General features: G+C 36.8%; 4 long non-coding RNA genes across 4 annotated transcripts in view; 3 read left to right on the forward strand and 1 right to left on the reverse strand.

The window, feature by feature from the left end:
* LOC113080385 (uncharacterized) overlaps nucleotides 1-3,734 on the forward strand; it is a 5,755-nt gene extending 2,021 nt beyond the window's left edge. Inside the window, exons 2-5 of the long non-coding RNA XR_003281850.1 lie at nucleotides 1,399-1,578; nucleotides 2,112-2,202; nucleotides 2,438-2,501; nucleotides 2,757-3,734. This is a non-coding gene — a long non-coding RNA (uncharacterized LOC113080385). The remainder of the gene's footprint in view (nucleotides 1-1,398; nucleotides 1,579-2,111; nucleotides 2,203-2,437; nucleotides 2,502-2,756) is intronic.
* Nucleotides 3,735-8,500: 4,766 nt separating this feature from the next.
* Nucleotides 8,501-9,667, forward strand: LOC113080382 (uncharacterized). The gene is made up of 3 exons (XR_003281847.1): nucleotides 8,501-8,696; nucleotides 8,892-8,958; nucleotides 9,590-9,667. It is a non-coding gene; the product is annotated as an uncharacterized LOC113080382 (long non-coding RNA).
* Nucleotides 9,668-16,668: 7,001 nt separating this feature from the next.
* LOC113080384 (uncharacterized) lies at nucleotides 16,669-29,528 on the forward strand. The gene is made up of 5 exons (XR_003281849.1): nucleotides 16,669-16,733; nucleotides 16,811-16,932; nucleotides 27,488-27,614; nucleotides 28,130-28,184; nucleotides 28,414-29,528. It is a non-coding gene; the product is annotated as an uncharacterized LOC113080384 (long non-coding RNA).
* A 5,819-nt stretch (nucleotides 29,529-35,347) lies between these two features.
* Nucleotides 35,348-39,102, reverse strand: LOC113080383 (uncharacterized). The gene is made up of 3 exons (XR_003281848.1): nucleotides 38,510-39,102; nucleotides 36,735-36,798; nucleotides 35,348-36,457 (listed from the first exon to the last, which is right to left on the reverse strand). It is a non-coding gene; the product is annotated as an uncharacterized LOC113080383 (long non-coding RNA).
* Nucleotides 39,103-72,089: the final 32,987 nt, after the last annotated feature.

The raw sequence follows: 72,089 nt of genomic DNA on the forward strand, positions 1-72,089 counted from the left end.
ATTATAAGATTTTTAAAATATATAACACACTTAATGCATGGCATTCATATCAAGAAAATGTGGAAAAATCTCTAAAAGACAGACATTAACCCATAACTTACCGTCAACACAACATCAGATGAGCATCTAACTTGAGCATTTGTGATAAAGCAATGCAAAAATATGCACAGGTATTTATCGTATGCAGGTTACATGTCCTTTACCCATTTGTAAACTCTGGTAACGTTATAATTTACTATTTTTGAAAGATAGTAAAGATAGCGATTTTTTCTTATCTCATTTTGCCAGTATGTTTGCAGGACCTCGCAGATCACATCTGACCCTTCTTGTGTTCACATTACAGTTTTTGTTCTCCGTTGACATGTCACGACTCAAATTTGATCAAAAAAATTAAGCAAATTAAGCAAATATAAGCAAGCAAATATAAAATAATTCGGGACTGACCGATCCGCTATAATGAGCAGAAACAGCTCACAGTCAGCTGCCTCACTCACAGAAAGACAATAATAATAACCATCATATTTTCAAATTTAGAAAGGCGTGAACCATTTCATTGTCCAGTTTCCTGGATGACAACCAGATTAACCAATCAGGATCAAAGCAATAAAGTAAAACAACCAATAGGAATTGTTTCAGTGTGATAATGCAGCAAAATGTATTTAGTTTTATTGTTGTTAATGATGATAATATTTAACAGATACCTTTAGATTTTAGAATAGGTTTCATGATCAAAATATTGCAAAATGCTATTAAAATAATAAAAATTATATTAAATAATTTGATATAAATAATTTAAAAGGCAGAAATGTATTTTATTTTGTAAGTTGATTCAATTAATAATAATGTTAGGTGATAATAAGGTGTGCTGCTAGCTAATTGTAATGTCCAAAGCTTGTTGATTATTTCAGCCAAAAAAAAAAAAAAAACGGACACCAGAAACACTTAACAGATTGAATAGTAACAAATTCTAAAAACAAATAATACAATAATAGAAATATTCAAATTCTAAATATCCCTCATCCAGTTTGTTTAGTATTTTATGTTAATGAAGGGATACATCAAAATATCCAAAAACCACTTGCAGAGTGTTATAACCTATATTTCATGCAGATGTGCACTTAGGCTATCCCTACATTTCTCAAGGATTTGTGAATACAGAGAAATTCCCATTTTAAATAATGACTCATCCCGGTTAATTTTCACTTATCAATTATGTAAACATTGTATCTGCATGTGTTTCCATTTGTAGAAACTATGGCAATACGTGGACAAAAATGCTGGTGTACAATTAAACTAAATCCATGACGGCTGCCGTGAATCAAATGAAAATGAAATGAAAAGCATTAAATTTAGATCTGCTGAATGTTGTACCATGATTGTTTTTCTGTGTTTTTACAGTGTTGCCCGTTATAACCAATCACACAAGCTTCTGTTGGGTTTATGAATGACGCAGCCAATCAGAGGCGTTCAGATGAGTCCTCGCTGAAGCACCAGAGTTTTGTTGTTCAAAGAGCACGCTCCCTGACTGAATTCTGCTCACTCAGCGAATTCTCTCATCATAAACAACAAAGTGCTGATGTGTGTATGATGTATAGACAGCTCTATTAATTATAACGGGAGGTTTTTAGAGGGTGCAAACTTGCTCAAGACAGAAGTCAGGCATATTGCTCCTTGGCAATGTAAATGTTCTAGCTTTCCCTGTATAATTTATTCCCTCTTTGAATAACTTTGAAGGGTACAAGTAATAATAAATAAATAAATAAATAAATAAATAAATAAATAAATACATAATAATAATAATTACGTCCATGAAGATGATTCAGACATCTCTAGATGGTAAAAATGACATCTCCCATCATTCCACTCTTCTTCATAATTGTGTTATAAAAGCTTCAACTTGGTTATTGTTTAGAAAAGTGGACCTCTAGCGGCGAACAGTTACGTACTGTGCCTTTAACGAGTAAATAGACCCTTTAAACACCCTTTGTTCAGATATTAGATAAGTAGGATTTCTGTTCATTGTTGAATTTTTTTCTAAGACAGAAACACTGATAGTATAGGCATATTTATATCTGTTTAATATCAAATTCCTGTTCTGAATTTTTTGACAGGTTATAAGAAGATAAAAGAAGACTAATGCCAAATCTGAGCTACACTAAGACTCCACTGATGAGTTCAGGTCAACTACTACACACTATCCAGGTAAGTTCTTAACATAATCAGTATTACATCTCTTGGGTGATGTATTCTAGCGCCTTTTTGACCTTCCTAGTATATTACACATATTTGAATGGAATTAATGTGTACAATAATGATATATGCAGCAGAAGACTGGCTTGACTTTTTGCATGATGATCTTTCTAGTTACAAAAATGTTTGTAGTGTTGTCCTAACTGGCGCTGACATGATAAACAGCACTTGTGTTATTTAATCACAGCAACAATGGCTTCACCCAGACCCCGGCATCGACGCGGAAGCATGGAGCTGCCAACTAACATGCTGTAAGAGATTGGTTTTATTAATAGATATTCTTTTAAGCATCCTCCAAATACATTCAAAAATTGTTCAGAAAGATACATCAATCAGTTTTATATGGGTCCCAGCACACATAGGAATAAGGGGAAATGAAGAAGTGGATAAATTAGCTAAGCAAGCTCTACAGAGAGAAATGATAGAGATACAATATATATATTTATGAGACATACAGAATATACTGTATAAAAATTCCTGATGTTTCTGTTTTTGTTTTTTTCCAGATCTGATGTTATTCATCTCACAGATGAATTGAATAGACTTAATGAGGACGTTTCCCTAGAATGTAACAAGCATAAAGAGAAATTTCATGATGTCATCAATGAGTTTAAAAATGGTATCAGATTTACTTCTTATGCCATCAGAGGAGCAGAAATAACTGCAGCAATTGCAATGGTGTTGTCAGCATTATCATTTTTTATAACTGAAGAAGAGATTTCTTTATTTTATTCTGGAGTAGGGTTAGGTTTGGCTTTAGTTGTTATATCATATGCTATTTTTGGACAAAACAGGATAACGCAGCAGAAGAAGAACTTAAAACGATCTGTTGAAAATAATCTTAAGGGATTTCAGGATAAAATGAACCCGACTATTGACATGATGGAAAAAATCTGTCAACGCACTGGGGAAATATTGAGAGACCCTTCACTATCTTACCACAAAACCCAGTCATTAAGTGAACACTTTGCCCACTGCTTTGAAAAAAGTTATCTCTTCCAGGAACATGACAAGGATAAAGTGGCTTCTAAAATTGGGCATTTGTCTGGAAACATTTCAGAAATGATCGCCAAGATTAGTTCTGTGCCTGATATCCTCAAAGAGATTATCGAAGACAACGAGAGGCAACGTGCCAAACCTGCGAAACCCAGACAGGAACAAATAAATAAAAGAGAGTTTAAGAAGATAGCAGACAAATTCACTAACGACATGCAGAAAGCAATATGTGATTTAAGAAATGGAGTGAAAGCAATCAGCCAAACAACAGACAGTTTATCAGATATTTTTAGTTGAACCTGACATAATGAAAAAAGTATGAGCTGCTGATACAGTCCTACAACAATTAATGATAGTTTTTACTTGATTGATACTTTATTAAATGCAGAAATCTAGGATTATTGTTTTTGTTTTGCATTATTGGTCAAAAAAAGATGTTTTTATTTTGTGCGTGTTATGTGCTTTCTATTAATCACTTTATATAACAAAACATGTTATAAAATGTACAGAAATCAATGGATTGGAATTTCTTTAACCCTTTAACATCCTTACCAAAAGGGATAAAAACAATGGAAAAATAATTATTTTTTATTTAGTTGGGGCAGTAATAAGATCTAAAACACTTTATTTGTAAAAGTCTGAAATATTACTGGTGTCCATTCAAACTGCATTTTACTATCAGTCAGTGGCTTTTTTTTTACCTTTACTATAAATTGCAAAAGAGATTAAACAATTAAAAAGCAATAATTAAGTATGCAGGCATATATAATGGACTAACATTACATGTATCATATTAACCATAATAAAACTAAATAAAAAAAAAAAAACTGCAAAGGCCAACCACCAATCATCAGACCCTCAATTAAACCTCCTGACCATCGGCTTGGTGTGTCAGGGAAATAGAGAGGTTGTGAGACCACCTTAAACTATCTGATGGCCTGCTGTCAAAGAGAATGAATACTCCAAACATGCCTAAGCAGCTATATTTCCTGTAAGCATGTTTCCTGCATGCCATGTCATCCAAGATTTTAGCTAATCATGTTTGTAATTTATCAGATTGAGTTTCGGACCACTTCCACATTCATAAATAGAACACAATGGATATTTCTGCAGGGAGTGTCATGCGCTGGTGAAACGAGGAAGCAAATTCCTCTCTTCTGGTTTCCTTCCGTCAAAGCAAATTCCTGTTTCCATTTCATTGTGATGTTTACACATCTTTGAATCTGTTCATTTTATTCAGGTTCCAAAGTTAAAACTCACCAAGAGTCAGATGTTAACAAAAGGGAGTCCTCCCGTCTTTCAGTGTGCTCTTCAACCCGCAGACCGCAGCAGAGCAGCGCAAGTGAAGAATCAGTTCAGTTCAGACGCTCTGTGTGTCAATCTGCTTCACACTGAATCACATTAAAAAAGTTAACAGCTTAAGTCATTTGTGGATTAATGCGAATTGGAGACGCGAACCGTTTAAAACAATTCAGTTTGATTTGAACTGGTTCAAAAAGATCCGGTTACATCGAATGATTCGTTCATGAACCGGATATCACAAACTGCTTTGTTTTGAACTCTCTCTTACAACAGACACGGAAGAGAAGACAATGCTGAATAAAGTCATAGTTTTTGCTATTTTTGGAACAAAATGTATTTTCGATGCTTCAAAATATTCTAACTGACCCTCTGATGTCACATGAACTACTTTGATGATGTTTTTCTTACCTTTCTGGACATGGACAGTATACCCTACACACAGCTTCAATGGAGGGACTGAGAGCACTCGGACTAAATCTAAAATATCTTAAACTGTGTTCCGAAGATAAACGGAGGTCTTATGGGTTTTAAACAACATGAAGTTATTAATGACATAATTTAGATTTTTTGGTGAACTATCCCTTTAACACATATGAAGGAACACATACTTTAATTACACTTAATTAAATATACTTAATTTAATCATACATACTTTATACATACACTACTGTGCAAAAGTCTTATGCACGTTAGTATTTTCACCCAAAAGAATATAGTAGATACAGTAGAAACATTATGTGTGGTTTTGTCTTAAATAATGACCCAGATTGTGAAATACATTTATTAGCCTTAGAGTAAGGGAAGCACAACTTGGGAAATGAGAGCATCCAAGGTGAAAGCTATGGATTTATTTTAAATATTTTTAAATATTTGTTTTGTCTTTATTTTATTATTAAAGTCATTTTATTGTCCGCCGGTTCCCACCTCCTTCCTCCTTCCGAGGTGGGAACCGGCGGACAATAAAATGACTTTAATAATAAAATAAAGACAAAACAGCGCTGCAGCCCCTCGCGGACAAACAAAAACAAAACACAACTAAAATCAAGGCTTGGTCCTCTCTCGTCCTTCACTGTCGTCGCTCCTCTTTTGTATCCTTCCGATCTCCTCCATGGGACATGAGACCGGTGGGTCGAGCACTTAATGATATATAAGTGCTATAACAAAGTCTCAGATAGGTTAACACAGTACACGTAGCATGGGATTTTAAATAATATAATAAATAAAAAAAGAAAACAGATAGAATAAAAAAAGAATAGAGCAAGCTAGTGTTAGAGATCTTTACACTTACACACACACACACACACATAAAATTGCATAATAAATGAAAAGAAAATAGAATACAAAAAGATTAGAAAGGTAGTTAGATTTTTTAAAGAATAGAATTAGAATAGTGAGTGTTAAAGTTAGAGGGTCAAATAAAGATGGAAGAGATGTGTTTTAAGCCGATTCTTGAAGATGGCTAAGGACTCAGCTGCTCGGATTGAGTTGGGGAGGTCATTCCACCAGGAGGGAACATTTAATTTAAAAGTCCGTAAAAGTGACTTTGTGCTTCTTTGGGATGGCACAATCAAGGGACGTTCACTTACAGAACGCAAGCTTCTAGAGGGCACATAAGTCGGAAGTAACAAATTTAGGTAAATGGGTGCAGAGCCAGTGGTAGTTTTGAAGGCAAACATCAATGCCTTGAATTTTATGCGAGCAGCTATTGGAAGCCAGTGCAAATTGATAAACAGAGGTGTGACGTGTATTCTTTTTGGCTCATTAAAAATTAATCTTGCTGCCGCGTTCTGAATTAATTGTAAAGGTTTGATATAATTGGCTGGAAGACCTGCCAAGAGGGCATTGCAATAGTCCAGCCTGGACAGAACAAGAGCTTGAACAAGGAATTGTGCAGCATTTTCCGAAAGAAAGGGCTTGATATTCTTGATGTTGAATAAAGCAAATCTGCAGGATCTGACAGTTTTAGCAATGTGGTCTGAGAAAGTCAGCTGATCATCAATCATAACTCCAAGGCTTCTAGCTGTTTTTGAAGGAGTTATGGTTGATGTGCCTGACTTGATGGTGAAATTGTGATGAAACAATGGGTTTGCTGGAATCACAAGCAGTTATGTCTTGGCAAGGTTGAGTTGAAGGTGATGGTCCATCATCCAGGAAGAAACTTCCGTTAGACAAGCTGAGATGCGAATAGCTACCGTCGGATCATCAGGATGGAATGAGAAGTAGAGTTGAGTGTCATCACCATAGCAGTTGTATGAAAAGCCATGTTTCTGAATGACAGAACCTAATGATGCCATGTAGACAGAGAAGAGAAGTGGTCCAAGAACTGAGCCCTGAGGCACCCCAGTAGTTAAATGTTGTGACTTGGACACCTCACTTCTCCAAGATACTTTGAAGGACCTATCTGATAGGTAAGACTCAAACCATTGAAGTGTGGTTCCTTAGATGCCTTTTGCCAGTAGGGTTGATAGGAGGATCTGGTGGTTAACCGTGTCAAAAGCAGCGGACAGATCAAGCAGGATAAGTACTGAAGATTTGGATTCTGCTCTTGCCAGTCTTAGAGCTTCAACAAATGAGAGCAAGGTCGTCTCAGTTGAATGTCACTGCAGTCACCCGGATCCAGTACGTATCCAGATCAGATGGTGGATCAGCACCTAGAAAGGACCTCTACATCCCTGAAAGACAGCAGAGACCAGGACAACTAGAGCCCCAGATACAGATCCCCTGTAAAGACCTTGTCTCAGAGGAGCACCAGGACAAGACCACAGGAAACAGATGATTCTTCTGCACAATCTGACTTTGCTGCAGCCTGGAATTGAACTACTGGTTTCGTCTGGTCAGAGGAGAACTGGCCCCCCAACTGAGCCTGGTTTCTCCCAAGGTTTTTTTCTCGATTCTGTCACCGATGGAGTTTCGGTTCCTTGCCTCTGTCGCCTCTGGCTTGCTTAGTTGGGGTCAATTCATCTACAGCGATATCGTTGACTTGATTGCAAATAAATGCATAGACACTATTTAACTGAACAGAGATGACATCACTGAATTCAATGATGAACTGCCTTTAACTATCATTTTGCATTATTGACACACTGTTTCCCTAATGAATGTTGTTCAGTTGCTTTGACGCAATGTATTTTGTTTAAAGCGCTATATAAATAAAAGTGACTTGACTTGACTTAAATGTCCACTTCTGAAGCCAGATTGGTTGCTGTCAAGGAGGTTGTTGTTTGTGAGAAATGTAGAGACTTGTTTGAACACAGCTCGTTCAAATTTTTTTGCAATGAAAGGAAGAAGGGAAACTGGTCTGTAGTTCTCTAAAATAGATGGGTTGAGGTTGGGTTTCTTAAGTAGTGGAGTTATATGTGCCTGTCTAAATGATGAGGGAAAAACATCCGTGTCGAGGGATGTGTTGATGATGTGAGTGAGTGCAGGTAAAACTGCAGGAGAAATGGCTTGAAGGAGATGAGATGGAATAGGATCAAGCGGGCAAGTAGTAGAATAATTAGAAAGGATGAGTTTGGAGACTTCTGCCTCAGAGAGTGAAGAGAAGGATGTAAATGAGTGTATATCTGCTGGTGATATGCGCTTGATTGATTGTTGTTTGGAAAATTGTTCACTAATGTGTTTAATTTTATTAATGAAAAACGTTGCGAAGTCGTCAGCTATTAGAGATGAAGCAGGAGGTGGAGGAGGAGGACAAAGAAGTGAGGAAAATGTAAAAAAAAAAAAAAAATATATATATATATATATATATATATATATCATTAATAACAGGGCTAATCGATAGGGCATGCACGCAGGGTTCTGAACTGAGGAATTCAGCTGAGGGGAATAGCGCATGTGTAACCAGCAGAGTAACTGCCATAGCAAGTTTGTCCCCTTGTTCTCACCGTATCCCTCTTCCTCTCAGCCACGCCCCCTAGTTAGCTTGCAGGTGGCTAGTCACTCATTAGCGTTAATGGCATTTCATATAAAACCGGCACATCGGGTGGAAGACGAAGTAATCCCTTGGCTTGTATGTCCTCCTGATACTGTGTTTGCTGTGTTGTCGCCTATGAAAGACACTTCCGGGTAGCAAATTGTTGATCTACCGAAGGTCTTGGCTGGAATACGCTGTGTGCGCGTTGTCATCGCCTCTTGGAATACGAGTTGAGGTAACATTGGCTGTATGGCTCAAAGCAATAGAGTGGTGTTCGCCATGTAACATGTTTGTATGTGTATGTTTATAGGAAGTTGATTTAATATATGATTGTTTCACTGTAAAACCTTGGGATGTGACTAACCAATGACCTTGATGTATGATGGGCTATTTTGTATGTGAACTACGCTTGTGTGTGATTTTCATGTAGGTTCGTATGTGGGGGAAGTAACCAGGGAGTCCCATTTCCATTTATGTTGAGTGTTGCATTCCTAGAGGTAAAAGGAAATCTTGGTTATTGTACCTGTATTCCCTATCATTGATTGATAATGGATAGGTTATATTTGCTGTACATAATGGATTTTAATAGTGTTTGTTTCTCCTTTTAGAATGATTGTCACTGCTGCTTTGCCTCCTGTAGTTTTAATGTAACAGTAGTTTTTGCCTTATTTTGTTTTCGTTATTTTTGTTATTTTGTTTGTCTATTTGAGCTGGCCTAAACATAAGCATGGTTGGTTCTCTTGTTTGTTTTTGTGGGCCGTAACTGGAGTGATATTGGCTGCCCCAGTAGGTTTAATAGTAATATCAATTTTCCTTCTCCTCTTTGGGGAAGTAGAGTGTTGAAGCTAGTTTGTGGAGCAGGCTGCCGAATTTGAGTCCTCTTTATATCGTGTGGCACACCGTATTTGCAGTGGTAACGTGCACCTCACTATTTGCAGTGATTGCTCTTGTAGTGTCTGTGCCTATGAGTGTGTGTGTGTGTGTGTGTGTGAATATGTCTGTGTGAAAAGGCAACCGAATCAGCAGCACGGGTGGTGTGTTGGTCTCATTCCTCTTCTAGGACAGGCAACCTCTCCTCAAACAGCCGATCCATCGAAACATTAATTGTTTGTATTTTTGATATTTCAGGTGGCAGCCACTATCTCTCTCTCTGGCTGGTCTAGGGTGTCTAATCTGTATCGTCCCATATTATTCTGAGAACCAAGCCCCAGACTATTGTTGTATTAAATTACTTGTTAATAAATAGTTGTATCTTTATTGAAATGACGTCTCTGTCATTACTTTAGTATCTGTGTGTGAGAGCCCTCTTGTCTAAATCTAGGTGTTGGAGGCTTACATAAGGTAAATCTTGGTGTGAAAGGCCCCAGGTGGCGTAGTCGAGCACCCTACAGACAATACCTTTTGTCACTTAGCTCCTATAGGTCACAAATGCATCCAGTCCGCGGAGTGGAATGGTGCTGCAAGTGGATTGACACTGAGCAGGTCCTTACTGGCCCAAAGAGGCGAGTACCCGGGAGGACACGGGCTCTACCCAGAGATTATACAATTTCGCAAATGTGTTAGGTGTCACCCAGATTAAAACAGGGGATTAAACAGTTACAAAACAGTTAACACAAAAGTTTATGAAATGTCAGATTAAAATAAACTGAGAAGACCAACTTAATTAAAACAAAATAAAAAGATAGAAAGCCATTTTAAATATTCTAGCAGATGTAAGAGGTAATTTACGTTAGCCTACTGTTTAAAAATTTTTTAATATAATATTAAAAGGCTAATAATAAAGTTATCATTGCAAAAGCTTTGTTATTAAAGTCAGCGTTATAGTGAACAAATCATGTATCCAAATAACAACAAAAAGATGCACTTCAGGTGAATAAAAAAAAAGTTCCCAGGCTAAACAATGTTGCTTAAAAATAGTTTTAAACTAAGACTTTACAGTCTAAGTAAAAATATTAATATGTTTCTTTGTGTTGTATGTTACTCCTCTCAGCTGTATTATAACGTGTTCATTATTCAACGGTGACATTATGAAATATGAATTTCGCCATCTAATGATAAAAATGAATAAGCAAATAAATAAACTGACATAATCTGCTAAAACAAGTCTCAAAAAATTAATTATTGTGGAATGAGATGAAATGAAGGATGTATCATAACCACTCTGAAAACAGAGCACATTTTAATTAATCAAGACAATTTATATCTAGGTTCATACGATCCTGTCTTTGATATTTTTAAACAGTTCAGATTGATAAATCCCTGAAAACTGCTAGACTTAATTAGTTTTGACTTTGCAGAGTTCTGTATTATGTTCTGCATTATGAACTTAACAAGAGGCTTCCTCTAGTTCTCTCTAAAATTATAGAGACACAAAGGTAAGAGCATTGATGTTGTTATATATATATATTTATATATATTGTGACGAGTCAGCTGCCTCCTCCCTGATTGTCACCGGCACCCCGTCCTAAATCGCCGCCCTTCACCAGGCTCCCGACTGGAGTGGGTGTGTGAGAGGAGGGGCGCTGTACGAGTCAGGGCTGGCGGCGTGTGATGGGGCACACCTGAAGGAAGTGGAGCCTCATTACCGCCGCTGTTTAAAAGCCCAACGCGCCTCTCCTCAGGAGACCGGTCTCTTCCCCGTGCATGCACACTGGTGTCCTCGTGGGTCCAGGAAGGGTGCGTTGAGGGACTCCCGCGCCACCAAGACGTGAGCTGCCGGACCCGCGATCCGGATGGGAACCGCACCCGTATACACGGCCGACGGGCCAGGATGCCGGGCCGTCCATCCCCTACCAGCGCCGCGGCCAACGAGAGAGACGCGGCCGCTAGGAGAAGCCGCCGCCCCTCGCGCCCCGGACCAAGGAGGGGAGCGCGTGCGGCCGCCGGACTCCGCCCCTTGCCTGGACCCTTCCTTGGTGAACACTGCCCGACCCACACAAACCCCGCAGCACAACGAGGACACCAGATCCCCTGTTATTTTGGACACTTTCCCCCTTTGGCCACTTTTATTCCCTTTGTTTTATGATTTCTGTTAATAAAAGCCTCTCCGAGGCCTGACGCCACGCCCACTGTGTCTGTCTTGTGCTCCTCCCGTGACACTGGTGGAGAATGCGGGCAAGGCGGAGCCTAGACAGCGCAGTTGGGAAACATCTGGTGACGTCACTCCCTCTCGCTTGCAAACGTTCATGAGAACCCGGGCTGGGACGGAGGAAAACTGGGGACAGCCTCCCAGCCACAAAAAGGGTAAGTGACTTCTGTTATTGTCATTTTACCCTGTGGTTGGTTGAGGCTGTCACTAAAACCGGGTTTCTCTGTCCCTGTTCCGGTGCGCTGCGAGAGGGAGGACCGCCCGGAGAGGAATCCCCACCCACGCCGACCGTTTGGAGCCTGGTTGAGGATGGTAGCACTCCCGTGTGGGCGGCGCCCTGATGACGGGGATGTCGCTTGGGAGGGGGAATGTGACGAGTCAGCTGCCTCCTCCCTGATTGTCACCGGCACCCCGTCCTAAATCGCCGCCCTTCACCAGGCTCCCGACTGGAGTGGGTGTGTGAGAGGAGGGGCGCTGTACGAGTCAGGGCTGGCGGCGTGTGATGGGGCACACCTGAAGGAAATGGAGCCTCATCACTGCCGCTGGTTAAAAACCCAACGCGCCTCTCCTCAGGAGACCGGTCTCTTCCCCGTGCATGCACGCTGGTGTCCTCGTGGGTCCAGGAAGGGAGCGCTGAGGGACTCCCGCGCCACCAAGACGTGAGCTGCCGGACCCGCGATCCGGAGGAGAACCGCACCCGTTTACACGGCCGACGGGCCAGGATGCCGGGCCGTCCATCCCCTACCAGTGCCGCGGCCAATGAGAGAGACGCGGCCGCTAGGAGAAGCCGCCGCCCCTCGCGCCCCGGACCTAGGAGGGGAGCGCGTGCGGCCGCCGGACTCCGCCCCTTGCCTGGACCCTTCCTCGGTGAACACTGCCCGACCCACACAAACCCCGCAGCACAACGAGGACACCAGATCCCCTGTTATTTTGGACACTTTCCCCCTTTGGCCACTTTTATTCCCTTTGTTTTATGATTTCTGTTAATAAAAGCCTCTCCGAGGCCTGACGCCACGCCCACTGTGTCTGTCTTGTGCTCCTCCCGTGACAATATATATTTATATATATATATATATATATATATATATATTTTTTTTTTTTTTCTGATTATAATTCAGTATGTATCAATGAATGACACAGTTTTGCCTGTCATGATGGTGTTTGCATGTACGAGTGCAAAATATCTGCTAATTGCGTTGTTTTTTCCTATCACTTACGGTATATGTGGCAGGATGGACTGAATTCAGTCCCTCCTTCCCTCTCCAAGAGGGTCTGGCTGCAGACTTGCACCACTTGCATTCTCAGACTTGCACTCTCAGACACTTGCACTTCCGCTAGTGACATCACTTGCAGTCTTTATTTTTTATTTTATTGAATTTTTTTTTTTTTTACTTTTTGTTTGAATTTCCCAACATTTTATAACAGTAGCCAGGTGGCGAAGACAAGAAAAAAATAAACTAAATTACAATGTCACTTGCAATCGCTACTTGCACTCTCCGCTACCTGTGACACTTGCAATCGACACAAATCGAGCTTGTTGCCAATGGAGACAAGAAGCTGTGGTGGTCAAGGTTGCTGATTGCCGATTTTTGCTGTCGTACGAGTTTGCATGCAATTTTTTCAGATCGTGTGGAAATCGCGTATTCTCGTATGCTAGGGGCTCGTATCATTTGCGATGAATTACGAGCCGAGCAGAGTGGCTTACGAGCACTTCCCTTTTTTAAACATGTCTAAAAAGTTTGTGAGCTATCGGTTTGAATTCGTGACGTGTGCGGTTGAATGAGCCGATTTGTTGATTTATCTGAAGTTGACCAATCACTGACTAGGAAAACCACAGAAGAAAGACGAAGACGGCAGCGCCACGGCGAATGTGGACTATTGACCAGGAGGATAAATTTGCTGAAGTCTGACAGGAACAGCGAGCGCTGAATGATGTTTCTAGCAACGTATTCCAATGCCTTTTTAGTTCTCTCTCTCTCGCTCTCTCATACGCATATGTAGTTTACAGGGACTCTCCATAGACATAACGGTATTCTATACTGTATATCCCCATACACTACCTCTATCCCTCACGGAAAATTCATGTTTAAAATTTCTATTAAACACCGTATAGTATTTTTTTTAAGCCATTTGGTTTACGAGGGCACAGGAATTGTCCTCACAAACCATGTTTACATTGTAATACCTATTTCAAATATTTATAAACCATATACAAGAACACACACACACAGGGTGACCAAACGTCCCGGTTTCCTATTGCTGAAAAATAACCTGTACGTGTAGGAAACAGTCACGGCTTGTATCAATATTTTATATGCAGTTATGAGAGAGGGAGAGCAGTTATATTAGGCGCGTTCGGCTTGAAGCACCGCTGCACGCACAGAATAGCCGCTTTTCCACTGTCGGGCCAGTGCGAGCCAGGGCTTAAAGCGGGCCGGGCGGGGCTCATAGCCCCGGGCCAGTAGCACGAGGCCAGAATACCGCAGGGTTTCCACAGTGGAGCTTGAAGCACCGCTGCACGTCACTAAAACTCGCCCTTTACACGCCTCTCAGAACAACGTCATGCAACCTCAAAATTTCACCAACAAAGAGAAGTTATCAGAAAACTAAGAAATAAGTCACTGGAACATGTGCGATCACAAAACGAAGATGATAAAAGCGGCAGTTTGTTTGCATGCTTTGTTATATATTCATATTCAAAAGCATCGATGTTTTAACTATAGAATAAGTGATACATTGATCATATTGATTCAATTTATCAGGACTCAAAATTAATCAGACATAAATACACTTATTTCTATTTTATTTATTTTTAACGCTCATGAAAATAGCCTGCTTATTCAGTCGAGTCTGTTTCTGTTTATTAGCCACACTAGCCGTCATATTTAGAATGAATGATAATATATCTATTTTTGTAAGCTCCCGAACAAAAAAACATTATTAGGCTATATTCTTTTATGATAGGCAACGTGAGATAAACTCTCGAGACGAGGCTTGTGACAGATGATATAAGTTACTTAATAAATACACGACTGTGATAGAGAATAAGAAGCTGACGTCTGATTTCTTCAAGCGGTCATATTTTACCATGTTTACTGTGGTAACATGTTTAGCGTGCATATCTTTTTCATCGCTTATAAATATTTCTGCCTTGTTTAGTGATTATAATCCACATCAGATCAAGTTATTTCAAACACTGGCTGCTGACTGAAAGCGAGTTTTGAGCTCGACTTATTTAAAAAAAAAAAGTGTTTAATGCTGGTGTTAAAGCTGAAATGAAATCTTTCTGAAATGATCCACAGCGCAGACTCTCTATTTTTATAAAAGCTCCCAAACAAAAATTATTATTATATTTTGATGATATGCAACGTGGAGCTAAACTCACGAAACGAGACGACAGATAAAATGTTACTTAATAAATACACAATTGTGATAGAGAATAAGAAGCTGACGTCTGATTTATCCAAGCGGTCATATTTACCATGTTTACTATGGTAATGTTAATGTTTAGCGTGCCTAGTCTTTTACATCGCTTATAAATATTTCTGCCTTGTTTAGTGATTATAATCCAAGTTATTTCAAACACTCGCTGCTTACTAAGAGTGAGTTTTGAGCTCAACTTATTTTAAAACGTCTTTAATACTGGTGTTAAAGCTGTTATCTTTCTGAAATGATCCGCGCTGATGCTCTCTAGACGCGGAGAAACTCCGCCTTTGTTCATAACTCCTCCTCTAGCCCCAGCTGGCCCGCTTTGGCCCAAGGTTTTCGTCGGGCCAAAAAACCCTGGCCGTTGGCCCCGAGGAAGCCCCGGCGAGGCACGATCAAGCCCCGGAAGTGACAGTGGAAACGCGACTGGCCCTGGCACACACTAGCACGGCCGGTCTTAGCTCGATAGTGGAAACACGGGTAATGATCACCTGTATGACATCAAAGTACCGCGAGAGCGATTCGAATGCATTGGATATCTGTGCTCTCTTATCGCTCTCGCGGTACTTTAATGTCATACAGTGATCCTTCTGTGTGTGCAGCGGTGCTTCAAGTCGAACTTCGTGCAATTGCTTCTGGAATTCGCAGGTTGTAAAATCATGTCGTATATCATCTCGTCCGTACGATTTTCAGATAAACTCACTCGTGCCGTGTGTGTGTGGACATCCGATCTTCCGACCATCCGAATTCGCACCGTGTACGCCCGCCTTAAGGGAGGGAACTGAAAGAAGGGTAGGCTGCATAGACAGTAAAAGAAATGGACACAGCCACCCCATTGGAACTCAATTGAGACAAGTGAAGCCCATTTTTAGCGTTTTTTAGCACTTCCGTTTCTGACGCGCAGACTCAAACGAAGCTAGGCTGGTAGGCTGTCCAAATTCACAAACACCGACTTCCGGGTTTTGCAGTCGCCGGAGGACCCCTCCTCCTTCAACCGGGTAGGAAGCATCCTAAGGAGGATGCAGCCCTGAATTTGGACACATCGTGAGAGTGACATTGTAATTTAGTTTCTTTTTTCTTGTCTTCACCACCTGGCTACTGTTGTAAAATGTTGAAAGATTCAAACAAAAAGTTATCAATAAATAGAACAAAAAAATTAAAAAATAAAGACTGCAAGTGATGTCGCTAGCGGAAGCACAAGTGTCTGATTACTTTCTGTGAAGAGCTAAACGAAACACTGGTGCATTTATTTTGTTCTTGCCCACATACCAAAAAACTTTGGAGCAAAATGTCTCAATTTATTGTTCTCCATATTTACCCTCAATTTGCATTGCGATGGGAAAATGTTTTGTTTGGTTTTACTCGACATGACAAAAGTTTATGTTCAGTTTATGTTACAAGATTTTTTTTTTTTTTTCATTATACTTTGTTTTTGATAACCCCTTGACCTCCTTGGCTTATTTGTAATCTGTCCATAGACTTTATTAATGTACAGAAGATGTTGTTTTCCTACTGTATGTCCTAATTTTGAATATAATAATAATAATAATAATAATAATAATAATAATAATAATAATAATTAAAAAAAACTAAAAAAAAAAAAAAAAAAAAAAGTGCAAGTCTGAGAGTGAAAATGCAAGCCAATCATGTCAGGAGGAAGAGGTTATAGTTCGAACGTACCCCCCCCCCCCCCCAGCAGTACGTGACGCTGGAGGCTCGTGTTGTTTGGGTTCAAGCCAGTTTGTGGTGGTGTCGCAGGTATGTAGAGGTCTATTGTAAATGTTGTACTGTTGCTAGGTTGCTTGTGGTTTATGTGGGATTCCGATTGTTTATAGAACTCCTTGCTGTGTTGCGGTTACCCCATTTTCCATCGGATTGAATGGAATAACGTGTTATTGTTTTGCTGACTCACTGCGCATTGCCTGCGAGATTGGTGTGTCAGCGTGCTGTTGCTCAGGTAAGTGTTCTCCATTTGGGCTATGTGGTTGCCTTGGGTGATAGCTTAATAGAATTATTATTATTGTGTGTTTAGGGATAGCGGCTATAGCAAGGAAGTGTTTGCGGCCTGCCTTGGGGCAGCTGCTGCTTTGCTTCATGCTGTTAATGCACGTCTCGCCTATGCGCGAAATTTGGTTCGCCGAGTCCAAGTTACCGGTGTTCTGAAATATTCGGTTTCTGAGATTGTCGGTGACGCTGGGCGGAGCATACATGAATATTCATGAGTTTCCTGTTTTGCGTTAAAGCGATTCTGAAAATATTAGTGCGTTGAAACTGAAACCTAAACGATTTTCAAAAAGTTACGTTTTAGCATAGAATGACATTATGCTTAGTTTATTGTTGTTTTTATTTCTATTGTAAGTATGCAAAAAAAAAATATATATAGATTGTGTCATGGTTCGTGATTGTTGTAATGATTTACCTGAGATAGGCTATGCTCCAAATGAGCCTTCAATGAAGCAGTTTTACAATATTCTTATTTGACATAAATAAGAGTCGTTTAATAACTTTGCCAAAATGTATCTGTTGTGCCATAATAAAATGTATGATTATTATTCTGTGTCATTCTTAATCGTTTACTCAATCATTCAAAAAAATGTTTTTGATAACAAAGAAAAAGTTGAATGAGCTGAATAAACATTCTTAATCTCTGTATTTATTTACCCCCAAAATTATAAATTTAGTAGATAAAATGCACAATATAGTTAAAAAAAAATGTAAAAATGTCTTTATAAACTTTATTTTAGTATTTAATCATATACTGCATTGTGGTGCACTTGAAAATCATATTGACCCAAATGTGTATTGGTCAAGTTTTGAAATCCACAACCTTGCTGTACTTGTTTTTGCTTATTTTCTACAAACTTATAACAATTAAAATGTTTTGTAGTTTAATAACAAATGGCTAAATCAAAGCATGCAGTAATTTGTATATTCTCATTTCAAAGGTAGATGGATTGCTTTTGCTGAAAAAAAAAAGACTGATTCTGTGTTAAAAGTTTTATTAACAGATGTGGTGAAGGCATTACATAAATGACATTTACCACACACCTCTATTAATATAAAATACATGGTTATGTTTTGGGGAAAAAAAAAAAAAAACAGGTGAAAGCTACACAAGGGTTTACTTGTATATGTGTTTAGGGATAGGCCTACTGATCAACTCAAGCAAGCACATGATATAGTGTTTCGGTTGTAAGTAAATTATTAAATACATTATTAAAGTAAATTCTTATATGAACAACAAATGGCAAACAGAGATTTAAACACCATGAACAAACTCAATGAAATCAGTCTAAATGTTGGGAGAAGAAAGATGCTTCCAAATCAGTGGGACCAGATTGTTTATACCCACTGCAGAATAAGCCATTCAAGAATAACCAACATCTTTTTAATAGTAGTAGAATATCCACCAACATTATCTTTTTTACAAAACCCTTCATTCATGAAACATGTTTTATTAGGTTGTGCTTGGTTTGATTACCTTTTACTATCTTGATTTTTAAAAGTGTGGATTTCAGGAACAAAAATTAGTAAAACTGGTTAATAATACAACATTTGTATAAAATAGTAGGCTTTAGTTTTTTTTAAATTTATTTTGTATATGATTTGTTTAACTATTACACTGATAAAGTACACACTCTGTTGGTCATCATCCACCATCCCCTGCTGATCAGATGAAAAAAAAAAAAAAAAGATTCTGAGAACGTTTAACCATTTCTTCATGTATGTGTGCAGTAGTGGCTCATATATAACTTGAGAAATAAGTCTCCCCCATTAGAAGAGCTTCTGCAAACTAGGAACAAAATAACAGGCAGAAGTGCAAGTATCAAACACTGCTGATTTGTAACAGACAAACAGCTTCTTTACATGAACTGTAGGCTGCCATGCATTTCCATTTGACACCTTTAAGGAGAAAAAAGTTAAATGCTACTTCAGGAGTCTTTATATTGTTCTTTATTTCTCTGCTTACAAGCAGGCACGTGCACAGGTAGGGCTCAACCTGTGCAGAGCACATGCCCTTTTTGCCCTTACACTCCGAAGTGCCCTTTTTTTGGTGGTGTTTTTTTTTTTTTTTTTTAATCACTGCTATTGGTCACCCTTTACGTCTGTCTTTCTGTTTTACCAAATGAAAGTTCTTAAAACGAGCTTGTGTAAATCTTATTCGATCCTCAAGCGGTCAGTAAGCTGATAACTCCGCCCCCTCTATATTCATTGAATCAACTGAAGTTCCACAGCAGCCGCACAGTAGTAGACAACAGCTGAGCTGAACAAAGTTTTGCGAAGGGTAAATAAATATCTTGTTGTTTGAAGAAGTACTAATAAACACTGTCTATAAAGGCTCATATTTTATTTATTTGATGTCTGACTGACTCACTGACTGAGACATGTGGGACGTCGCCTGAGAGAGAGGGCTAGCATTTGCCATCTAGTCATAGCCAATATATAGCCAACACTTAAATAGCCTGTGCAGATAGTAGCATTTCATCTTTTATAAAATGCTAATTTGGCCAAATGCATTTTACCACAGGAAAAACTGAGCGCTCCGTCTATATAGCTAAAAAAACTAGTTTGTAACCTAGATGAAAATGTAATGTGATGCCCGCAGCGGCAGGCGCCGTCTCCGTTTTAATGACGGACAGAAAAAAAAATCACATTTGCACACATTCGCTGGTCAAAAACGATATATTGATAAGTAATACAACAACATATAATTTGTTTTTACCATCGGAAAATCATAACAGGTGCGCCCCCGCGCTGTTTCGTACTGGAACTTACACAGCGACGAGTGATCCTCGTCACCTAGATAACATATATTTCTAAGAAATTTCTTCTTTGATTTATGATTGCAGATACACTTAATTTATTAACATTTAGGCTAATCATGTTATGGTATACTCTCTTTATAAAATGTTGTAAAACATGGTTTTACTACAGTAATGTAGTAGTAACTAAAAAAAAAAATTACAGAAGATCACTGAAATCTTTATATTTTATCATACAGAATGTAATTCGTGATTCATTCCAAGGCTTCATTTATTTGATCCAAAATACAGCAAAATCAGTAATATTGTGTAATATTTTTACAATTTTAAATAACTGTTTTCTATTTGAATATTTTAAAATGTAATTTATTTTTGTGATCAAAGCTGAATTTTCAGCATCATTACTCCAGTATACTCTTCAGTGTCACGTGATCCTTCAGAAATGCTTTTCACTGCAACTGTACTTTTCACACTATTTTTATTTATTTTTTCATTGTTGGCTTATTTTAGGGGAAAGTGTAGTGAATAAGAGACCTTCGAGAGACCAACATCCCTGGTCCACCACAGTATAAAATTTTTGCCAGATACATGGCTCACAGAAGGTTGCTGTTGTATTAGGTTTAAAGAAGCCCTTAAAACCCTGTTTATTTATATTATCTAATATTATTATTATGGTTGTTATTAATCGTGAATAAATCTAAAGCTTTTGAGACTATTATTTTGTGTTATTGAATTTGTCATGAAGATGTGACCATTTCTTCCTTTTATGCAGGCTTACTAAATAATCTTGATATAAAAAAGGGGGGGGGGGCCCTTTTTCAGTTTCAGCACATGCCCCTCAAAAGGTCTGTGCACGGCCCTGCTTACAAGTATTACAATACAGTGAGTTTGTAGCATGTTTGTGCCACCATATGCTACACATCTTCAAAATACATACTTATCAAATGACATAATTTTAATAGCAAAACAGAGGAATATGAGAAAATATTTAACAGCTGCTGGCCCATTTACTTGAAGCGTATTCTAACGACGGGCTGCCTCTGGCAAATCAGTGCTGTAATCGTTGAGTAAACATTTAAAACGGCAAACAATTAATAACATTTTGTGCACAAACGAACAATTATATTCTACGTTTGCTTATCTTCATTCGAGGCTGAAACGTAATTAACCTTACGTTACCTTGTTGAACAGTTTTTATGATCCGGTGAAAACGCACTAATATTTTCAGAGTCGCTTTAACGCGAAACAGGAAACTCATGAATATTCATGTATGCTCCGCCAAGCGTCACCGAAAATCTCAGAAACCGAATATTTCAGAACACTGGACTGAGTTCATCTTTCAAAGACACTGCATCATAGGCCCCTTGTGTGGCCGACTGAGTATCTGCCCTCAGATTAAGCCTCTTAAAAGTCCTTGTAAACGCCCACATTTCTAAGAATTTTCTTAGAATTTTGTCACTAGGAGCTACTTTTTGCATTAAGATTCTTTATGAATACGGGCCCAGGATTCCTCCTATCGAAACATTGAATCGTCGACTATTCGGGGTCACCCTTAAAGTTGTATAACTTATAAAAGTTTGTGTCTTACTTTTATTGTTCTAGTCCAAAGAAAATGTAACTACGTATAATGTGTTGGAAAACCCTTCAGCTGTTAATGTGTTGCTGACAAATAGATATGTGATGCACAACTCATTCTGAAGTTCAAACACATGCTATTAAATAATACTAATACTAATACTACAACTATTACTACTATAACTACTACTACTACTACTAATAATAATACTAATGATAATGAGTGTAGAATTTGGACCAATCAGCAGAGATGTATAGTAACGAAGTAGAACTACTTCACTACTGTACTTAAGTACTAAAAGGCGGTATCTGTACTTTACTAGAGTATTATTTTTTTTCTCCTACTTCCACTTTTACTTCAGTACATATTTTCGCTGAGTTTAATACTTTTACTCCGATATTTTTTTTATGTGCTGCATCGTTACTCGTTACAATTATAAAAATGTTACGAATCGTTCCATTACAAACCACTGCCAGAACTGTAGATGGCAGGTTTGATGAAGCTGGCACATCATTGAGCGAATCAAGCGAGACTGCGCGTGCTGACTGAACTGCTGTGAAGAGAGAGATGAACACCGAGCCGAGCCAGATAATGACTCGTTCACGAGTCAAGAACAGGTTGCATCGGTTCTCGGATGACCAGTAACGTTAGTTCTTTCTGACAGTTCGATTCAATAAACCAGTTGAAGAAAACAGTTCACCGATTTTTTTGCGCTCGACGCAATGGCGTCATTGGCGTTGACTGCACCTGGGCTCATAACATTAACACAGAATCAGTTCAGAATCAATCACCAAAAGAATCAGTTCAGTTCAGACGCTCTGTGTGTCGGTTTGCTTCACGCTAAATCACACATGCGCAGTATCATCAGCTCCTCGGTTCACGAATCGGACGCGTCTGACAGAAACGATTCTTGACTCGTGAACGAGTCATTATCTGGCTCGGCTCGGTGTTCATCTTCAGTTCTCTCTTCACATCAGTTCAGTCAGTGTACTGTTTGAGTCAATGATTTACTCCGGGATATTGGTTTGTTTTAACTCAGAGGGAGTGTCAGACACATTAAACAAGTTAACAGCTTAATTCATCTGTGGATTAATGCGTATTAGAGACGCGAACCGTTTAAAATGATTCAGTTCGATTTGGTGAACTGTTTCAAAAAGATCCGGTTACATCGAATGATTCGTTCGTGAACCGGATATCACAAACTGCTTTGTTTTTAACTGTCTTACAACAGACACAGAAGAGAAGATAATGCTGAATAAAGTCGTAGTTTTTGCTATTTTTGGACCAAAATGTATTTTCGATGCTTCAAAAAATTCTAAATGACCCTCTGATGTCTTACGGGTTTGAAACAACATGAGGGTAAGTTATTAATGACATAATTTTGCAAATTGGGCTAACTAACCCTAGTAACCGTTTTTTGTTTACAAGAAGTTACAGTCAAAGGAATTGTGATTGTCCTTTAGGTTAATCATTTGAAATAGTAAAAACAATGTGTTCAAACTTTTGACTACTTTCTTTAATAGCTGCATAACACAATACTTATACTTTTACTTTTAAGTACTTGAGTAGTAAATTTTAAAATAGACTACTTGCAATACTTAAGTACAAAAAAAATTGATTTTTTTTTTTTTTTTTTCCTGTGTGTTGGTGTCTCTGTGTACTGGAAGCTTATGTCACTAAAACAAATTCCTTGTATGCGCAAGCATACTTAGAAATAAAGCTCTTTCTGATTCTGATTCTGATTCGCAACATGAGACACATGCATATTGAGATCAAACTCAAAGAAAACAACCCTTATGAAAAAGAAGTTTAATCAAGTGTGTGATTAGTATGCTTAAAAATTCTCACTGATAAAATGGAATAAAATCAATAAAAACAAATAAAAAAATTACACAGACAGGTGGTCTGCTTTCTATATTTTCATAACAGGATACAGATGTAAACACCAAACACTAAGAAATGTAACTGATGATCCTTTATGGATCCAGTAAGAGTTACAGTGGTGAAACATTAGGCACTGATGCAGTGCACTGAATAGATTAAATGTCCCCCCCCCCACCCCAACATGGTATGTTCCAAATATAGGCGGAGCCAAAGCTTTAAAAGGCAATTTAGGGAGAAAATGGACATTGGCATAGCCAAACTGACACTTGTTTGTATATAGTAAATAAATTAGTTCCATAAGTGTTTGGGTGTGTTTTTTTTTTTTCTTTTGGTTTGGTTTTTGACTATTGCTATGTTGGAGAACTATATGTTTGCACCCTGGGGATTAAAACCACTCTGAACTGTCTAATTTGTTCCCTGCTGTCTTATTTACACCTGGCTGCCGGTACATCCTAACAGTTTTCCAATGGGTTTTTATAACAGGGTTTTACAAATAATGAATAAAATAAGGTATGTGATAAATATAACTTGAAAACACTTTTTCTCTACAATGAAAATTACCCACACTCATGCTGAAGATGCACATTTTCAAGCAGTTATAAGTAAAGAAATGCTCCTATCTTGGTAATAAATACATAAGCATTATTTTTGCATATGCGACTTTATTTCATATTAATTTATAGAAACATTCTATACAAACACTAATCTTAAATTTTAAGAACTATTTTGACCAGAATATTAGTCAGTTATTCAACAAAGGAGCACTCTTTTCTTATGATGGATTCCTTGTTAAACATAAATTCTTCTAAATTCTCAATTGTTATTACTTTAACCCCTTCAGGTTACTAAATCTTACATTTTTTTTACATTTGTTTTTTATGAAAGCCCAAGAGTAATAATAGAGCTATTCATACTCTTTTCCAAAGAGAAAGTGTAAGAGTACCTCATGTTTTGTCTGATTTTAACTCTTTATTAAATGGAAAATGTATTTTCTAGAGAAAAGTGTGGCTGTGATCACAGAAATATCATCTTAGAAATAAGATTAAAGAAGTTTCTTACAAGCTCATTCACATATTGTATCCAGCAGATTTGATATGTCAAAATAAATAATAAATAAATAAAAAATTAAGAATAAGTGTAAATTGTATTTTCTGCAGTGAATACGAGGCAACTGCACTTGCACTTATTTTGGCACTGGACATATTCAGATAAACTATGGTGTAAAGTAAAAAAAAAGAAATGTATCATTGAAAATATTCAGTGTTTTACACCTTTTTTATATCCTATGGGTGAATGTAGTCTTTAGCTTTACTGACTATTCTGACAAATAGTAGCTGTATTTTTACTGAATTAATTTACTTATATTATGAACCAAATTTAATCTATTCTGAATCTAATCTAATAAGAAACACAATGGTTTATGGTTTTGTTTACTGATATATATGTAAAATATACATTTGTATATTGTTCCACTGGTCAAATTCTAAATATCACATTATTGTGTTCGCTTCAACCCGTGGACATGAAAAATAACCACAGACAGATTTTAATGTAACCCAGTTCCGAAGAAAACCGTGGATTTGGCAAACTTTACTGTATAACGACATTGTTTGAGCAAAATGCACTTTTAGGGTAACTCAGTTAAATGTACTATTGTATGTTCTTGTTTTTGTAAAGTCAGTATTTAGATGAGTAAATATTCTTATTTACGGGTAGATTTACGCCATGTTTATTTCGTTTTAGGAAAACTGTTTAAAACTAAGTTGTATGGATTAGTTATCTTCGTGTAATCCACAGTTTCACCATAACCTCTGGATTAAACCAGTGACGTAGTTATGGTGCTCAAGTCCTCCTGTGCTTACGACGGCATGTGCGTTCAAGTCACTTTGGTCGGAGCAAGATGGCGGAGTACTTTATCTTATTTAATAACACAAAAATACAGCAATGTTCTTAAACTCTTGTTCTAGAAAATGAAGAACAAAGAAATGTGAATTAGGTATACTTCGGTTTTTAATGCTTTAAATTATAATTTATGAAGCCACTGCCAACTTTATTGTTAGTAAGTTGCATTGTTATATCATAATGCCATGATCATATTATGCGTCGTCGATTAATTTACTGCGCTGTAAATAGAAAAGCCTGACAATATCACAGCTAAATACCTTTAGTATTGTATATTTCGCCATGTTAATCACTGACACGCCCCCAACTCGTACAGAACGGGGCTTAAAGAAAATCCCGAGCTCCTCACTGGTATTTACGATATTGTGGTGGCGTTCATGTGCATTCAACTCGTAAATACGATCTAGACGAGACTACTTGAACGCACCATTAATTTTTGGGTTGATGGCTGAACATATTCTCCATGTTTTCAGTAAATGACTAGAAATAACCAGACATCAATGGTGGAGTGGGACAGTAGATCAGGCGGGGAATTTGACTCCACCCCAGGCCACCTCTGTTTCTGCAGTCACCACCCAATTCATGTGTCCACCAGACTGAACTACTCTTTGGCTCTTTCAGTTGTTTGGATTGGGTTATACTTAAAAAAATAAATAAAATCCTTAGACCGTGGACGGACAAAATAATCAAATGAAGTATCAAGGCATTCACTGTCTCTATCATCTTTCCCTGAATCTCTCTCTCTCTCACTCTGCACATTGAGTTTCTCTGCAATATGAAATAAACACTTTCAATAATCTATATTAATTATGCAGCCATCAATTGTATGTTGATCACAATCCTAGTACTGGTAACCTTATAAATCATAAAAAGCACATATTTTTCTAAGAGTATAGCCAGCATGTTTAGTTTTGCTTATAGCTTAAACTTTAGCTGAAGGTTCCTGCTCTGACTCAAAAGCTGAACTGTTAACCCTCTCTTGTTCAAAGCAGGAGCACTAACAGCACTAGTGCTACTGTTGCTTCCTTCATCACCTTCAAAATAAATAAGCATCGTACACTAGGCTACATATTGTAGGCTAGAAATAGAAAATCAATTTCTGGTAACAATTTGGCACTTAAAAAATACTGTATCCCCATATATATATATATATATATATATATATATATATATATATATATATATATATATATTTATTTTTTTTAGAAAAGATTTTATCTATTGTAAGTAACTTGTACTAAAAATATACTATACTTTCAAAAAATATATATTTTATCACATTATTAAGAATATTCTAACTACAAGCAACAGCACAAATGAATACAATGCATTAAAGATACAAATAAAAAAAATAAAATAAAAAGTAATAAAATTACTTTCGAGGTTTTTTTATAGGCGTTATTTTTTAGGTACAAAAATTTAGTTAAATAATTAAGTGTAAAACATTATTGCATTTTGCACTATAAATTATTATAGATTATTTTTTATTAAAGTTACAAAAGCTTTTTAATCAAGAGCAGTGAGTGATTTCTTTGTTGTTGATGTTCGATTAATATAAAGACTGCATGCATAATATAAATAATGCACTGATACAGCATTTGTATTCGTATTGAACAAGCGGTCCCAGCTCGTGCCAGCATGTGAACCGTCCCATCCCTAGTAAATATAAATGTGATTCTGACCGACCTGCTTCCTTACTGGTGAACATGGCTGGGATTTTGCAGCAACTTGCTGCGTCTGTGGCCAGGGCTTCTCCTTTTTATACATTACGTCTCTGCTCCTCCTTTGCATTTACACAATTTTCTAAGATAAAGCCTGCCTCTGGATAAAGCCAATTAGGCAGTGCTTCGCTGGTGTTGGGTCATGTCCTGATTCATAGATTCATAAGTCCTTCAATTAATTTGCAGTTGCATACCAGTCTATTGCACGTCAGCCTGATTGACTGCACAGCGTCAGCCGGCAGACCAGAATGACCATCAGGCCAGTGGGAAATGTCCCGCTGCTCCGATGGTTTAACTTTCTTATGTCTAAAGGACAATTTTATACAGTACTTTTAGAAAATAAATTGTTAACTTGGCATAATTAATCAACTTTCACTTTAACACAATACATTTTAAATGTTTGATTTTGAAAATGAAAGATGGCAGCTTCTCAAGCTTCTCAGAATTATACAAATTCTACTGTTTTTCTTTATAGTACTGAACGACAACTTCTCAGCCTCTGAACAAACACAGATAAACACATTTTGCCCATTAATATCAAGGGCTAAGTGTCTGAAATGTAGTTTCTAGTAAAGCGTATTACAGAACATGCAATGGGAATCCATTTAATTAAACTCTATTAAACAGATGTTTTACCCATGCTGATTTGTCACTCTTTCTCTGCAGGGTTTGAATGATCTGAAAGCACGTCTCTGATTGGTCACCATGTCGAGAGACAGTATGCAAATGCATCTCCATCAGAGTGACTCTGACTCCAGTGATGACAGCATGGACAATCCTCCTGTTATGTCATGTGAGTCAGTAAATTGCTTTTTGAATTTTGAGCCACATTTTGCAGAGACAGCTGTGAATTAGAATAGCCATTTTAAAAATGTTTATTTTTTTGCTTTTTCATTTTTTGTTTATTTGAATTTTATGGTAGTACAGAAAACCTTAACAATCGTACTATCTCCATATTTTGGACAGTAGTGTATTTTATAGTATAATGTACAAGAGGACAGCGGTTTTCTGTAAAGAGTCAACCTATATATATAATTTATTTTAAAAAAACAAACAAAAAAACAAAGTAAAATAAGTTCTAACGTTAAAGCTATAGTTTGGTTAAAGTTCAGTTAAACATTTTATTGTACATAATGCATTCAAAAGCATAAATTCAACAAAAATGACAAGTATATGTCTCTAATGATTTCTATTAGCTCTGCATAATACAGTAGGTATCACATTGTGTGTAAATGCCTATTACATGTTATAATAAGACAGGATTAAAACAAAACTAAGAGTGTTTTCACTTGTGTTATTTAACTGCAGCCAGAATGAAACCACAGAGACGCCGACACAGTGTGGACGAACCGACTGAAGAACTGTGAGAGAATTGTGTTTTTATGTTATTCACATGATTCAGAGAACAAGATTAATCGAGAGAGCTTGGCATACATGGGGTTAATTTATTTATTATAAGGCAATATTAATAAAATCATATTAATAAAATGTATTCATTTTTGTAGCATAAAGTGTCAAAATAAACTAGATAATCAGTCAAATATAAACATTTCTATTACAAAACACTGATGTTTCTGTTTTATTCACTCCAGATCTGACATTATTCATCTCAGAGAAGAATTGAACGAACTCCATGAGGAAATTACTCCTGAATGCAATGAGCATATAAAGAAAATGACTGATGTTGTGAATGAGTTTGAAAAAGATAACAGACATGCTTTTTATGATAATATACGAAGAGGTGCTGGAATCGGTGCAATCACAGGCTTGGTTTTAGGATTAGCCTTATCTACATTTACTTTTGGGGATTCTGCCATTGCTGCTGGATTAGGTGCTGCTGTTGCTGCTGCAATTATTTTTATTATTGAAAGATTGAAGAAAAAACAGCAGGGAAAAAAAATCAAGACAAACCATAGAAAAAGAACTTGAGGAACTTCAGAAGAAAATCAGCCCTATTATTAACATGCTAGAGAAGATTTATGATCGTGCTCAGAAAATACTGAGAAACCCAACGCTATCAGAGCACAAAGTCAGTGAACTACGTGAACGTTTCTCCTCCTGCTTTGAAAAAACACAGCTCTTCCAGAGAGATAGGAGTAAAGCAGTGGGTGCACAGAAAGATTTGACTGGAGATCTGTCAGGAACATTTGCTGAGATGAGTTCTGTGCTTAAAATTCTGGAAGAGATCATCGAAGACAAAGAGGAGCAAAATGACAATGACAAACCTGAAGAAACACCCGCAGATAAACAAATAGAAGAACAGTTCAAGAAAAAAGCAGAGACATTCATTGATGAAATGAGGAAAGGAATTAATGAGTTAAAGAATGTCATGAATGAAGTTGATCAAATAAAACAAAGACTACCAAATAATTGAATACAATCTGATGAAATAAACTATTTGAAGAGTTGAGACACAACTTGTTATTCCATCAGCTGACAGAAAACAACCCACAACATCTGAATGTACTGAACGATAGAAACATCCAATTATCCTACAGTGATTAATGTTATAAACATTTACCTAAAACTTATATCAGGTCTATCAGTTATGTCAGAATTATATGTTTAATAGCTATACCTGATGTGCCGAAACTTACAGTTGCTACATTGATTTTGCTCTGCATTATTTTTTTATGTATATACTTTGCTTTATTTTTATTATTATTATTATTGTTTAAACTTTTATTACGCTAATATGTATTAAAATGTACACACAAAAATAATTACAAACAGAATAAAGTAATTCTCTTTAAATCTGAACGGTCTTTTCTGGTTTAATTCATTGCATTGAGTGTAGATGTGTCACACTTTTGAAATATTATCATCCATGTAGTACTTTTCATTTCCACAGTCCACTGGATGAGCTCAAGAGCAGGTGAGATGAACTCTGACCTCTGATATTTCTGATTCTGGTCTCTTCAGTGAAGACTCTCCCTTCACTTACAGAAACTTCATCATTAGTGCTCAGATTTGGTTTCAGTTATTTAGTGTCATATCATCCTAGAAATCATACTCAAAGAAAGGTTTCTTTTTTCTTTTTTACTTTTTTTGATTTAATAAGAGTGCAAATGTAATCAATTGACACCCATAAACAAAGGCATAAACTATAAACATTAATTTCGAAAATGCCATGTTTATTGTTAAATGCCTCATTCTTTGTGAATATTAAACTTGAACACTAACAGTGTTCGTTATACTTTATGAACGCTTACGATTCTTGTTCAAAAGCAGCAGCTTCATAATGTCAGAGGAGAAACTCTATTTACTGATACACTTGTTTCCTTATCATAAAATAATTATACGTTTTACATTTAAAAGGAGTCAACACACAATGTAATGTGTTTAGGAAACTGAATAATTGCTATTTATTGTGCTTGTCATCTTAAAAACGGAGGGATCTAGAAAATAATTTTAGGGTGACATGAGGAGTGTGAGGGTTGACAACACCAAAGCAAACAAAAGCATTCAGTCATCTCAAGTAATTCAAGTTACTTCCTAAATGTAATACATTGTATATTACTTATTACTTTCTTTTGAAAGCATCAGCACGAAGCACAGCCCTGTTAAAAGCCGTGCTCCGCGTGTCCCTTTTATGCTTTGAGCAGCGGCCCCTCCAAACGTCTCTGCACGGCCTGCTCCAAATCATACATACACCGCTGCTTTATGATGCCTTTACTATATTACTGTCATTTGAGCTCTTTTGAGATACTTTCACTGTCAAGCACAAACTGCAATTACAATGTATAAGATTTAAAAAAGAGAGAGAGATTCATAATTTAATTAATCATGCATGAAAGTGACAAAAAAGTGAGAGAAGACATTTAAAGTGATTTATATTTAATGAATGCATTTACAAATATAATTAATATATTTGATGAATGCAAATAAATTCTGTTCATTAAACTTTATATGTATCAAAAAATCCTAAAAAATAAAGTGCATCATCATTTCCAAACAAAATACGAAGCAGCAAGATTGTTTTAAAAATTTATAATCAGAAATGTTTCTTTTGAGTCAAATACATTTTAATGATTTCTAAAAGATCATGTGACACTGAAAACTGGAGTAATGATGAAGAAAATTCTGCTTTGCATCACAGGAATAACATTATATTTTATAAAGTATTACAATGTAAATAATAATAATAATAATTGTATTTTTAATCCTTTCACAATATATATATATATATATATATATATATATATATATTTTTTTTTTACTTTATTTTGATCAAATAAATTCAGCCTAGATGAGCAGAAGAGAGTTATTTCAAAATCATTAATAATTGTAATGTTTTGAATCTTTTGACAGGTACTTTAATAATAATAATAATTCTGTATACTTTACTATAATATATTATAGTACTGTATTATAATACATTATAGTGTTAACATGATTATTAGGGGTTGCTTTTTTTACAGGACAGTATGTATTTTTACAATATAAGATATATCTTTTAATGTGCTACAATATATATTTTTATAATGAGTGCTGGGGTGTGGCCTGTGGGCGTGGCTTGGGGCGTGGTCAGACTTACCTTCATTTTTGTCTCTAGCTGATGTTTCTGCTTGTAATAAGGGAAACTAATGCGCATGTCCCTTAGAGTTATTTTGGAGCGAGTAACTTCCCGTTACATTTGATAACACTGACATAAGCTTGGTCCAGATGAAGCTCTGAAGGTAACAATACAAACTGCTTGCATACATTCAAAACTATAGGCTTTTGAATAACAGTAATAATAGCATAGCTATATCTTGTATAAAAAGCCATACAATAAGGATCGACACACGTGTTAAATTTCCTTTTATTTTGTTATAATTCTGTGTTGTGTCATTTAAAAGCCTCTTCTGGATGGTAAAGTTGGGCTTTGGTCATTTAAAACAAACTTACCACTACATTTTACTTTTTCTGTAAAGATTTATTTATATATTTATGTTTGTTGTATTTTTCAGTGTTTTAACGTGTTTTATCGGAAACAGATGATTCTTCTGCACAATCTGACTTTGCTGCAGCCTGGAATTGAACTACTGGTTTCGTCTGGTCAGAGGAGAACTGACCCCCAACTGAGCCTGGTTTCTCCCAAGGTTTTTTCTCCATTCTGTCACCGATGGAGTTTCGGTTCCTTGCCGCTGTCGCCTCTGGCTTGCTTAGTTGGGGTCACTTCATCTACAGCGATATCGTTGACTTGATTGCAAATAAAAACAGACACTATTTAACTGAACAGAGATTACATCACTGAATTCAATGATGAACTGCCTTTAACTGTCATTTTGCATTATTGACACACTGTTTTCCTAATGAATGCTGTTCAGTTGCTTTGACGCAATGTATTTTGTTTAAAGCACTATGTAAATAAAGGTGACGTAATCACGCTTGTGGATGACCAAACTGAGCACCATCAGTCTGCAGAGATGTGCACCAGCTAACAGAAGAAGAAATCTGGGTGATCTGGGCGTGAACATGTTGTGTGGTTGTGTACTGTGTTAGACTGTCTGGGACTTATAAACTAATTCAAGTTTAGAACAACTTGAGGTTTAGTAAATTAAATTTTTTTTCTTAATTTAACATATTATTTTCATAAAATCTTCATATCTTGAATTTATATAAATATATATATATATATATATATATATATATATATATATATATATATATATATATATATATTTGCAACTTTTAGTTCACCCCAAAATTTAAATTAGCCCATGTTTTAATCAACCTCAAGGCATCCTAGGTGTATATGACTTTCTTCTTTCAGATGAATCCAATCTGAGTTCAGTATAAAAATGTGTCCTGGCACTTCCACGTTGTTTAATGGCAGTAGGCAGGACCAGGTCTATTTATTTATTTTTAAAGAGCATCGATCCATCCATGAAACGTGACTCACACAGCTCCGGGGGTGAATAAAGGCCTCCTGTAGCAAATCGATGCTCTTTAGTAAGATAAATATCCATATTTTAAACGGGAGAAGAGCTTTTTTCTCACTTCCGCTGACTATCACATGTGCACCACTCCGGGCGGATGACACAGGACGTATGTGCAGCGCACATGTGACATATGATCGTTTCACAAGTTTGTTTACAGGAGCAAAGGAAGCAAAGTATCCTTACTTTAGCAAAGGAAAAACAGGCTCCTCTTGGAAGAAAAAAAAAAAAAAAACCTTGACATAATATGATTTAGGTTGACTGGAGTAAGAAATAATAGTCAAGTCAATTTAAACAAATTCATCACCTGGGGCCTGTTTCACAAAGGAGGTTAAGTGAAAACTCTGAGTATGTTAATCCTGAAATGAGGGAAACTCTAGGTTTTCTGTTTAGGAATGGGAGGTTTGTCAAACCCGAGAAAGTCAAGTCCGTTTCTGAAGGAGAGCTAACTTCTACTCAGAGTCAGTTACCCTACTAACTTACTCTATGAACCCAGAGTTTCTTTCGGCCTCCTCCCCCTTTTTAAACACTTCATTGATGCACGCTGGAAAAATGCTCTTTTTACTAAGTGTTTTTTGTTTTATCTTCTTTTTTTTTTTTTCAAATACAAATATATATATATATATATATATATATATATATATATATATATATATATATATATTAATAAAGATTGATTTTCTATATAAGAAAACGATATAAGATACTTGTTTCCTGTGGGGATCTAAATTAAGTGCATTTCACTTAAGTAAAATTATATGACAGTGTGGTAATAAAAATAATCTTAAAACAAGATTATTCTGAGTGTCTGTTACTAAGAGCAAATCTACTGTAGCTCCGCCCTCCATCGACACATAAGGTTAAATACGACACATGTGAATATCGGCTTCAGTGGTGTAGGCAGTAATGTTTTGGGCACGGAAAACTAGCTTGTAACGCGATTGATTGGGTTAGAGTCCGGCTTTTGCCGAGCTCGTTCTTCTCACTTTTCCCATCACATGCCACATTAGAATTATGTTCTAAAAGTGGAGGTAAAGTGCCCAACGAGTGTTTAATAATGATACAACTATTTATAATTGTAATAAATATAATTTAGAATCTGTTATTATTGCATCCTGTTAATCTATAACAATACTGAGGTGCAAATGTATCTGCCAGTATAAAGTATAACAAGCATCTAATTATTATTTACACTTAGCCTGTTTCATAACTGCTACTTTTACATGGTAAATAGAATATATCACGATTTTCACTGTACATTTTTTCTGTAAATAGCATCTAGAGCTACTTGCACTTAGCCTACTGTAAATAGGATCTATCGCTAAGAAAGTATGTTAATTCCACTTAGTGTAAATAGACACTGCCGTATTTTTCTTACTCTATTGGCAGATCATTTGTAAAATAAGAAAAATTAACTTAAAATATTATTATTAATATTATTATTTTATATATATTTTTTTGCCCATGAGATATCATAAAATGATTAACTGTTAGTTCATTAATCTAACATTCTGCCAGTTTTCACCTGTGATATTATAACACTGAGAAGAATTACATTTTTATTGAGTCTGAAGAATGCAGATGGCTTTTTGGCGGGAGCTGTTTCCATGGTGAATCGTAATATCGGTGCTCCATTCATAATGCCTTTTTATAGTTGTAGAGCACGCGCTTAACTCAGAGTCCGTCAATTTAGAGTTGATTAAACCAACTCATTTCAGCTGTTCTGTAACTGAAAACTCAGAGTTTCCCATCTCAGGGTAAGTTCACACAGAGTTCAAGTTTAAACTCAGAGTTGGTTGAACCTCCTTAGTGAAACGGGCCCCTGGACCTTTTCCACTCTAATTGGAAGTTGTTTCAACAAGAAATATATTGTCAAGAAGAACAATAACAAAAAATGTTAGGCAGCGGGGTAACAAACTATTTTTAATTGACTCAAATTATTTTTTACAGTGCAGCAGCAGGATATAGAGGATCTCTTTTACCTGGGAAATTTTTTCTCTGTTGCTGTTTTGCAGTATTGGTAAATACACCACTTAATTTTGAGCCAAAATGTGTTGTTGTAACATGCCATACATTACTACTTTACAGAACAAATAAAAATAAAAATAAATAAATAAATAAATAAACTTTTGTAACTTGTTACTCCCAACACTGATCACGAAAATGAACATGCACAATATTTATATTGTTGGCGCTGAACAGCAGAATTGGACCATTAGCCCGAAACAAAGCAGCTGGGGAGCTACTTTCAGAAACCTATTTAAATGATTTAAACAGTCATTCAGATTTGTGTATTCGCTATAGTGTTCATCACAGGCACTATGCCAACCACTTAAACATTTACTCTCTGTGACATATAACTTCATATATAATAATTAATTTAAATAAATGGTTATTTTTTAAATGTTTACATTTTAATCTGGAGCACAACATGCCCTAGATATTATGTGAAAGTATGTGCTATCAGGCTATCCACCGCTCCTAACATATAGTAAAGTAATAACACATTTTAATGTAAAAAAATAAGGTCTTTTAAAATCTTTTTTTTTTCTTTAGTGAGGACATTAAAAGTTTAAACATACTTTATTCACTTTATATTCCAATACATTTTTGTGTGTGCATTTTATTACAGTTTTTCTTTTCTTTCTTAAGTGATAAATGTAAAGTACAAAATATACACAAAATAACAACATCCACTATAGATCAATAATGCAGAGCATAAACAAAACAATATGGGGGGAAAAAGTATATATATATATACTTTTGACTGTGCTAACAATAATTGTTGTAGGACAATGAAACACTGAAATTATGCAAATCGGCAATGTAATATTGGTCACTATTTGTGTTGTTCTCTGTCAGGTGGAAGTTTGTCTGAGGTTTTGTCTCAGCAGCTAATACTTTTATGTTTTGAAAGGTTCAACTCAAAATATTTGATATTCTGTCTAATGACTGGTTGATATCTTTAACTCTATTTTTTATGATACATATTCCTTTCTGCATGTCATTAATTAATTTCTCTGCTTTCTCCTTAAACTCTCTTTTAATCATTTGTTCCTGTCTGGGTTTTTCAGGTTTGGCACGTTGCCTCTCGTTGTCTTTGATAATCTCTTTGAGGATATCAGGCACAGAATTAATCTTGGCGATCATTTCTGAAATGTTTTCAGACAAATGCACAATTTTAGACATCTGGTCACCAGCTTTACTCCTGTCCTGTTCCTGAAATAGTTGCCCTTTTTCAAAGCAGTAGGACAAGTGTTCACTTAATGCCTGGACATTGTGGTCTGAGAGTAAAGCGTCTCTCAATATTTCCTCAGTGCGTTGACCGTTTTTTTCCAAGATGTCAATAAAATGGTTCATTTTATCCTGAAATCCCTTAGATTCCTCTTCAATAGATTGTTTTAAGTTTTTCTTCTGATGTGTTTTCCTGTTTCGTCCAAAAGCAGCACATAATAGAGAAACTACAGCCGCTGCCCCTGCTGCAGCAACAATTACAAAAACCTCTTCTTCAATAAAATATAAAGCTAATGCAGACAACATGATCGCGATTCCTCCAGCTATTTGTCCTCCTCTGCGTGCATAAATACCAAGACCATGATCATTTGCAAAGTCATTGGTAAGATCACGAATTTTCTCCAAATGCTTGCTGCATTCTGGGAAAATGTCCTTTTGAGTTCTATTCAACTCCTCTTCGCGATTAATAATATCAGCTCTAAAGAAAGAGAGAGAGAGAAAAAAAGAAGCATAAGGGACAGTATATTCTGTATGTTTTGCAATACAAATATGTTGGTACATATATGTCAAACGGTATGTTAATTGATATGTATAGATAATATTGTTTCAATAGTTTGATACTTTATGATATATACAGTTTACATAACTTGTGTATATATATATATATATATATATATATATATATATATATATATACTGAAAGCTCTCAAACATGAACATAAAAACGTATTAAAACAATGTAAATTGTTTCTCACGACATGAAAACTGGTTCCTCCATGCTTCCGCGCCGACGGTGTCCTCTCGGTGAAGCCATTGTTGCTGAGATCAAACGACACAAGAGTTATGTATCATCTGTTATATCAAGACCAGCTAGGACAACATTGCAAATTTAAGTGACTAGCAAAGATCATCATGCTAACAGTCTAGCCTGGCTAAGTTACAAATGTTATAGTCAGAAAGAGGTTTACTGTATATAATGTAACATTCTGAATAATAAAAACACTCATCATAAATCACATTGTGTTTGTTCACTTAGGCCTAAAGAACTGTATGCGGAGTGGAGCGGTGTAATTTTGAATGGGAGGAGCGTCGGAGTGTCATGGTTTTCACTTACTCCAAGAGCGCTTCACTTTTTTTTATCTTCAGAACACAGTTTAAGATATTTTAGATTTAGTCTGAGAGCTCTCAGTCCCTCCATTGAAACTGTGTGTACGGTCTACTGTCCATGTCCAGAAAGGTAAAAAAAACATAATCAAAGTAGTCCATGTGACATCAGAGGGTCCGTTAGAATATTTTGAAGCATCAAAAATACATTTTGGTCCAAAAATAGCAAAAACTACGACTTTATTCAGCATTGTCTTCTCTTCCGTGTCTGTTGTGAGAGAGAGTTCAAAACAAAGCAGTTTGTGATATCCGGTTCGTGAACGAATCATTCGATGTAACCGGATCTTTTTGAACCAGTTCACCAAATCGAACTGAATAGTTTGAAACGGATCGCGTCTCTAATACGCATTAATCCACAAATGACTTAAGCTGTTAACTTTTTTAATGTGACTGACACTCCCTCTGAGTTAAAACAAACCAAATATCGAACTGTCCGAAAGAACTACTGGTGATCTGAACACCGATGCGACTGGTTCTTGACTCGTGAACGACTCAGTCTTTTGTTCATTATGTGGCTCGGCTCGGTGTTCATCTTCAGTTCTCTCTTCACAGCAGTTCAGTCAGTGTACTGTTTGAGTAATGAATTACTCCGGGATATTGGTTTGTTTGAACTCAGAGGGAGTGTCAGCCACATTAAAAAAGGTAACAGCTTAAGTCATTTGTGGATTAATGCTTAATGACTAAGGGTGCGCCGATCACGGCTGCCGATCATTACTGTGCATCTCGTCAGTAAAGCTGGTTATCTAATCAGCGGTTAATTCCATCATGCGCCTGATTTCACATAGAGCAGCTGTTACTACAAAGAGCCGTTGTTAACTGAGAAACTGCGTAAATCCACGTTCATTTTCAGCATTTATTTGCACATCTTCTCAGTTAACAATGGCAGAATTTACCGCTGATTAGAGAACCGGCTTTACTGAAGACAATGCTGAATAAAGTCGTAGTTTTTGGTATTTTTGGACCAAAATGAATTTTCAATGCTTCAAAATTTTCTAACTGACCCTCTGATGTCACATGGACTACTTTGATGATGTTTTTCTTACCTTTCTGGACATGGACAGTAAACCGTACACAAAGCTTCAATGGAGGGACTGAGAGCTCACGGACTAAATCTAAAATATCTTCACCCTTGTGGATTGTTCAAATTCACTACCCTTTCGGGATGTTCGTTAAACTGTGTCCTGAAGATGAACGGAGGTCTTACGGGTTTGGAACGGCATGAGGGTGAGTTATTAATGACATAATTTAGATTTTTGGGTGAGCTAACCCTTTAAACTTTATGTGTTCAGTAGTTGAATTTGAATTGCTACTTTTGCATAAACATCCTTTTGTATATAATGTATATAAAATAATCAAGAATACTTACAAATAATGTGAATTTATCTGATTTCTGCAGAATTAATGTGGATTGCATATTTTTACATTTTTAGTCTTCTTTCATAATTTTCAGGAGCACAAGCCTCCTTCTTATCCTATGGAGGGACTAACACCTTTGTAGCAGAATTTGTTGAACAAAACTCTACTGGAACACGGAATGGGTTGGTGTGACGGGGCGAGAAGAAACCACCCGGAGCACAGAAACGGTAATCCTCATGGACAGGTCGCAGTCTTCGCATACATGTCAAGGATGGAATATAAATCAGGAAAAGAAACATTCTGATAAACGCTACAATGAAAACGAAACGGATTATACAAGATAGTGTTCTGTAACAAGCAGCAAACAGAGCGGACCTCGCCCTTTTACATCTGCGCCTGCGCGCTCACGCGAGGAGAACAACGTGTGTACGCGCAAAGGCTGCAACGCAGGAAAAATACTCCAAAAGGAACATCAGCATTAATCTCATAAACAGCATTTAACATTAGGTGGCCGTTGCATTGAGTTGGACACAGTCAGACTGTCAAGTTCAAAGGCAAACAAAACAATAAAGGCAAAAACGCCAAAAATAAGTAAATAAATAAAAATGCATGCTTATGTGATATATTATTTATTCATTTGGTATCAACATGTATACTTTTTTTAATGTTTTTCGCTCGATATGACATGCATGGAAATGTAATGTATGTACATGTATCGAGATGTGTATGTGTATTTGAGGATGCTTCACCACTGCTGTCCTCCAGATGACGCTCAAAAGCAGGTGACGGGAGCTGCTCATTTCCCTGCTGTGGGTTTCTTTCGTGTATTTCTATTTGTTTTAGCTTTGTTTTTAGACAATAGGTTTTGCACAAATTATTTTTGTAATATGTATAAGAGCCTTGACATTATTTAATAACTATAACTCTGACTTTATTCGTCTAAAAGAAGGAAGTCATACACCTAGGATGGCTTATGGGTTCATGGGGTTAATCTAAGGGTCCTGATGTTTCATCAAGAAATGTGTCTTCATGATAGAAAACTAGAATCACAGTCAGAGAACTGCAGATGCTAGTTGGGTATTGTGGTCACCAAATATGTCAGGATTTATATATCCACAAATTGTTATAAGGTTGCAAAAGTTTTTCTATCGTCTCATCTTTACTAAGGATGCCAATATTTCTGGAGCCCACTGTTGGTAGCTGTCATCCTCGGAGAATCTCTGATCGTAACATGTTTTGCCTTCAACATTACCAATGCAGTCAAACAGAGATCACTATTCAAAGCATATCAAAAAGTTCAGATGAACTATAAAAATGAATCAAAGCTAAAAATCAAGCTAAACTAAATGTGATCCCGCAATGAGCAGAAAAGTATTTCTTAAGGCAAACAGTACATGTAGCAATAATTTATTTATATTCTGTAGGATCTGTTAAAAAAGCCATTTTGTTAAATTAAATGATTTTGCAGCATTGCAATTATTATTATTATTATTATTATTATTATTATTATTATTATTATTATTATTATTAAATGTGTTTTTACATGTATTTCGAATAGTGCATTGCATTGGGATTGAAAGGAAATACCGGTATTCACATAAACTTAACAGATTTACCAACGCATTCATTCATTCATGCCCTTTCTTTTTATTTATTTATTTTAGTAGTTTTATTCCAGTGTATTTTTATATAAATATAGTTTATTTCTAGCTAATCTTTATTCTATATTTTCTTAATGTTAGTTTTAGGTTTGTTATGTTTTCAAATGTTATTTGTTTACCCCGCTTTAAGTTACTGTTTCACTAGAGACTTTTATTTTGATGGCAATAATGCTGATAAGAGCAATTTGCTAATAAAAAAAATAACTTTATTTTGAAGTGCGGTTCAAGCAGAAGCGGAAGACGATTGCAGATGGTTGAGTTCCCGGATCACTGACTTTCAGATGTTAATAAGAGAATTATAGCAGCGAGAGGTAGTTTTAGTTAAACACGTTTATATTATTATTATTATTATTTTCATCGTTATGTGCAGTTGGAAGTGAGGGACAGTTGAAACACATGCAGCAACTTGTGTGTGCATCCCGAATCACATGACTTGTGTCCAGCGCGTGCACTGACGATATCTCTCTGATGATGTGTTGTAGAGTCACTGCAAGGGAGATAAAGAGGAAAGAACGCAAACGTCATCGGAAGAGCGACATCCTAAAATGCTGTAAGAGAATGTCGTTATGCATTACTCACTTGAATCAGAATTATTGAGTGTTTAAAGAAAAAAAAGTGTTTACTGCATTATTAATCAGTTGTTTTATGAGCTAAACTTGTGTTCACACATACTGCACAAACAATTGTAATAAAATAGTTTAATCTGGATATCAGCAGTGATTGGTAATTGAAATGCATGTAATACACTTGAATCGTTTCCCTCTCTAGATCTGTTTTCAATCAGCTGGAAAAAGAATTGGTTGCAGTCTATCTGAGAGATTTCCCTCTCACCCAGAGGCGCATGCAGAGAGTGTGTCATATCATCAGGACATTTGAAGAAGATTTCAGACGTGCCACTGGAGCCATTACACACGCATTACATGCAGAAGTAGCTGGAGGATTGATGATGGGTTTGGGGTTAGTTTTAGCTCCAGTTCATCAGGGCATTTCTGCTCTCATCGCAGGAGCAGGAGCAGCTGTGGTGTCAGCCGCTGTAATCGGTGAGAAAACCTGCAACAAGAAGATCACAAGCCTGCAGACAAACTTAATACAAGACACTGAAGCTGAACTGAGGGCATTTCAGCATAAAATCAGCCCTATGATGGACAAGATGAATGAGATCAGTCAGCACGTTTCTGAAATATTGAGAGACCTCAGTTACCCAGGCCGTGATGTTGGGTATTTAAGTCAGTATTTTTCATCTGCCAGTGAAGTAGTGCGTTTCATTCAGATCTATGACATTAGTGTGTTAGCTGCACATATAAAGTCTCAGACATCATGTTTGTTAGGAGCTCAATTCATCAGAGTTCTGCCAGAGAGAATGGTACTCCAGCAGATGTGGATAGAAATGGTTCAGTTAGAGAATGTGATGGATGAAATGACTAAAACAATAGAAAGAATAGCAAATCAGCCCAACTAAATATAACAATATGAAGGGCTAAACGAAACAAGAAAGCTCTTTGACTTGCTCTGAATATTCCTGGGATATAGAGACTATAGAATTTAATGTCTAATTTTTGGTATGCATTTACATGTAAACTACAAAAACTGCTCTTGCTCTTTGTCGAATAATAATAAAAAATGGTCTTTCATGTTTTGTTTTTTTATTATTATTGTTGTATGAATGTTTTTTTTTTTCTTTATTATATTTTTTTTTTTATTATTATTTGTATTATTATTTCCTTGCCGCTGTCGTCTTTGGCTTGATTAGTTGGGGTCACTAGATATTCAACAATGTTATTGTGATCTTCCCGCATTGACACCAATTGTATGCGAACACAATTGAACTGAGCTGGACGATGACGTCACTGTCTTCTCCATGCTGATATACATTAAACTACACGAATAACTATTGATTTCTTCAACGGAATGAATAAATACGTAGTTTAAGCTGGACAATGACACAGTTTTCTTCTAGAGCTGCTGTGCAGGTGTATCTCTGTTTGACAATCTGCATCACTATAATAAACGTGACTTGACATTATGCAAAACACACAAGAGCTTCGATCAGGACTGCAGCAAGGTTTGGTTCTGTAATGTGAAGATGTTTTGTTCAGTCTTCAGTTTGCGTTAGTAATTAGTGCAGGTCATTTATTCGAGGCGATGCAGTGAGATAAAAACACTCAAAACGAAACCGAAACTACACACATGAGGCGAAAACAACGACAACTTCAGAATGAGTTTTGTTTGGAATAGTACACAAAATATATTCATAATTGTGGATAAACAGCCATTTTTTGTTAGAAGTAAACAACTTTTAACAGATAATTTACTCTGGACATACCCTAAACAAATTAAGTGTTTGCAGGAACCGAATGGGTTTAATGTGAAAGCAAACCTAAGAGAGTATCACAAAAGAGGAAGAGAATACATAGTCTGTGACCAGGCACGTGCACAGGTAGGGCTCAACCTGTGCAGAGCACATGCCCTTTTTGCCCTTACACTCCGAAGTGCCCTTTTTTTGGTGGTGTTTTTTTTTTTTTTTTTAATCACTGCTATTGGTCACCCTTTACGTCTGTCTTTCTGTTTTACCAAATGAAAGTTCTTAAAACGAGCTTGTGTAAATCTTATTCGATCCTCAAGCTATCAGTAAGCTGATAACTCCGCCCCCTCTATATTCATTGAATCAACTGAAGTTCCACAGCAGCCGCACAGTAGACAACAGCTGAGCTGAACAAAGTTTTGCGAAGGGTAAATAAATATCTTGTTGTTTGAAGAAGTACTAATAAACACTGTCTATAAAGGCTCATATTTTATTTATTTGATGTCTGACTGACTCACTGACTGAGACATGTGGGACGTCGCCTGAGAGAGAGGGCTAGCATTTGCCATCTAGTCATAGCCAATATATAGCCAACACTTAAATAGCCTGTGCAGATAGTAGCATTTCATCTTTTATAAAATGCTAATTTGGCCAAATGCATTTTACCACAGGAAAAACTGAGCGCTCCGTCTATATAGCTAAAAAAACTAGTTTGTAACCTAGATGAAAATGTAATGTGATGCCCGCAGCGGCAGGCGCCGTCTCCGTTTTAATGACGGACAGAAAAAAAAATCACATTTGCACACATTCGCTGGTCAAAAACGATATATTGATAAGTAATACAACAACATATAATTTGTTTTTACCATCGGAAAATCATAACAGGTGCGCCCCCGCGCTGTTTCGTACTGGAACTTACACAGCGACGAGTGATCCTCGTCACCTAGATAACATATATTTCTAAGAAATTTCTTCTTTGATTTATGATTGCAGATACACTTAATTTATTAACATTTAGGCTAATCATGTTATGGTATACTCTCTTTATAAAATGTTGTAAAACATGGTTTTACTACAGTAATGTAGTAGTAACTAAAAAAAAAAAATTACAGAAGATCACTGAAATCTTTATATTTTATCATACAGAATGTAATTCGTGATTCATTCCAAGGCTTCATTTATTTGATCCAAAATACAGCAAAATCAGTAATATTGTGTAATATTTTTACAATTTTAAATAACTGTTTTCTATTTGAATATTTTAAAATGTAATTTATTTTTGTGATCAAAGCTGAATTTTCAGCATCATTACTCCAGTATACTCTTCAGTGTCACGTGATCCTTCAGAAATGCTTTTCACTGCAACTGTACTTTTCACACTATTTTTATTTATTTTTTCATTGTTGGCTTATTTTAGGGGAAAGTGTAGTGAATAAGAGACCTTCGAGAGACCAACATCCCTGGTCCACCACAGTATAAAATTTTTGCCAGATACATGGCTCACAGAAGGTTGCTGTTGTATTAGGTTTAAAGAAGCCCTTAAAACCCTGTTTATTTATATTATCTAATATTATTATTATGGTTGTTATTAATCGTGAATAAATCTAAAGCTTTTGAGACTATTATTTTGTGTTATTGAATTTGTCATGAAGATGTGACCATTTCTTCCTTTTATGCAGGCTTACTAAATAATCTTGATATAAAAAAGGGGGGGGGGGCCCTTTTTCAGTTTCAGCACATGCCCCTCAAAAGGTCTGTGCACGGCCCTGTCTGTGACTAATATACATAGGCCCTCATAAAATATACAAGTGACATAGGCCCTCATAAAAAAAAAGACAATTCTGTAACTTGACTTATTATTTGTACCCTGATCTTAAATGATTGTATTCTTGATTACAAGTTTTTTTTTTTTTTTTTTACATATTAATGAATTATACTTTATATATTACGTTTAGTATTTTGTGAAAACTCTGAAAACATACACAAGTTACATTACCATTTCTTTGGAACAGATCCGAAATGCCAGTAAAAAAATCTGTCTCTGGGAAAATTTTGTATTTGCGTATGATTGTAACTTTGTTTGTTGGTATTGCTTGGTTTCTGTGCAGACAAGTGTGTGACTTGATCATTCACAGTGTAAATGTATATACCTGAAATATATACAAATTAATTGTTAAACCATTGATTAACAAGACAAAGTCTGCTACTCACTCAATGTTAATATGCTTTCAGAACTCACATATCAGAAAATAATTCAAGGCAGTTGCTGATTGTTGATTTTAATAAATACAAATAAAGCATGACGTGAAAAAATGTGGGTTATTTTATAGTTTATAAATGTGGGTTATTTTATATTTGCTGTTATTAAATAAATGTAATATATAAAATAAATTAAAGATTACAGACTTTACTCTTACTATTATCTAATGAGTTTACATTATAAATAAAAATAAACTATGTATTTCAACTTTGTGTTTGACAGAAGATTCTGAGATCTAAGTTTAACCACCTCATTCTCTAGAAATACATGCATGTCCTGCATACATGTACAAACAAACATACAAGATCATCCTCAATGAACAAAGAACCAAGGCCTCCGCAGCTTCTTCATCCTCCATGAAATGTATACGAGGAAGCTGAACTGAGCCAGAGACATCCCCAGAGCTGTCCATACATCTTAAGATCTGCGTGACACACACCTGTAAGAAATACTAATACAAAGGAGGATAAATAAAAATATCATGAACAGTAATGGCTGCAATCCCTCTAAAAACTCTACTTTTCATGGAGACTGAACCACTTGCTTTTCTGGTGCAAGCTCAAGGGTTAACATATTTGTTTCATCTGCCTAAGAAACGAATTTGAATTTATAGTTTGAGCCTGTGTTACCTTAAGTACTAGCTTTTTAAAGTAACTGGCACTTTTTCTGAGGAGCTGCTAAAAAGGTAACACATACAAGTTACCTGTATGTGATGAAAAGGCTCTTCCTGTCAGAGGAAAAAAAAATGCAGCACAGATTTATTTTGTCATATTAACCTTCTGATTCCCACATATAGGATTTTACTTGAGAGATTTCTTCCTTTCAATCTAAATAGCGGCTGTAGATTAAATAAGTCAGTTTTGGGCAGTTCATTTGTTATTTGGGACATGCTTCAACAACATATTTGTAATGTGCATCTTTGTCGTTATTTTTATATTTTATTATCCTATAATTCAAATGTGTGGTGTAATTTAATTCAATGGTGTTATACAGAGTTGTATTCTTTGGTATTTTCTACAGTTCTTTGTAGGAACTTAGGAAAGCGTTTTCACTCGGACCGAAGACCTCTGAGCCGCTGATATGCACATTTATTATGATTATAGTTATGATTTATCATTGTTTATGCAAAAAGGTGAGCTGATGAAGACAAGTTTATTCACATTATATGCTCTAGACATGTTTCACATCATTACTGGGTGCTTTAATAACAACTTTTGGCATAAGTTACAGCATTGCACAATCAAGTAAACAAACTAGTGAATTTAAGCAGTTCCTAGAAACAGTTTAGACGTTCAGAATAACACAGAGATAAAGAAAACACTCCGCTTCCTCCACACACACACACACACACACACACACACACACACACACAAGCAGACAAGAAAATAAAAACAGCAGCCTGCAATTTATATCTTTTGCATTCTTTCTTTTGTAGGTAGTGATAGTCTTTATTTTTTTATTCAAATCAGCATGTTTATAGCATCTGTCTTACATTATAGTACAGCCAGGCTATTTATTTGAAAGCTGATTTGACATTAAGTGCAGCCTGCACTGGATTCATACTGTATTTGATTTCAACTGGTTTTGTTTTAATATACTTATAGGCAGGAGTTTTAAACAAGTATATAAACATGTTTTCCGAAAGTCAGCATTTGGGCGTAACTTGTTCAACACTGGTTTCCTGTTTTTTTTTTTTTTTGCGTGACTAGCCACATCATTTCCACATATAATGATATAATGATCTGTAGGTTGTTTCTGCTCAATTAAACATAATAGTGCTGTGCTTCCAGAATTTTCTGAGTTTATAGAAACTTTGTGATGACTTCACTGTGTCTATGTACAAAGTTTAATCCAAAACAGAATCTTTTTGAGCTTATGATTAAAAACTCACATATCGATTCTTCTGTCAAAACTGGTGTACTGTTAAAGTTCAATTTAAATTGGTCTATCTATTCAATCTAATGGACATATAGATACTAAATTATTTTTGACACTAAAATGTTAACATGCATATTGTTTAAACAGTGTTGTTTTCCCAAGAGTGAGCATCAACGTTAGCTACATGTGATCCCACACTCAGATAAAAAGGTACATAATTTGTCACTGGAGCAGTACCTTTTTCAAAAACACACCTTTGTACCTAAAGAGTCTATACTGGTACCTTAAAGTTACATATTAGTACCTAAAAGTTCCAAAAGTGTACATTTTGAAAAGGTATCACCCAGTGACAGTTTTGTACCTTTTTTTCCTGAGACGGCAGGACATTTTTTTCAACTTCAGTATTTATGTGGCATATTTCAGTCCTACAAAATTCAAAAGAGCAGGGGGAGTCTAAATATGTTGCTGTGGCGAGTGGGGCGGGGCCGAGGGACATGGGAACAAGGAGTGAGGCCGGCGGAATGATTGGGAAATCAGTGACACCTGCGCCCCACCGCCGGTCTCGAGTCCCACGTAGGAGATGGAAGGATATAAAACTGGAGCGACGACAGTGAAGGATGAAAGAGGACCAGGCATGGGCTTTTAGTTGTGTTTTGAGCGCACCAGTTGTCCTTGAGGGGCTGGTGTGCTGTTTTGTGTTTATTTTGTGATTATTAAAGTTTCATTTTGATTGTCCGCCAGTTCCCGCCTCCTTCTTCCGGATGAATATGGAGATTTTATCATTACAGTTGCTTTTTTTTTTTGTGTGTTTTTGACAGCATCGTTCCCTAAGTAAAGACACTACAGGAAAAAGCATTTCACAAAATGTTGTTTCAGACTAGAAAAAAAAAAAAACAATCATCCAAAATACACATTAAATTGTTTATTTTATTGCACTTCAATATATATACATATATTCACACACACAAACACAAGCTAAATCTAGCTTGACGGCAGGAAATGTGCTCGTGATAAGTGTTCACACCCAGCTTTCTTCTTCAAGCCAATAAATATCAGACACTTTCTGATCTTCAGCTCAGACTCTTCCAGACTCTTTCATTCACACAAACTCAAGAACAACTCAAAGGTAAATATGCATACAGTACACATGCAGTTTAACTTGTAAATCCTGAAATTCAGATACCACCGAATGATCTTATTGCATCTCATTTTTCAAATCAAGGTATTAAGCTTGTGTAAAAGCTTTAGTTCGAGTTTGTTTATTAATAAAATAGTATTTTATTTTATTTAAAATAAATCATTATATGTTACACTGCAGCAAATGTTGATGTCAAACACAAACTGCTTGCATGAGAAGAAACACAGTTTAACATATTGTTATGCATTTTAAAGCACAAAATATGAACGCAGCTTCTAAGAGGGAAGTGAGACTAGTTAAACAAAATCTAATTGAGTATTTCAATGTTTAAGATCTATGAACTTCATAAGATTTTTTAACTTAATCTGACACTATTTTGTGTCTAAGTTATAATGCATTTAGAAAGCGTACTGAATCTGAATGATTATGTGACAGATGTTTTGTTATTTTGACAATGATGCACAAATTAGGTTGAACATGTACTTGTATAAAACTCGTTCAACAGCTTTAATCGGATCATTAAAAGATTTAAGCTAGATCATCTTTTAAGCTGTGCATGTCAAAACCATTTAAAATAGTTATATTTCAAAACATTAAAACGTCTAAATTAAGTTTTAATATTAAATATATATTACATTAATTACAAATTATATTTAATCTTTTGACATCTTATCTACATAAAACCTATTATAGAGCTTTCTGATTCCTATAGCCTACATATTTCATCTCTCTGCATCTCTAATGATCTGTCTTTCAAATGTTTTCAGGATGAGTACAGAGGATTTTCTCGTGCTCCTCGTGACTCTGGTTTACACTGATGGACTGAATAATGTTAAGTTCAGCCGAAAGAAACAGGATCTTTTCTTTAACTGGGCATATCCCTGCCAGAGATCTCAGAATAACACAGCATATAATACTTTTAATCGTCAACATATTCTCTCAGAGGATTTTGACACAAACAGTGGATGGGCTTGGGCAGATTATCTCACTAGAAAGGGTCTTTGTGGCAGAACACGTCTTCAGTCCTTCCTCCCTAAATACTACATCAATAGCATTAAGGGTATCTGCAACGGACAAGGCATCAGAGACAGAGGAAACTTGTGCATCAGTAGGAGTAGATTCACAGTGTACATTGTTGAAAGCTTTTTCAGAAATGGACGTTGTGACGTTACAATTAATAACGACAGATTTTATGTTGTTGTTGCTTGTGAGGCCATCTATAACAAATGTGTGCCTGTTCACTATGAGAAACAAACTAGGGACCAACCGCCCCATAATGGTCAGATCTGCAGACCTCGCCAGAGGATGTACTAAGAATACACTTTTAACCATTGATTAAAATGTTGCTATGTCACATGCATGTTTAAACTGGATATAATTCCAGAAGCTTCTCAATAAAAGCTTTCTTAGCAGAGCACAGTTTGGTTTTATAAAATGAACTGATCAAATGTGTAACTCAAATGCTATGTAAGTTGCTTTAAATAAAAGCATCTGCCAAAGCCATTAATGTGTCTGTTCTTTTGTGAAATAATTTTACATGTGTTTGAGTCGAGACACCCCAGGTGAATACGATAAAGAGAAAAAAAATAAAATAGGATCACAATTTTTTCAAACATTTTCTGTACACGTTTTCTGAAATGTTATGTGTTGCAATATATAATAAAATATGCATTACACAACATTTTTAGAAATCTAAACAGTGGATCAGTGTGGGGGGTAACATTACAAGTGTGTAATCAGATTACTTTTTTCAAGTATCTAGTAAAGTAACACATTACTTTTAAAATGACAACAAAATATTTTGATTTATTTTTCAAATAAGTAATGTAAGTTACTTAATTTTCCAAATGTATTTAGACATCTCTCCTGTCCCCATGTTCAGAGCAATCAGGAGTAAGTGCAGAGGTAATTCCTTCAACATGAGGTTTATGCATTTCATTTTTGCTGCAAAGGGCCTTTACAGTTGACGAAAAAAAAATATATTTTGCCCAGTAAACTCCATCAAATGATGTTAAGCTACCATTAAGCTCACACACTGCATCAATATAATGAATGCCATCCTCGTCTGAGAATAATCTGCTCAGATACTCAGAGATCTCTCGGTCTTTCTCGTATCCGTCAGTGTTTGCGTTATCCTGGAGTGTCAATGATGGTCAGAGATGTTGGGTTTTCTTCGACAAACACCTCATAAACAGTGATCTCAGATGTCTGGGTCTTCTATGTCTTCTTCTTCTTCTTCTTCTGTGATTTGGTAAAACTCTTCATCCTCAGACTTCACTCCCATTAAGCATTTGATCATGGTGTTGATGAGGGTGTTTTCTCCCACCAGCAGGATTACATCCAGCAGTTCATCCTTTTGTCCATATGTCCATTGTCTGACCTTTTTCTGATTCCAGTCATTTCTCTCTCTCTATCTGTATTCAGTCTGTAAAGTGCAGGAAGATCTGGATTTACCATATAGTCTACAAAAGAGAAAACTAATTTAGAAATCAACCTTTGGCAAGCTTACACTACAGGATTTTTGGCTGGATTTTGCTGTCCTGGACAGATTTCCAGAGTCTGCGTCAAAACCCTCGGATCAAAACCAAATCGTTGCTCATTGTGGTCACCGAAGCTTGTTAAGTATGAGCAGTTCATCAACGTGATCTGAACCTGTCTCGAGCTATCACAGACGATATGACATTTTCAAACCTGTTTGATATTATGGCCACGTGATATCATAAACGTACATTGTCTTCAAGGAAGAATGCAGCTGGTCCTAGGTGAGTTTCAAGCAGGTGAGTGGGTATCCAAGTAATAATGGGAAACTCAACTGAATGATAAGGAGTCCTAATGTATTGCAGGTGCTGGTTGACGGGGCTGAACACAGGTATAACGCAGATGGGTGAGTCCTTCTGAATGACTCAACATTAGTGATGTTACGTTCTGTGCCGAGGCTTGTATCGCTTTAGAGGAATGACGTCCTTGATGATATCTGAAGCCTCGCTTGACCAGATTAGATCAGGTAGTTTACAATTTCACAATCCTCTGCCCCGTTAAACCCAGCCACTTTCCAGTTTTAGACTAATGGTATTCCCCCTCCTGCCTATTATGAGCAAACACTTGATTTACACACATGTGATAGCCCCATTCATTTCAAGCCAATATGTTTATTATACAGTTATGTTATACAATAATTATATGCCACTAGAAAATACATATTATATTCATATACATAGATTAGTCTGTGGAAATTATTTTTATTATTATTATTATTTTGTACACCATTATTTCTAAGCCTTAAATGGCACAAAATACAGTGTGTTACAGATCACAACAGGTCATCTGTGATGTATTTGCTTGTTTTACACTCTTTGGCCATCAGGTGGTAGTGTGAGCAAATGAAGCTTTGAGAAATTAACCCTTCTGTGAACCACTTGGCTAAAAACCTTCTGTGCTTTATGAGGCTTCTTCTCGCCATCAATACTCAACATACATTGAAGTCAATAGGCAAGAATGATTAAACAGTCCTAATCACGATGAGACCAGACAATGAGTGTGACATGCACGGATAAATCATTCAGAAAAAAATACTCCAATAATGTATGGTCATTTTATGATAGCTTTAACCCATTACCGTAAAATAATTGTTTTATTTGACTGAATACTTCAACAAGCCACAAGTACTTCTTTAAATAGCTCTAAATGTGTTATTAGCCATCTGGGGTCAGTTTTTCAAAAATAATCGGATCAGATTTTGGCCAACGGAAAGATCTTGAAAATGGGTTGTTCAAAAGAAAACCAGGATTCTGCATTCAGATTAGATCATACAATCCAATCTCGGTTTTGATCTGGATTAAATCCTCAGTTTGTGTTGTTCAAAATGTTTTAGTAGGATTGTGATACTTTTGATCCAAAAAAAAACAAAAAAAAAAAAAAACGAAACAGACAACAACAACAACAAACTGGGTTAATCTGATCCCAGGGATGATTTCAGGAACAAAAATGTAAAAAAATAAACAACCCTGGTGGAATGTTGTGTATGAATGAATGAATGATATGCAACAATTGACAGTCAACAGAGCAGCCACAGCAAACATAGATTGGCAGACCATTTTTAACAATCCTGTCATCAATAAATGCTCTGCAATCAACAAGCAGATGACAGACACAACATTACATACAAATATCAAATGTGTATTTTCAGCATCATTCCTGCAGTCTTCAGTGTCACATTAATTGGAAATCATTCTTAATTTGCTGATTTGCTGATGATCAATATTTAAAACAGATGAGTATTTTTTTCAGCATTCTTTGATAACTAGAAGGATCCACAGATAAGCATTTGTGTGATTTTATTTTTTATTTGTTATAAATTATAGAAATTAATACTTTTATTTAGCAAGGATTCTTTAAATTGATCAAAAGTGATGATAAAGACATAATTTTACAAGAGATTTCTATTTCAGATAAATGCTGCTCTTCTGAACTTTCTATTCATCAAAGAAACCTGAAAAAAATTATATATATATATATATATATATATATATATATATATATATATATATATATATATATATATATATACAGTATTGTTCAAAATAATAGCAGTACAATGTGACTAACCAGAATAATCAAGGTTTTTAGTATATTTTTTTATTGCTACGTGGCAAACAAGTTACCAGTAGGTTCAGTAGATTGTCAGAAAACAAACAAGACCCAGCATTCATGATATGCACGCTCTTAAGGCTGTGCAATTGGGCAATTAGTTGAAAGGGGTGTGTTCAAAAAAATAGCAGTGTCTACCTTTGACTGTACAAACTCAAAACAATTTTGTACAAACATTTTTTTTTCTGGGATTTAGCAATCCTGTGAATCACTAAACTAATATTTAGTTGTATGACCACAGTTTTTTAAAACTGCTTGACATCTGTGTGGCATGGAGTCAACCAACTTGTGGCACCTCTCAGCTGTTATTCCACTCCATGATTCTTTAACAACATTCCACAATTCATTCACATTTCTTGGTTTTGCTTCAGAAACAGCATTTTTGATATCACCCCACAAGTTCTCAATTGGATTAAGGTCTGGAGATTGGGCTGGCCACTCCATAACATTAATTTTGTTGGTTTGGAACCAAGACTTTGCCCGTTTACTAGTGTGTTTTGGGTCATTGTCTTGTTGAAACAACCATTTCAAGGGCATGTCCTCTTCAGCATAGGGCAACATGACCTCTTCAAGTATTTTAACATATGCAAACTGATCCATGATCCCTGGTATGCGATAAATAGGCCCAACACCATAGTAGGAGAAACATGCCCATATCATGATGCTTGCACCTCCATGCTTCACTGTCTTCACTGTGTACTGTGGCTTGAATTCAGAGTTTGGGGGTCGTCTCACAAACTGCCTGTGGCCCTTGGACCCAAAAAGAACAATTTTACTCTCATCAGTCCACAAAATGTTCCTCCATTTCTCTTTAGGCCAGTTGATGTGTTCTTTGGCAAATTGTAACCTCTTCTGCACATGCCTTTTTTTTAACAGAGGGACTTTGCGGGGGATTCTTGAAAATAGATTAGCTTCACACAGACGTCTTCTAACTGTCACAGTACTTACAGGTAACTCCAGACTGTCTTTGATCATCCTGGAGGTGATCATTGGCTGAGCCTTTGCCATTCTGGTTATTCTTCTATCCATTTTGATGGTTGTCTTCCGTTTTCTTCCACGTCTCTCTGGTTTTGCTCTCCATTTTAAGGCATTGGAGATCATTTTAGCTGAACAGCCTATCATTTTTTGCACCTCTTTATAGGTTTTCCCCTCTCTAATCAACTTTTTAATCAAAGTACGCTGTTCTTCTGAACAATGTCTTGAACGACCCATTTTCCTCAGCTTTCAAATGCATGTTCAACAAGTGTTGGCTTCATCCTTAAATAGGGGCCACCTGATTCACACCTGTTTCTTCACAAAATTGATGACCTCAGTGATTGAATGCCACACTGCTATTTTTTTGAACACACCCCTTTCAACTAATTGCCCAATTGCACAGCCTTAGGAGCGTGCATATCATGAATGCTGGGTCTCATTTGTTTTCTGACAATCTACTGAACCTACTGGTAACTTGTTTGCCACGTAGCAATAAAAAAAATATACGAAAAACCTTGATTATTCTGGTTAGTCACATTGTACTGCTATTATTTTGAACAATACTGTATATATATTTATTTTAGCAGCAAATCAGTATATCAGAATTATTTCTGAAGGATTGTGTGACTGGAGTAATGACGCAAAAAAAAAAAAAAAAACAGCTTTGAAATCTCAATAAATTACATTTTGAAATATATTCAAATACAAAACAGCTATTTTAAATAGGCTAGTAAATATATTTCAAAATTTCATTGATTTGCAGTACTTGGATCAAATAAATGCAGGCTTGGTGAACAGAAGTGACCTCTCCACTGATTCCGGGGACTCTGTGGTTCTTATTCTTTTAGATTTATCGGCTGATTTTGATACCATAGACCACTCCATACTATTATCTAGATTAGAGTCTTGGGTAGGTCTAAAAGCAAATGCTCTGAAATGGTTTCAGTCATACCTATCTGACAGAAAGTTTTTAGTGAAACTGGGAAATTTTTTCTCTTCCCCTGCTCCTCTGACCTGTGGCCTTCCACAAGGCTCTATTTTAGCTCCCTCTCTTTTCTCTCTGTAAATGCTACCTCTGGGTTCTATTCTAAGAAAACATGGTGTGTCTTTTCATTTCTACGCAGATGACACTCAAATCTATCTTCCAGTTAAGAAAAACAACTCCACTGCGATCACTTCTCTTCTCCAATGTTTAGAGGAGGTGAAATTATGGCTAGCCCAAAATTTCCTCTTCTTAAACGATGACAAGACCGAGGTAATTGTTTTCGGTCCTAATGAGAACTCTCAGTGTATAAGCCCTGAGCTTGATAGTTTATCCATTTTCAGATCCTCACGGGTGAAGAACCTAGGTATTACTATTGACCAACACTTAAAATTTGATAGACATATCTCTTCTGTTATTGGATCCAGTTTCTATCAGCTTCGTTTAATGTCTAAAATTAAAAACTTTCTCACTCCAAAAACTCTAGAAATGGCTGTTCCCACATTCAACATTATATATATATATATATATATATATATATATATATATATATATATATATATATATACTTTTTCTTTTTACTTTTTTGTAAACTTTACATTCATAGAATTATTATTTATTCATTACCGTTTTCTTTAAAATAACAGAATGATGTGTTTTAAGCTCAATAAGCTTAAATACATTTTGAAAACAGATTGCTCTATTTCCTTCTAAAACAATTATTCATCTCACATATTTCTTGCAATTGTACTGAACTATTCTCTGAAACACTATCTTTAATGTTTCCAGAATACTGTTAACACTTGCTAAGTCCTTTACACCACCCTCTGAATGTGTTTCAGTGTGTGCCGTACTCGAGAGCTGATGGGACAAGATCGACCCAGCCACAGACTCACTGGGAAAAACTGCCGAGCTTTCCCCGGGGATGCTGCTTCAACAACACCAGCTGCATCACAACTTTCAGATCAGTGTTGGCCTTAGTAATCATACAAGTGAAACGCCTGAAACAAACAGTATGTTTCAACAGAGGTGATTCACTTCTGATTGGGATCTTTTTGATTGGAGAAACTAGTTTATCATATTGGGATAAAGACGGAGTTAAAATATCCTTGTTTACAAAAGGTGGTAACTTTTACATGTTCATTGGCTTTATCTGCACCATCAAGACACACATCTACTGGAGCAGTTCTTCTCTGGCCAGACAAAACCAAACTAAACTTGACCATGCTTTCTGAAACACATCCATATGAATCACGGCCACACGCACAAACTCATAGTAATAAGTTCTACTGTATAATACATTTTTAAAAGGCATAATAATACAGCTTCATTTAAATAATAATCTCTCTCTGTTTAATGTAATATTAATAATAATTTAAAATGTCAAACGTAACAATCTCCAGGAAAACAATTCTTAGAAATCATGTGTGAAGAAAATATTTATGTTATTTCTGAAAAATGCTTGGATCTTTTCATCAGGACTAACAGCATATTTCTAATAGTTGTGAAATGATAACTGACAACAAGTCCATTCATAGCTGTTCTGGAAGATTGACTTTCGGTTTGCATTTGGGTCTGTTGACATATTTGGGGAAAATGTTCCATAACAAGATGAATAGAGAAACAAAAATGATTGATCTATGTGATGAGTGGAGAGGAGGCCGAAAGCTGTGGGAACGAAGTGAAGCCGGTGGAGTAAATGACAATGAGTGACACCTGCAACACTCACTGGTCTGGAGTCCCACGGAGAAGCTCAATGTCATCTACTCTCCACTCGTCACAATCAACAGATCAGTCGTAGAATTAGTAGCACAGTGAATGTCCTTGTCTTTTATCCTTCTCTTTTGTTTAGTACAAGTCGTGGGTGAAATGAGTGACTGGTCAGATTGTTAGCAGACAAAAATGACGAATCATGGGAGTCTGTTCAGCAGGACAAGATGTAATCTGAACAGACAGATCGTTTGATGTTTTAATCTAGATGTGAACTGACAGAGTGTGTCTGCCTCCCGAACAACGCTAGGAATGTATCGCTATACTGTGAAATGAGCTCGCCCAAGTATTGAGGAGCTAAACCATTCAGGGCTTTATAGTTCGTCCCTTTTATCAAACATTCCTACTGTTATCATTTGTTGTTTCTTAAACTGTTGTACGGTCCAAATACCCACACTTGCCATCTTTGCACATTTCCTTTATTTGGCCCAAGTGAGCATGAAGATCACAAGTGTGTGTCGATCTTAACATGACAAAGTTCATTTCAACTTTGCATTTTAAAATAAACTTCTAAATGTCTTTTCAATAGTCCCTATTAAAGATGACAATTTAATTTGTGGTGCTTTTTAATTAAGTGATAAAAAGAAGTTAATGATGTACAAAATAAATATACTTTTCTGTGCACCAAGAAAACGTGCAACACTTTGTTTTACTACTAAATTATTCTCAATTTCTAATTATTATTATTAATATTTCACATACATTGGAAAGGTTTGCGTGACCTCTTGTGAGATCGCTGCAAAAAGTCTCACATTAATTCCAAAACATGATGCATGATGGGATACACTAAGCTTTGTATAGCGCTCCAGAGCAGTATTGGAGAGGTTTAGTGTGAGTTAAGGACACTGTGCTTTGGCATTATTAAGACCAGGGACAGACTTGTGCATGCACTGTCACGTGCACACACTCTCAAGTGGCCAAGACTGCAAGTGTGGGTATCTGGACAGGGTCAAAGTCTTAAAAATGATCCCTAAATACAGTCGCACGTCAAAGTCTTAATAATTCAGTAATTCAATTTAACACTTGTATGATATTGTACAAGCCCCTGGACAATCTCATCTGACACTATCACAATATTGGAAAATCAGTTGCCCCACACAGTCAGAAAGTTTATATTATTCATTGGCTTCTCATTAAATTACTTCAAATAAGCCCCATCAGTTCATGTTCCCACTATACGTGATCTCCATGAGTAGATATTGCTATTAATGACTTGCTTTTTATAATGGATGCATTTAACATTTAATTATACAGCATCTTTGCTGAGGATGCTTTCATGGTCTAAAAAAAAACACAGTAATGTTGCATGTAATGAAATAATATTTCTATCCTTTCTGTCTTACAGGATTGTTTGCAGATAACACTGTAGTTCTCCGTCATGCACAAGGACTCACCTCTCTAACTCTTTACCCCCCCACACACACACACACTGAAATGGTTCCTGGATCAGTGACTTAAGACTTTGCAGTGATTTGATTTCTGCAGGAGATGTAACTTTGTTTTAATTAAGCTTATAATGAATACATTGTGACCTTCCAGCAACCCATATACTGTACTGTATACAGAACCAGTGATGACAACAATAGTTAAAAATAGTATTTATCATATTGATAAAGCATTGTGTTCTCTTTTTCAAGATTCATACAGTAAACTTTACTTCTGGTGCTTTTATCATAAAAAAGCATCAGTTCTCATCAGGAGTTTTAGTAAAGGACATATTCATGCACAGCCATCCCCTAGTTCCAGTCATGAAGTGAATTATGTTATTGTTAAAGTTATATTTCTTCATTTTTATGTAGCAGGTGTTTGTTTTCCTGAACACTTTATCTTTCTTCCATTGTTCGGATAATCAGTGTTTACGTGATGCTCTGCTGATTGAGTTTTATAGATGATATTGCACACTTGACATGCATGTCTTCATGATGTTATTTTGTGAGTTTGAAACATTTACATTGTGTTGTATCACTTTTTGGTCAATAGAATCTTTTAAGAAAATGTATATTTTTCCGGTGTTCTCTGAAAGACATATACCGTATTTATACTGTTTTGTTTTTTAATAAAAGCATTTGCATACTGAAAATTGTTAACGTTTACAACATAACTGCCTTTTTATTCTTCATAGTTTTATTCTTCAAAAACGAGCTTGGTGACAGTGCAGTAATATGCGCACTTTGTCTTTAAATAAGTTTGACATATCAATAAATACTGGAAAATTCTTACAAAATTATGTATGTTCATTATGCTTTATTTCAGTTTTTATTCCTAGAGATTGGTAAAGCAAGGCAAATCACAGAAACAAATGCGAATAATTTAATAACTTAATAATTTCACTCTTTACTTTTTATTAGTAAATGCTCTTGTCTTTGGTCAGGAAAAAAAGGTATCTTTTAAATTGAATGAAATGAATCTATTGGTTAGATGAGATACAACTGTGACTGTGCAGTTCACATCACATGTGTCGTTGTACACACATATGTGCACATCGATATTGCCAAATTTTTGTCAAGCTGAATAACAATAATTTCTGTATTTGCATTATTGTTGGAAGGTGTAGTCGTTAATAAAACACTATCTAATAGGTGGCAAATTTAATTTATTGTTAACCAATCTATCCCTTTAGCCGGAAGACAGCGCTCATGATGGTTGAGGAAGTGTGATGACACTGCTCAGCTTTGATGTCACTGGCTGTGAATGTCCCTTGTCACTGCAGGACTGTCTGTGGTTGGACTATCTTTTAACCCATATTAAACAGCGGATCATGTTACAAAAGTATGTTTTGCTGCTATTATCACATTAGTAAATATATTAAGTCAACAATGAAGTGTTTCTATGTTGAGAAAAATCACCGTTTTAGCGAGATCCTAACCCTAACCCTAAGAATAACTTCAATGAACTACAAAAAAACAGCGCCTAGTATTCCCTTTCCATAGATAGAACGATGGAGGCTTATGGGTAATGTAGTTTAAAACATTTTATTAACGAAATGAAATAAATAATATATTTAATGGTAAACTGGACATATAAATATGTTCACTGTGTAAACCACTATGATATATTTGAGAGGCATGGTGAAATTTAGTATTTTAGAGTATGCAATATGTAAAATGCCTTTATGCCACCTTTCCATTTATTTCTGAAAACTGTGCCCAACATTATTTTATCAGCAGAGCATAAGTAATAATCCTGCTGATTTTCGCTTTGATACGTTTATTGGACTCTGATTTGAAATGTACAGTTTTGGGCTCTTCTGGGGGGTGCTACTAGAATTTGTGCTCTGCATTTAACCCATCCGAAGTGCACACACACAGAGCAGTGAACACACACACACACTGTGAACACACACCCGGAGCAGTGGGCAGCCATTTATGCTGCGGCGCCCAGGGAGCAGTTGGGGGTTCGATGCCTTGCTCAAGGGCACCTAAGTCGTGGTATTGAAGGTGGAGAGAGAACTGTACATGTACTCTCCCCACCCACAATTCCTGCCGGCCCGGGACTCAAACTCACAACTTTTCGATTGGGAGTCCAACTCTCTAACCATTAGGCCACGACTTCTTCTGGTGTATTGATGTCCCAGATGTCATTAATCTAATCAAATATTTTTATGTCTTAAGTAAAAAATAATCCCAATAATGATTATGTAGTTTTTCCAAGTCTAAAATAAACACATATGAGCCTACCTAGTAAAATGATGTATTTACCAAGAATCTTCAGAACACAATATTCATCATATTCATTTTATTGAATCTATAAAGATGATAAAGTAGCATCAAGACAAATAAGATTCAAGGAAAATAATTATTTATCATTAAAAATACATTAACCTCATATATAATCAGTTCACACAGATGAGTGATGAAATGTCCTTAAAAGTCACACAGTCCCATCCAGTCAACTGTGATACAGATCATGTGATACATATAAGAGATTTGATACTGTTCCAGAAAATAATGATTCCTTATCATCACATCTAAACTGGTTTCATCTCCCCATCGTGATCTTCTTCTGTCGTGTCTGGAAACAGTTTGTGGTTGATATCCAGCACTGATGTGGTGTAGCTTCTCTCAGCCAGAGGATCTCTCAGTCCTAACATCCCAGACCTGGTCAAAGTGAAACACACAATCCAGATGAAGTTGTTTAATGGACAGAGAGCTCAGCTTATGTTCTGTGTGATTTTAGCAGGGTGAGCAACTATGACCCTTGTAGTACTGTACACTTACCATTCTTCAAGATGTTTTGAGATCTTTAGAGAAGGTTTTTCTCTGAAAACAATTTACCACATCCTCTTCTTTCACTCCTTTCAAGAGCATCACTTGGTCAAAACCCCTCATTTGGCTGATGAGATCATCTGTACAAAGTAAAATTGTTAAAATACTGCAATAATTTCATTATGCAAGAATTTAGAAAAAGTTACAGAGGCAGAGATGTGTAGTTCTCAGAGACTCTAGAATTGATCTAATGTTGCAGTAAATGTGTCTTTTTCCTCTAGAATCTTTCTCCAATGTTCCTGACTTCTCTCACAAATGTGTTTTAGTCTGTGCAGTGTAAGGCCTGGCTTCAAACCAATCAAATATCAATTCACAATTTATAACACAACAATTACAAAACAGTGAGATAATGTCAATTGGTGTTTATATCAATTAAACCACTTTTATGACACTTGTCTGCTTTTAAGAATAACAGGTGGTGCTTTTTTAAAAATTCAGATTAAAAATGTTCCAGTCACACTTTGATAACATGCTATAATTATAATAGCTGTATCAAATAAAATAAAATAAATATAAAAACATTGGAAAGAATAATCACGGCTGACATGACCAGTCCCATGAGAGATCATCATAAAGTGCTGTAACACATAACACAGCATTGCTTCAACACACACATACCAGAGGACTTCTGTTTGTTTGGGCAAAAGATGGCCGTCTTCATTCCTCATCCTGAGCTAATCATTTCCTTGGTCTTCCTTCTCTTCTGTGAAACAAGATAATCTTACTCTGTGTGCAATGAGCAATATTGCTCATTAATCATATAATTAAGTTAATTTAAAGTAAGATTCAGACCAGAGCATTTGATGAGTAAACAAATGTACCTGGGAAGAGCTGATCATGGCTAGATTAGCTGAGACTCAGTAATAGCTCTTTTAGTTTTTAGGAAGGTTTGTGAGGGTTGGCTCCCCAAAAACTTCTGAAAAAGAAGAACAGCATTATCTGCAAACAATCCTGTAAGACAGAAAGAAAGGAAATATTATTTCATTACATGCAACTTATACATTACTATATACTTTAACTTATACATTACTTATACATTATTTTTTAGACCATGAAAGCATCCACTGCAAAGATGCTGTATAATTAAATGTTAAATGCATCCATTATTAAAAGCAAGTCATTAATAGCAAGCTATATGCATATGAGTTGGTTTAAAAATTCATACATGCTAACAAGACTGTTATCAGTAGTGTAATTGATCTGGTTCTGACAAATTAATCAAAGATTTAATATATATCACGTGACACATTAAACTAGCATTTAAACTAGCATAGGGGGGACATGAACTGATGGGGCTTATTTGAAGTAATTTAATGAGAAGCCAATGAATAACATTTTCCAATATTGTGATAGTGTCAGATGAGATTGTCCAGGGGCTTGTACAATATCATACAAGTGTTAAATTGAATTAGTGAATTATTAAGACTTTGACGTGCGACTGTATTTAGGTATAATTTTAAAGACTTTTCCCCTTTCCAGATACCCACACTTGAGGTCTTAGTCACTTGAGAGTGTGTGTACGTGACAGTGCATGCACAAGACTGGGCCTAGTCTAAATAATGCCAAAGCACAGTGTCCTTAACTCACACTAAACCTCTCCAATACTGCTCCGGAGCGCTATACAACACTTAGTGTATCCCATCATGCATCATGTTTTGGAATTTATGTGAGACTTTTTGCAGTGATCTCACAAGAGGTCACGCAAACCTTTCCAATGTTTGTGAAATATTAATTATAATAATTAGAAATTGAGAATAATTTAGTAGTAAAACAAAGTGTTGCATGTTTTCTTGGTGCACAGAAAAGTATATTTATGTTGTACATCATTTGTAACTTCTTTTTATCACTTAATTAGAAGCACCACAAATTAAATTGTCATCTTTAATAGGGACTATTGAAAAGACATTTAGAAGTTTATTTTAAAATGCAAAGTTGAAATGAACTTTGTCATGTTAAGATCGACACACACTTGTGATCTTCATGCTCACTTGGGCCAAATAAAGGAAATCTGCAAAGATGGCAAGTGTGGGTATTTGGACCGTACAACAGTTTAAGAAACAACAAATGCTGTGCAAATAACAACAGCAGGAATGAAAGGGACAAACTATCACAGACCAACCTGCCTCTGCAGCTTTCTGTCTTCTCCATTTCTGAAGGAATACCTCTCCACAAACACCACTGGGGTGACTGCTTCCTTTACGTCTTTTCAGCTAAAAAATTTATACAAGGGGAAAGAAAATGAAACAGAATTATATACAGAATGTTAATAGTGATCTGTGAGCAAAATATTTAAGATATAAACCAATATGAATTGAACTGCAAGATGGGAATTTTTTTTTTTTTTTTTTTTTTTTGATTTACACTAAAAAGGTATTACAAGCATGGTACAGTAAATGTGATTACTGTGAAATATGTCATATAAAAGCACTACCATTACAGTGGTACAACTATAGTTATTTTGGTGATTATTGTGCTATTACTATACCGGAGTAAAACTACAGTTCCCCCTCAAGGGAACTTCGAACTGCGTCCTCTGAAGGGACACTATGGGGAACACCTCGTCGTGACCCGTGTCTGAAGCATACTTTGAAAAAACGCCAACTCGTTGGCCGGCGACAGCGTCTGACGTCACTACCGGCGCGACTATAAATAAGCGACTGGAGAGCACGTCATTCATCTTCTTCGTCTTCATTTGACTGTTTTGTTTGAAGTGTGCGTCTGAGAAACGACCACGGTAAGAGCGATCTTTACTTTTGTTATCATGGCTTCCACTAGCAAGGCGTTTAGACAGTGCGTGCATCCATGTCAGCGTTATTTGACACCGGATGACACACACAGTCTTTGCGTTTTTTGTTTGGGCGAAGAGCACGCGCGCGATGTCCTTGAGGGGGCGATCTGCGTGCACTGTGAGCGTTTTTCCATGAAAAAGCTCCGCTCTCGTTTGTCTCTCTTTTCGAGGAAAGAGGGACAGCCATCTGTCTCCCGCGGCTCAGGACCCGCCGCTGTTGAGGCACGGAGGAGAATGAGCTCGTGGGGATCACAGGTGGACCTCGTTGAGGAGTTTAGAGAGGGACTTTCCCTTTCTCGCTCTTTGGCGGCGGACGAGAATGAACTTCAGGAGGAAGACGTGTTATCATTAACCCTTTCTGATACTGAAGTTAGTGCTCTGCTGGGTTCTACCCAGGAAGAGCAGGAGATGTCTGAGGTTGGCGAAGAAGCTGAGGCTGAGCCTTCTCAATCCTCCTGCCCTGCGTATGAGGAGCTGTTAGAGGTTATGGATCATGCCACAGCAAAGTTAAACTTGCCATGGAAACGTACCAGCAAAATAACGCCGCGAGGTCGCCTTGATGAGCGTTATTTATCTGACCATAGCCCTCCAGCCCAGGTGAGCCTTCCATTTTTGCCTGATTTACATGCGGAAATCAAGAAAGAATGGAAGAGGCCATTTTCTTCTCGCATCCATCGGTTTCAGCATACGAGTTATGCTAACATCGAGGGCATGCGCGAAAATGGCTATGAGACGATGCCCCCTGTAGAAGAGACGCTGGCTAGCTATCTCTCTGTGGGGGAAACATCCTCTCTTAAATCTTCCTCTTTGCCATCTAAGCCCCTCCAGGATACATCCCGCTTAAATGGCAAAGCATACGCAGCAGCAGGTCAGGCTGTGGCTTCATTGCACACTATGGCAGTGCTTCAGGCCTATCAGGCTGACCTGCTGAGGGACCTGGATAAAGGCAAGGGCCTTTCAGCTGATCAGGTGGCCGAATTGCGCCGCACCACAGACCTCTCTCTCCGTGCTACCAAGCAGGCCGCCTCCGCCATGGGTAGGTCTATGGCTGCCATGGTAGTAACGGAGAGACATCTGTGGGTGAACCTGGCAGACATCGGGAAGAAAGAAAGGGGGTTTCTTCTCGATGCTCCGGTCTCGCCTTCTGAGCTTTTCGGTACCTCCGTCGAGATGGTGGTCGAAAAGTTCAGGGAGGCAAGGGCGCGCTCAGCTGCTTTTAAAACCTTCATTCCACGAAGGTCCAGGTCCGAGCCCGAACAACATAGGGGTCCTGGCCCGTCTCGTTCTGAGGATCAAAGACGGGCGTAGAAGGCTAGTGTCGCGGCTCGCGCTCCTCCCCCGCCTATGGGCAGGGGCAAGAGGAATCGTGGGTCGCGAGGAGGTAAGCAGGACCTGAGGGATGTGATTCAGACGAGGCAGCGTTCTCGTCCGAATCAGAGCGATACCTAGAGAAAATGCTTTCTATGTTTAACTTCTGCTTTTTTCCTCCCTTGCCTGAATTCCCCTGCGACCACCAGCTCTCCACCTGATCGAGGTTAGGTGGGGGAGAATTTCTCTCATAACAGTCTCATATGCTGGACCTATGATGTTTTTGGTTGGTTCTATATTCATAGTAACCACCTTACTGATGGTCCGGACTATAAGGAGGCGCCCTGTGAGCAGGGTCCCACTACAGGAGGATGGGTGAGTATGTAACCCTTTTTCTGTATATACTTATGGGTTGAATTGCTGGTGGTCATATGTCTACTAACTTTCTAAGTGAGTCTCTTTTACAGTGCTCAGTTATGGCATCTACTAACACCCGTCAGCACCGTCCTTCCGGCCTTGTGCTCTGGTATTAGGCGGCCGAGATCACGGGCTTCTGTGGGAGCCTCGCTGATCATCAGAACTGGCACGGCACTGCAGGAGATTTCATGAATGTTGGCCAGGTCACCCTGAGGGGCCTCCTGACCGCTTATACAAAAAAAAAAAAAAAAAAAAAATTGGGCGGTTCTCGCAGTAGTTTTAACAACGGGCCCCTTGTTTTCCCAGAAAAGGGTCACGTGTTAGTACGCTACTCTGAATTCAGAGTTCCTCTCATTTGATGGTGTTCTCTGTTTTTTCCCCTTCAGAGTGCCACGAGAACCCCTCCCTAGAACAGTATTTTAAAATCCATACTATGGTAAGTGTGCACGTGTATTCTTTGCGCACTTTCTGAAATCCACTCTGTGGTAAGTTCGCACGCTAAGGCTCTGCGTTCTTTCTAAAAATCCTTTATGGTAAGGGCTTCGCGCAGTTGCTTCGTGCCCTTTCTTGAGTTGGTGTAAAGCCCCGTTCATCTTGGGCGCCACTCCATTCAGGTATCCTTGAATACCTATCTAGCAGGGTTTTGCTACCAGGGTTCTGTTGAGACAGCTCCTTCGAAAAATTTTTGCAAGAGCAAACGGTAGCCCCTGTGTGACAGGCAAGACCTTGTATAATACTGGTTTCTTAGCCGTATCCCTTTAAAGGAATCCTTCCTATTCCAAGCCTTTAAGCTCTACCCCGGGTCGAGGCCCTGATCAATTAAATTGGGTATGTAGCTTAGGCCTTTGGCCGTAAGGGATAGTGTCACAGACAGCTGTCTAAACGTCCTAGGGGCAACTCCCATAGAAATGGTAGAGTTGGTACTTAGTGTTCGCCATGGTCTGGCCTGCGCTCCCCTCAGCATGGCGGCGTGGGTATACTGTTCCCCATAGTGTCCCTTCAGAGGACGCAGTTCGAAGTTCCCTTGAGGGGGAACGTCTCAGGTTACGAATGTAACCATGGTTCCCTGAGAGGGAACGAGACACTGCGTCCTCTGAAGGGGTCCCTTGCCATGCTTCGGACGCAAGCTTCACGAAGAAGATAAATGACGTGCTCTCCGGTCGCTTATTTATAGTCGCGCCGGTAGTGACGTCAGACGCTGTCGCCGGCCAACGAGTTGGCGTTTTTTCAAAGTATGCTTCAGACACGGGTCACGACGAGGTGTTCCCCATAGTGTCCCTTCAGAGGACGCAGTGTCTCGTTCCCTCTCAGGGAACCATGGTTACATTCGTAACCTGAGACGTTACTGTTGTAAAAAAAAACATGGTAAATGTCTTGTTTACTGGGTTTTACCTACAATTTGTAGGTGTCATGGTTACCATGATTTTACTACAAATACAACTTACATCTTTGAACCTGAAATGAATATAAAACGGATCCCAGGTCTGTGGCACGTCACGTCACGTGACCGATAGAGTTTAACCAGTTAGCAGCTGTGTTCATTTAGTTAAACACAATGAAACTCAAAGACAGCCTCGGATGACCGATGTAATACAGAGAGTAAACATAAGGCGCTCATCTGATTAATAAAGAAGACAGAATACATTTTATGACAGGCATTAAAAGAGCATATTTACTACTACTCACCATAGACTGTATAACTCAACCAACCTGCGGCTCTTGTAAACTGATGGAAAGTATCGCGATGTGTGCTGAATGAGACTTCTTGAACGTGATTTTAAAGCGATAAACATCTCATGTCAGTGACGCTAGAGGCGCTTGACCACGCTTCAGTTTTTGACGCTTTGGGGTTGACGCACAGCGCGTGATGCGCGTGGTGGGAGGGGCGGCGCTGTTTATTAATTATGTATTATTATTATTTAGGTCTTTCTAGGTTATTATTTTGAAACTGTGTTGATTTGCTGTTTATTAATATTTTTAAAACTATAACACTAAATCTATCAACATTTATTTAGATGTTATCATGTATTCATTCATTTCTTTATTTTAATTCTATTATTTCGGTCTTATTAGCGGTGAAATATTACAGTAAGCCAGAACACGGGCCGAGCGGGGCTCATTCTAAGCCCATTAGCGGACATTCATATCACAGAATCTGACAGCGATCAGAGGCTCATCAGCGACAGCATTTTTAAGAAGCCTTTACAATAACCTTAATAAAAACTTTTAATTTTAGAGTCTAAAGTAAAAAAAAAAAAAAATTCTGTAGGCCTATCGCTAATATATTATTAATTTTTTTTTTATTTTTTTTTTATTGTTCTTTTTATTTAAACTAAATTGTTTCTTAATGTGAAAATGTGTTACAGTTATGTGTCAAGGACTTGATATTGAATTCTGTAATAAACAAAATAAAATCTAGGCCTATGAAAAAAAATAAAAATCAATGAAAAAGTAAAAAAAGAACCATTGCACATTTTAAAGCTAAAAACGTTTTAATATGTGTTTTTGTCACCAGCAATACAGTATGTTGCTCAGTTTTGTTACAGTAAGTTAAGCTCCGATGTTTTTTTTTTTTCAAGTTTCAGTGAGTTTCTTCTGTTGTCCTGTGGGAAAAAAATAAAAAAAAATAATATTAATTAATCAGAAAATATCGTGCTGATGCACGAAAGATGCCTCCAGTTGAAATGCATTCGTTTAAAAAACGTGCTGCAATCACGAAAATAACGAAATAAACGTGTGCCTGCCAAGAATAAATAGATTAAATTACATGACAAAATCACGAACTGCCGTGAGACTGGGTTTCCGTGTGTGGACCACAGAAGATGAGTGTCATTGACTTGCGTTAGAGTTATCCGTGATCTCAGCACAGACTCACTCCGTGCTCGTATCACAGATTTTAGTTAGGCTAACAGAATCAAAGTGAATTTGTATGATGGCAGGACAATGCAATAGTTACAATAACAGTCAGGTTGGTCATGGTATTTGGTGTTGAAAAAAATAAATACTTCAAATGTTGCGTTTCCAGATGAGATAGCACGTCCATTGAGTGAGGTCTGTACTCCATCACTGAAACGAGTTTCCGTGTACGGACCACGGAAGATGAGTGTCATTGACTTGCGTTAGAGTTATCCGTGATCTCAGCACATACTCACTCCATGCTCCTATCACAGATTTTAGTTCTGACTATAGCCAAAATGTGTGTAAAACGCCATCAAACTGGATTTTATGATGACAGGACGAGAAAAAATGTCACGTTGATTACATGCCATTGCAACAGAGTCGACGAAAAGCTTCTAAAAGCTTCTAAAAGAAAAAGTTCCTAAACAAGTGAGTGACCTCAGGTTGTTGAGGTCCGTGCCATCATGGGATTTTGGTTATCTAACTGAAACAAACTGAATTTTTTTATGATGACAGGACAATGCAATAGCTACAATAGCTGTCTGGTTAACGTCATTATGGCATTTGATGTTGGAAAAGAAACAAACACTTCAAATGTTGCGTTTCCAAATGAGAAAGCACGTCCGGTGAGCGAGTTCTGTACTCCGTCATTGAAACGGGTATCCGTGTGTGGACCACTGGAGGTCAATGTCATTGACTTGCGTTGGAGAAATATCCGTGGCCGTGTCACGGAATTTGGGGCAATTCCGTGATGGCTTCACGGATTTTGAGTTAAGGGCCCGTGGACATTTCACGGAATTCTGTGAGACCAGGTTGAACTGGAATGGTTACTCCATGCATCTTTAAACTACAGTCTGTTCAGTTAAATATTTGGCTGTAGTTTGTGTTTACTTACTGTTTGTTCAGGGCCTTTCTGCACAAGGTGAAAGTGCTGCTCGGGCATTAGTGCAGACAATCGCCAGGGATCTGACACCAGGGCCAAGCCGCTCCACTAATTACTATTATATATAATGCTCATTACTGTAGTAACCTCCAAAAGAAAACTATAACGTTATTTGTAATTTAACTAGTGTTTCCCAGTTTTCAACCTCTCTGGTGTTTTCTGAACCCATCCGTCCATCTGTGTGTTATCATTTTTTTTTTTTTTTTAAGGTAATTAAATGACCGCTTGGTCATGTAGCATGTTACATTTTAAAATATTGTTGGAATATTGGCTATCTGCTAAAAATAAAAAAATGTAAAGTACTGTGCTGTATTCACCAATTAGACTAATATTTCATTATGAACAAGGTTTATTGCATTGATCAAAATATTCTGTGTTTGTTATTTTGCATTGTAGGACAGTGAGGCAGCAAATGACAGACTAATCCACTTTCTGAAGCTTGGATTACCCCAGGAAAACATCAGTAACATTTTAGGTGTCACTCATACAACTATCGTTCGTCGGATGAGAGAATGTGTTTGGCCAGAGACAAAATCTAATAATTAACCCTGAGGTAATTATTTCCTCTTACAATGCTTTATTGGTTTTGCTCTGATAGATTAACCCCCCATATTTAAAATGATTTATTTGTTTACCTTTAGACGGAGTATTCAGACTCAATGGCAGTTGAACAAGATGGTGGAGATGCTGACCATGTTCACTTTGCAGTCAACGTGCCTGTAATTCACAGGCCACAACTCACAAATGAGCAAATTGACCCACTGCAAGTGTCTGATTCATTTGGAGTAGATGTATACCTCAAGACTCTCACATATGTACAGACTTTGATCGAAGAAAGGGATATTTGAAGTTTTATTTCTGCTGCTCTAATTTTGACAGCAAGGTTGTAAATGTGTATATATAGTTATATCTTTAGGCCCCGTCCACACGGATAAGGAGCTTACCCCAATCCGATCTTTCATCTCAATAAATATCCGCGTCCACACGAAACCGCAAAATGATGTAGTATACATGCCAGACCAGTATGTGGCGCTGTAATTCTGACACAGAGATACACTAAAAACAGAGAAGAAGACTTGGACTATGCTCATAAACCTTGCGCGTGGTACACAATCGAACATGGAATAATACATTTATTAATCTGTGTTAATGTTAGTTAATAAAAAGACAATCGTTCAGTGTTCGTTCATGTTTTTGTTGCTGTTACGTGACGTAGAGGTGTCTGACTAGGGGGGAGACGTGGGCTGATGACGTCATCGTTTCTGAAAATATACGGATTAGCCGTCCAGACGAAAACGCAAAGACGGCGTTTTCAAATTTATCCACGTTGGGACCCGGTTTCAAAAAATAGCGGTTTCACCTTACGAAAATGCTGTATGCGTGTGGACGAAACGCCTATCCGATAAAAAATTTGTGAGTATTCACAGAAACGCGTCTCCATGTGTACAGGGCCTAAGTAAAACTTGTGGAAACAACCTTTTAAGACATGTAAAATAAAGACAGACTCTGAAAATTAATTAAATTTTGTTTTAAAATGTTATTGAAGTACTTTTTTTTTATTATTATTACTTGTACATAGAACAAAAATTTACATAGAACCAGTGTCCAGAATTAAATGAGTCCAAATCCAGTGGAGGATGTGTTTGCACAAGCTTGCAATGTAGATGCAAAGTAATCCATTGTGGTTATTTCAGCTGGTATCATCAGGGTCCTGCTGCAGGTAGAAGCCTTGAAATATCTTCCATTCCAAACATTTACCTGGAGATTCTTGAATGGGACTTCCCATCCAGTCCAAAATTATGTAAGCTTTTGTAGCTGGTCTGTAGTAACTGTGTGGAAAAATAATCAGAAGATGCATACAAACAACTCTTAACATTTTATGGCAGGTTGTATGCATTAAAACTGTCAAACTGCAATGAGTCTTAGAATGAGAAGTTTGGAAAATACTTTTTACAGGATTTATATTGTAATTAAGCCATTTATAATACATATTAAAACAATGATTATTGCTAATTTGACTTGCAAAGTATTAATAAAAAATATAATCTTAAGAACATCTGAGTGTACTCAACTGTGCTCTTTTGAGACACCGTAAACTAAAATGTGCTTTTAATATACTACCTCTATTTAAAACAAAAATGTATTTAGTTACCACTTGTAGTACAAGAAGTTCAGTTGTACTATAAGTGGTAACTAAATACATGTTATTAATACTTCCAATCATAGTAACCTGGACGACATACCAATTTTCCTCAAATGTGCTTTATAATAAATTACAATAAATCTATGAACAGGCTGTGGTCATGTCTTGCATTACAGGTAAAGTAACAACAGCATATGACCCTCAGTTCACGCATACTCATAGTATCTGAGACGATGCCACTGCGGGGGTGACAAGGGGGAATAAAACCGAGTCTCATGTAATATGCAGTGGAAGATCTTACCCCAAACGCATGTCTGTATAAGTAATAGTTTATTTAATCTAATAAACTAATTCAGTAATTCTAAATGTAAAATAAATCCGCTGACTGTTTGGAGGGCTGCTTCCTCAAGGAGGTCGCATTTTGTAGGCCACAATACGTCATAGAAGTTGCCTCGTTTGAATCATTAACGTTAGATTCAAAAGTAAAGAAATTACAACAATTTACACCTCACAATGAATAATGGTCCATTTTAGAATTAAAACACCCTTGATGTATTTGGCAGACAAAAGCGACAGTCTTCGAAATGGTGCTTGAGAGCAAATAATAACTTATTAAATCATGGTGTAAACTGTCAAACTACCTCACTAGTTATGACAAATGATGACATATCAAGAACCTGGTAAAACTTCAGTTAATTACTGTGTTCAGTTAGCATCACTCACCTGTCTTTACTCCTCTTGATCGGCCATGTTGAAGAGACTTTAGCGACTGACTCGCGTTCATGTGTCTGTTCCCGCCCTGGTTGTTAGGCAAAACGTGATTGGTTGGAGAGAGAGCGTGCTGCGATTGGTCAGTGCAACATGGGCGTTGTCTGATTGGGTTAAGTAGACAGTGGGTGGAGTCCACTTATTTGTGGATTTATCTGCACATCGACGCTAGAAGTGTTTCAAATCCACAAATGCACAGGAACCGATCCACAAATGCGTGCAGTGATTTACAAATGCACAGACAGCGGTTCACAAATAAATGCCAGGTAGAGTTGTGTTTGTGACATTAAACACATTTGTAAAAATATATTTTTTTATTTGCAAACCTCATTTTATTTATTTGTGAGTTTTACATTTTTTTGTGAAACTCTTTACATTTATTTGTGAATTTTATATATTTTTGTGAATCTCGTTACATTTATTTGTGGATCAACAAAGGAATTACAA

The sequence above is a fragment of the Carassius auratus genome, unplaced genomic scaffold (assembly GCF_003368295.1).
Source record: "Carassius auratus strain Wakin unplaced genomic scaffold, ASM336829v1 scaf_tig00031189, whole genome shotgun sequence".
Lineage (NCBI taxonomy): Eukaryota > Metazoa > Chordata > Actinopteri > Cypriniformes > Cyprinidae > Carassius > Carassius auratus.